Below are 60,948 nucleotides of genomic sequence, written 5' to 3' on the forward strand. Positions count from 1 at the left end.
TTAATAGAAATCTAATTTAAAAACAGATTGTTTTTAAATTAGATTTCTTTCTAAAAAAAAAAAAAATAGATTGAGATCCCTCTGCGTACCACCAGTGGTACTCTAACCATAGTTTGAGAACCAGTGTTCTAAACATAAGCCAAGCTACCACAAGTGAAAATGTCAGTACTTGTTGCTACTTGTTAGTTGACACCAAAAAGTATTTGTTTCTGTTTTGATACGTCCACTCAGACGTGTGACTTTTAAGTACCTATAATCTTGTTACAACATACCAATAGCTGATAATGACTGATGGCTATTAACTGCCATCACTTAAAATAACCAGCATGTAACTACCGTCAGATTAAAGTCTGGCCGAGTCACGCAGGGACTAAACAGTGAATGACGAGGTGGATTTTAAGTGGTAACCTACATATTAACCAAAGAGAATATGAGGTGAGCCTGTTCATTTCATTATGTGGCACCCTAACGCAGCCCTTTGTTTGAGAGTTCTACGAACGTTGTTACAGCGGCGGCATTGGCTTTATTGCATTGCATGTACTTAAATGTTAATTCGTTTTGAAATGTGTTTGGTTTTGTAGGTCATAAACACTGAACAGAAGAGAAGACATGATTATTGGTCTGTCTGTCACTTGGAAACTATCCAAGTGACTCACAGAATAATGACACAGTGCCTCAGGGGTTTAAATAAACACAAACTTTAAGTGTACTTAAGGACTTAAAGGCACATCTGATGTTTTCTCAGTTAGAATACCTCTGAGATAAAAAGAAGAGTAAGAAGATTAAAACCTGTTTTAAAATATGCTGTTGCACTGATAATACTCTATCTCATAATACAATGGATCAGTTGTCACCTACAGGAAATTCAACTGTCACTGCCAAGTCAGACAGAAGGCCATACATAGATCCAGCTATAGTGCCAGAGACACTTATGATGATCAAAACATGTTTTTCCTCTCACAAAGATTCCTCCACATGCTCTCTGCCACATCTATTGTCCTCAGTGTAAAGTGTGGGAGGGCTGGCAGGTCCTCCTGCACACCATCACCACCTACTGGCCATCTGCGGTATCACAGAGATTTTTTAAACAAAGGGTGATTAAAGAATAACTTCAGGTAACACTACACTGTTCTAAAATGCCATGATAATAATAGTAATGTGACAAACAAGGAGTTCATTTAAAGTAGAAAGATAATGAAAATTGTGGAAATGAATTTAGATGTTTATTATTATTGACTTATTTATTTAAATGTCAGATCAAATGTATCGGATCACCTTGCAGGGGGTGACATAGAGAGATGAGGTAATGTCTGATTTAAAGGTCTGCCAGTCACAGGAGCGAGGACTTCCCAGAACTGAGCTGATGTCATCACTACTACAACCTGTGCATTAATAATCAATGAGAGAGAGCTGCTCCGAAGCAATGTGAGAGGACTGTCGGCAAGACAATGCAACACAGGACAGTGAGTCATGCTATAACTTGGGGACGTACAGGTCAGATCTGGAGTATTTTCATCCATTTTTAATCAACAATACAATTTTAAAAGATGAAACTACACCTGTGTTTGGAGAAAGAGTCATGGTTACACACACCGCAATGCACCTTAGAGAAGACATGCTGCTCAGCGGATGAAATATTTTATGAACACAGAAACAAAGTATCAGAGAGAACAGACAAAGAAAAGCAGCAGCGGCTGTAAATTACCTCTGTCAGCTGTTGATCCACACTGGCTTTGTACTCCATTGTGACTGGCTGCTCATCGGGGGCCTCTACTGGCGTTATCTGGTTTGCAGAGCCAAGCACATAGCTGGAAGAGATTCACCGTTTAATATGACGGCGTTAAATGAAGGTACATGGAGGGGATACATACCATTTATACCTGTACAACTGATGAAATTCAATGCAATTCCCCAACCATGAACACTGCCTGCGAGAAGCATTTCAAATTCTGATTTTGTGGAAGACAGACTCTGTTGTGCTGTACTGGACTACCGAGTTTAGGCTTTAGTTAATGATGTGTATTCCAACAAACATGCTTCTCACAGGCAGTGTTTATGGATGGGGAATTGCAAAGGTGTGTTGACCTGATATTCAAACTCACATTTCTAAATACTTCTCAATGAGCTGACCCCTGCATACTTTTTAATCTTGTGAAATGACTTTACAGTTGACATTTTTCATGGCATGTATATAAAGGTTTTCATCATCAAAAATCATAATAAACAAATGTTAGCTCATGTATGCACCTTTAAACACCCCTACTAATAACTCGCGCCATCAGCCATACCTGTCGATCTGTGCTACGTTCAGATAGAATGCGAATCTCTTGTAGTCCAGCTTCCTCGGCGTGGACGTGTAAACTATGCCGAGCACTGTCTTACAGCCTCGACAGGTGACGTCCGCGACCAGACTGCGGAGGGAAAATTACAGAAAAAAAAAAAAAAGAAGATCAGCCCAAATCAGAGTATGGGACAGATTTGATCCAATGACCAATGCTGTCGTTTTTCTGAGAGGTCTCACTTCCTTTAATAAATGTGAACAGAATGAGGGTCGACAAAATGAAGTGTTATCTTTTGGTTACTTGGTGGAATGTACATTTAAAAAGAAAAGTACTTTTACTCAAGTGATGTACTTAGTTACAGTACTTGTATGTGACAGCTGTAATCATCAGTTACTTTGCAGTTTTCAAATACAAAACATATGATCATAATACATACAATCAGGGTTGCAAAGGCGCAGAAAGTATCTGGTAAGATTTCCAGAAACTTTCCATGGGAAGTTAACCTGGGGAATTTTGGAAAATTCCAAATTAGAAACTCCATGGAAATTATGGAAATTTATGGGAATTAACTGGAAATTCTGGCATAATTTAAATGAACTGTATCATATCCAAACATAAATCTAAACTTTTTTTTTGTCATAAGCAGACACCCATGCAAAATAATACAATAATAATATAATAAGTAATTTAAAAAACATTTCAACAGATTTATTTGTAAGCAGACCTTTAGCAAATGTACAGTGCGTACATCTCACTACCTGCTGTGTAACAATAGGTAGGAAGATGCATTACTATGTGCTAATGGAAACATCTGAATTAACTGAACCTGTCAATCACTGTATGTAAAACTAAAAACACAATAAAAAAAAGATATGTAAATACTACTACTACTACTACTACTACTACTACTACTACTACTACTAATAATAATAATAATAATAATATAATAACAATAACAACAACAACAACAACAACAGTCTCCTACTCTGCAGTAAGCAGCGTGCTATGTGCATGTGATGGAAGAACAGCAGATATTCAGGGGTACAAAATCTGGTTGTCTTAGTCAAGATTATACTCAAATATTAGGGATGCACCGAAATGAATATTTTCGGCCGAAACCGAAAAAAAAATTAAATGGTTTGCCGAATACCGAAACCGAATATGAAATGCGGTTGTTAAATTTTTCACATTTTTTTTTACTATTGCATCCATTGCGTCACGCCACTATTCGGCCACTTCACAGAAAGCCGAAATGCACTTCTGGGCCATTTTCGGCCGAATATTTTCGGTGCATCCCTATCAAATATATATATTCCCCAGCTAAATGTAAGTTCCCGGTTAAGAGCCAATGTTTTTCAATCAATTTTGTAAATTCTCAGTTCAAAGAAAAAAAAATAGACCCTCCTATTCTGTACTATATGATGCCACTTAGGCAGTTATAGTATTCTAATGTCCTTTATAATATTATAACTAGTAACTTAATTCACTACAGGGAAGGACTTTCTTACCACTGAGGTTGTTTGTTTACTTCATATATGCGCTTTTCTTTTCCGACCTCGACGTTGGCAGTGACCACTAAGGGCAGAAACATCACAAACATGACAGCAACGTAATGCACCATTGTATTCAGAAACTACACATCTCAAAGTGGCTTTAATACTCCGTTTCTGCACAAACAAACTTACCCTTCAGTCTTATTTGGTTTTGGTCTTCTTCGCTTCCTTCCCAGGACAGCGAGTCTCCCACAGCCAGATTGCATTTCCCGCAGATAAACACCACAGGTCCGTCGCTGTCCTCGCCGTCCTCCGCAGTTTCTTCGACGGCGGGCTTTGAGCTCAGCTCCTCATACGTCGTTTCTATCATTTCTAACTTTTTCTGTCGGCGTCTTGAAGGCCTTGCACTCGCAGCCATTTTCACTGACTTCTTCCAAACAAACTTTGGCGGGTTTTGGTGTTTGTGGACACGAGCGCAGATCCGGGAAGTGTCCAAACATCGCGAGATGTTTAAATCTTCCGTTTCCGTCTGTCAGACAAGCGCATACAAAAAGACACATTGATGTTTGTTTTTAATGTTTTTTTTTTCTGTTTTGGCGTGATGTCATTTAATTTCCTTTCAGAAATGGGACAGGATGAGCGAATATTTTGTCTATACTCAGGATGTTTCCATGTTTAATTGATAGTGGCTTTAGTAGAGATATTTTAAACCAAATGATTTACAAATCTTACCCTGAGGCATCAGATAACAATAAAAATAATAATAATGCTGTTGTCTGCTAAATTAAAATAAAGCACATGCCATCCCTAATCATACTAGTTGTTTTCATACATGCACGTTCAGAAATGAAAAGTATAGAGACATATTTATGTATCTATGATATGTATAATAAGAACATCTTTACCAGTTAAGTGGAAGGAGGTTTTAGCTCAGAGGGGTTTCTTTCTATTTTGAGACGTGAACTTCTTTTCTGTGACAGTATTTTTAATTGACAAATACATACAATACACATGAAGTATACAGTGGATGGTGTACAAATAGAACAACAACAAAACAGCCAGCGTTGAATTACATTACACAAAATTATTATAAAACAAACAGACATTATGAGATTTAATATTTTAAACTTATTATAGATTTTATATTACCCCAATTACAAAGCAGTTCACATATTGTCCAACATTCTTCAGGAAAATAACAAAATAGAGTGTTATTATATATTTTTTTTATTATCTTATTCAACTGATTTGATTGTATTTATTTAATTGGTCACCAATCTTCGTTTATTTTTGTTTTATTTATATGGTTAGATTTATTTTAATTTTAAATATAGTTAGATTTATTTTTATTTTAAGTACATTTAGATTTATTTTAATTTTAAATATAGTTAGATTTATTTTTATTTTAAATATAGTTAGATTTACTTTAATTTTAAATACAGTTAGATTTATTTTAATTTTAAATATAGCTAAATTTAATTTTTATTTTAAATACAGTTAGATTTATTTTTATTTTAAATACAGTTAGATTTATTTTAATTTTAAATATAGTTAGATGTATTTTATTTTAAATATAGTTAGATTTAATTTTTATTTTAAATACAGTTAGATGTATTTTATTTTAAATACAGTTAGATTTATTTTTATTTTAAATATAGTTAGATTTATTTTAATTTTAAATATAGTTAGATTTATTTTAATTTTAAATACAGTTAGATTTATTTTATTTTAAATAAAGTTAGATTTATTTTTATTTTAAATATAGTTTGTTTGTTTTTTTGTTCCACGGCAAGCCACCGGAAGAGGCGGGACTTTGGCTCAAAGTCGGCCCGGAAGTTATTAAAATGATTTTGGAGAGCGCGAAACCGGAAAGCGAGAAGTGTTGTTGTTGTTGATGGTTCTGGACTCTGTGATTTGGTGTGTTTTTCCTTCAGCATGTGTGAAAAGATTACCAAGGTAATGTCCAGCATCAGTCTAACGTGGCTCTCTGAGTTCTCGCTGTTTGTGTTGATTGTGCTCCGTGTCACTCCTCAGGTGAACAGCTGGCTCAGCGCGGTGTTTGGAGATCAGCCGGTGCCACACTTCGAGGTCAACACACGGACTGTGGACATACTGTACCAGCTGGCTCAGGCCAGTGAAGCCCGCTGCAGTGACACAGCTCTGCATGTAGAAGACCTCAAACAGAAAGCTTCAGAGTATCAGGCTGAGGGTGAGGAGCTCACACACAGTAAGATGCAGTGAGATGTGACAGTGATCCTGATTCAAAGTGAGTTTCAGTCAGTAATTCAAGCTGACTACCTGACAGCAGTACACCTACTGTTCAGAAATGCCCACTTACAACGCAGGTCATATTTGAGTACATTTCTTTTTATTGTATTCACTAAATATCTGAGATCTGGGAACAAAGCATAGACTGTATAAAACATGGATATAGTATTCATGGCATCACCCTACATCTAAAGAGCTGTGAAGCTGTGTGGTGGCTCTAGTCGTCACCATCATCCCGCCAGTCGTCCTGCCTCTGCCGTCTCCCAGGTAATCCAAAAATCTGCTCGATTTGGATCATCAGTGGATCATCAGTGGACCTGAGGCAGGCTGAAGCCTATGACTTGTTTTGTAGCCAGCCTCAAATGGCACTTCCACAACAAATTTCACAGCCACAGAGGTTTCTACTTGGAGCAAAGTGACATTGGGCAAGTTATATGATTGATCAGACAGGTCGTCATCTGTAAGTTTGGTTACTATAGTTTACTAGTTATATTTGTTTTTGTTTTCTTCTTTCACATCTCTTCTGCTACCAGGGGGTTCAGTTTAAAACCTCTGATCATCAGATCGTTTCTTCTTCTTAGCAATGTAGCAATTAACTTCAGAACAATATTATTGTAACTGTGAATGATTGCCAAAACACGATAATAAGACTTTTAATAGGCTGATAAACTGTATACTTTTACTCGACTATACTACGTTTAGTCGAGTCTAAAATAACACTGCACGGCCTTTTCATACGATCAAACTGTGTCTCCTGCTTCTAGGTGCTCATCTCCAGGATGTTCTTCTACAAGGTGTTGGCCTGTCCTGTGCCAGCTTGTCAAAGCCCGCTTCCGACTACTTGTCTGCGTTAGTGGACACTGCCATGGTTCTTGGAGTCAGAGACACATCACTGGGCAGGTACACTGTTGAACTCTATTACAAGTTATCAGTTACTTTTTTTCAGTCAGGATTTTGTCTGATAAACATGTCTTGTCTAGCTTTATGCCTGCAGTGAACAACCTCACCAACCAACTTCTGGAAGCAGAGAAGTCAAACAGGAGAATTGAGAGGGAGCTCAGGGCCGTCAGAAAGAGACTCGGTTCTACTCTGGTGCTGCGGAGCAACTTACAAGAGTAAGAACACGGATGAAGAGGATAGCTCTGTTCATATCGTACACGCTATGGTTCTTCTGTACTCAGTGTTCATAATTGTCTTCAGGGATATCAACAAAGCGGTCAAATCTCAGGGAGTGGAGAGCGCCAAAGCAGAGGAGAGGCTCCTTAACATGGATTTTGTGACAGCAAAGGCTAAAGAGCTCGACAACAGGCGTCAGAGGGCAGAGGTATGTTGCAGTGTTGCACCTATAGTAGCTGCATGAGGCAGGTTAAAGGGGAACATCAGCTTTTTTCAACATGGATCATCATTTTTAATTTTTATTTACCTATGAGTGGCTGCAGCATTATCCTTAATGGGCACTGCATGCCGTCAAAGTACATCCACTGAAATGTATGTTGCTGCTGTTTTTGTCAGTGGAGTCTGCTGGCTTTGAACAGAGTGATTTAACAGCTGTTCCAGGTGAAGCAAATATTATCCTACTATAAAAATATTTATCTGTGTAAGGATCCTTTTCCATAATGATGTCTGACAATAATAATGTAAGTATGTAAGTAAATACAAGCATTTATTGTGGATACACTTTCATAGTGTGCACCCTTCCCAGTGAATTACACTGCTGGCTGCAGCACTCTCACTGAATACTGGACTAGTTTAAAAATGGTTGTCCCAGTTAGTCACTTAGACCTAAAAACATGAGAAGATGGGGTCCAGGTTGAAAAATACAAGTTGCGCATTAGTGTGTTGATACATGGTAAGATAAACTGCTATGATTTTAACATGTAAAATGGCCAGATATTTAGAAGTGCTCCTTGTTTTGTTTCAGATATTCATATCTTAGTGGGAGATTTGTGCTGGGTGGGAACATTCAGCAAGATTGTGCTAATGACAGCTTGCTATGCAGAAGCCTGAAGAGGCATAAATTACTGTTGTCCTCAGCCAACATTAAGAAAAAAAAAAAAAATCAGTGGCATAGAAAATACTCAAGAATGAAAGATAGAGGGGATGAGGAGAGTCTCCTAGGAACCCCCTGACAAGAAGAAGACAAACTTGTGTGTGACAGCAGATGCACACATCAGTCATAACCTCAGAGACACCTGCCTAATATTGTGTAGATTTCTTTTTTTTATGCTGCCAAAAAATCTGAAGTTGCGAGGTGCCTCCATGGATCGGACTTGTTTGTCCAGCCCACAGATGCTTGATTAAGTCTTCTTCAAAGTTGCTTTGTGGCAGGGTGCATTATCCTGCTAAATGAGGCCACTGCCATCAGGGAATGCCGTACAGTACAATACAGCTTAGCATCCAGCCATACCCTTTTCATAGGTACTGACCGCTGCAGACCGGGAGCACCACACAAGAGCTGCAGTTTTGGAGATGCTCTGACTGAATCATCAAGCTCACACAATTCAGCCCTTCTCAGAGTCAAATCTTTACCCATGCCCAATTTTTCTCCTTCTAACACATTAACTCCAAAGAGAAAATGTTTACTTGCTGCTTTATGTATTCCACTTACTGACAGGTGACATGATAGCAACATAATCAGTGTTACTCTATTCAACTTTCAGTGGTCATAATGTTACGGCTGATGTATATTCATTCATAGCTACAGCTCTTTCCCCAGCTGTTAGTGGTTTTGACCCGGGTCCAAAAGTTAACGCCCTTCGTATCATTGTCTGTCACTGAGGTTGGGTGGCTATTTCATTCTTTTCTATCAATCCTGCAGGCTCAACTTGAATCCAGGAACATGGACAAGTCCATCACCCACCAGGCTATTATGCAGCTCTCTGAGGTAATTTTAGCAGTCGGTACCATTGGTAAAGAAAACAACACGTTGTGCTTTCAGGGTTTGAAAAGTGTCGTCTTGTTTTTCTCTCTGTAGGAAGTCACCACGCTGAAACAAGAAACAATTCCTCTGAAAAAGAAACTGGAGCCTTACATGGACTTAAGCCCGGTACGCTTGCTAAGTGTTCTTAAACGGCAAATTCAAATTGGACTTCATTAAACTACCTTGACAGATGTGAATAAATCACATTTAGAGACAACTTTGTTTCTGTATGTCTGAAATATTTTTACCTTCCAAACCACAACAGAGCCCGTCTCTTGCTCAAGTAAAAATCGAGGAGGCAAAACGAGAATTGGTGAGTATCTTAATCACTCTGTGGTGGATGAGATGTGCTTCCGTGATTTAAATTTTCTTTTCTTTCCTCAATTACAGGCTGCACTTGATTCCCAACTCGAGATAAATATGGAGTTTAAGTGAATACTTGTCATGTTCAAATCTGTCCTGTTCATAGCTGTCATTCTTCTGTGTTCGAAAAATAATAAAGTAATTGTTTGTATAACTTGAGAACTCCTTGTCATGTGTTGCAGCAGCCAGCTATCAGTGTCCTCTTTATCGTAGATATTAAAGTTCATAATCTGCAAACTTTGTTCTTTTTATTCAATGTTCTAAAATCTTTAAGAGCCACCAAACTGACTGCTGCATGCTCTGAAACAGTGTTGGCATGTCAAACATTTGTTACTTTGAGGCGAGGTGGACACATTTTTGATTACAACTTCCTGTTACAGAGCTTTAAGCTTCTATGTGTCTATATATATGTCTCCTTTTCTAAATAGTCTCTATAATTGTAACTACCTCCAGTAAAGGGCATGACTGTCTCCATCTTTTCAACACTCTGAGTGATTAAAGAAACCTCCCTTGACAGGAAATCCATCACAGACACTTTCTTTGAAAAATGGTGCTTCAAAGGAAAACTTTCTTTTTTTATTTTGATTTCTGATCGGTTCAGTTCAGTTCTTTGCTTGGACTGATTTGGTTTAGCCCCTCCTTTTCCTGTTTGTTACAAAACATCATTAACACTAATCAGATGTTTTGTTTTCTGCTATCTAATCGAGGAGTGGCTCTTTAACATCTCGTGAGAATTTTTTTTTTATTTGTCTGCCAAGGTCTCCTGTTAATGATGATGTCATCCGCCTGACACAAACAAAGAGGTGGTTCATTGACATCGTTAGTGTGTTAAACATACTTTAAAAAAAGGAATTAACTGTGATATGTTTTACAATCTTTATGACATCTCTTCCAAAGTAACACCTTACATTTACATAATATATCACATATTTGTGTTCTAGCACTAGCTACTTAAGTTACACTAAGACATGTATGCCATTTACTGGCACCACTCTAGTGGATTATTTCTGTATGTTGACATAAGATTCTTAATATCTTCTGCGTACACATACTTATTTCATGAGGTCTTCATATTTCATACCTCCAAAGTGTAATAGAGCGTTCGTTACTTTTCACCTGTGTGACTGTCTTTAAAACAATGTGCAGGAAACATCTTGAGTTTGACAACAAAATTCCACAGGATTTGGAGGGATAACCGTGCATGAAAAGAGTTTTGGAGCCACTCCCTGGGTGCCTAAAGCTAAAGTACAGAGAATGGAACCAACTAGAGGGGGGGCCTGTTGTCCAGTTTGTATGCAAAATATCTCCCCCTGGTTCGTCCCCCTGCCAGTCCTCCCCCCCCAATGGAGCCGAGCGTGGAGACCCCAACGTCTCTGTCAGTTTGACTGTTGTCGGTCTGCTTGCAGCCTGACATGTGGATTGACCGGTTACCATGGTGTGGGTCATGGATGTGGGCCGAGGAGCCATTTACCCAGTAGGCCCCCTGCTTCATTCAAAGGCACCATGGTTAGGGTATCGACAGTTTATGAAAAGAAACAGAATCAAAATATCACTCACTTGAAACATGATCTTTGTAAATTTAAAACACTTACAACTTGAGTCACAGAGACACCCACACAGCCCCGTTAACTAAACAAATGTCACAATAAGTCAAGTGTTTTGTCATATTTGTGTTCAAATCAAACAAAAATATGAATGAAAATGAATCTACAGAGATGAAAATACCTGAACAGACATATTTATCTAAATAATATGGAAAGTTAGAAGTAGCCTGGATATTTTCTGACATAAAAACATTCAAATGAATATCTGTGAGTTTATAGAAGGAACAGAGAGAGGCAGAGGAGGGGAAAAGCACAGGAAAAGTTTCAACAAAGTATTTTGCCATAATCCAAAAAGTAAACATGTGCCTCATGGGTGAGAAAAAAACCTAAAAGCTCGTGCCAGTACGTCATACCATCGAGCGTGTCGCCCCCTCTTCCCTTTAAAATAGTTTGATCTGCCACGCCCACGCCATAATTCCCACTCAGCTGTTACTGTAACACGCTTTTGGTTTCCACGTTCACACATCGGAGGCGTCGGACAGTAGGAAAGTCGGACTGGGAGAGTCACCACGCGTCGCAGGGTTCGATCGCCTCGTCCGCCAGTTTTTGAACAACCTGTTGCGCAGCTGCTATTTCTAAGCTTCTCTCGCGGTGTGCAGAGGGAGACATGCTCTTCGTTTTGGATGATGAAGTGATGAAGCTTGATATCGCGGATCTGTAGAATCATTTTTTTTTATTTTTATGAAGTCTTGCAGCCGACAGTGAATTTGCGAGTCTCTCTAATATGATCTCAGAGACGGGGGATGCGGGTCATGAGCTGGACGCGTCTAGACTGGAGCCACAGCCTTTTCTACCTGACTTTAATCCTGTGGACCAGACGCATGAATGGACTGGCTGACTTTTCAAGTAAGATGAAGGTGATGGTGATGATGATGATGCAGAAAGAGGAGGATGAGGAGGATAAATCAGGATGGTTTAAGGTCACAGAAAGGGTTTTTGTCTCTTAACTAAAAGTCTTGTCACTGAGGTTTGGTGTGTGTGGCTGCACTCTTATAAGTGGTGGGAGTGAAACATTAGTGTACATGGTGTGACAGATAAGGTGGTTCTAGACATTTTTACATTGCCAGTTTTCTAAAATGTCAGTCTTTTGTCCCAGAAGTCCAACTTGAGAGTTGACATGGATGATTAATGGAGTAACATTTCTGTTATTTTATGATTAGTCATGTCTTATGTAACTAATGTTTACCCTCTTAACTCCTAATTCGGTGGAGTTAGAGACACTGTTTAATGCAGAGGATGCTTTCCTGATGTTTAATCTACCATCTGTATTATTTCAGTCAGCTCAGAGTCCTTTTCTATAAGACAAATAATGCAAATATGTCAAGACAAACGACTTTGAATGAGAAGAAACTTAATCACATCTGCACATCATGCAACAAAGGTGGGTCATATTAGGTTGAATGCCAGTTGGCGGAGTTTGCCATCCAAGAAAGAGAACTGGCAGTGCACACGTGGTGATGGGTGAGTTTTCAAAGCAACATGAGACAACTAACAGAGGTCCAAAAGAGGCCAAACAAACTGATCCAAAACCACAAATGCAGCAGATTGAAAATCCAAAACTAAATTTCAACAGTAATAAGTTGTTTCAAGTTAACGTTTTTAGTCTGTGAGTTATAGCGGACTTAGTGAACCCTGTGGAAGCACGCCCTTCCTGATAGGGTCCTTTTGGTTTAAGTGGATTTAAAGAGTAACTCTAGTGATTCACATGAAGTTCAGGGATTCATAAGAGACAGATTAAAAAAATAATGGTGAAAATTGAGATGGCAGAGGCCTGACTTTTAGTCTTTTAGTCTCTCCTTTCAAACCCCACACACCCAATCAGTAATGCAGGATGAGAGCTCCCTCCAGAGAGACATTAAAGTACATTAAACTACCTATTTTTACAGGCTGGAAATAATAGTCATGGTAGGTAAACTCAACTTCCTGTGTGGGGTCATCCGTGAAGTCTCCCTTTAATGCATCTGTATGCTCTCTATGTTCATTTCAACCAAACCGATGCACCTTTTGTGTAACAGACTACCTGTCCAGAATCATCACGAGTCACTCTGCTCACGCCTGTGACGGACAGCCTCTGCGACTCCACTGTCCACGTCACTCCACCATCTCCATCCAGTCCGCCTTCTACGGGAGCAGCGAGGCGAGGCTGTGCGGAGCAGACCCTGCGCTCAGAGTGCACAACCACAGCTGCTCAGCTTTTACTGCTCTGCAGGTGTGTTTTATGTGGGATATCACACTCGCTGGGTCTGGTTGTGTATTGGCGGGCGTTCACCAGTTTCGGCTGATTTATTGGAGAGGTGCTCACCCCATATGTGTTTTAGTTTTGGAGTGAACACCACCAAACTTACATGTGCTGGCTGGTGAATTCTGCTTTGAGTTTGTGCAACATTTTCTTTGCATCTGATTTACATTGTGCTCACTGTGGGATTGTCACATCCAACTCTGACTGTCTCTGATGTTTGCTGTACAGAAGCTGCTGTCAGAGTGTCAGAGCCACAGAGATTGCCAGCTGCCTGTCAACCACCTGCTATTTGGGAAGGACCCCTGCCCTGGCACTACCAAATACCTCCATGTCCACTACAAGTGTAAACCAAGTGAGTTCTGCAGCTCACACAAAAATCTTCCCCCTCCCCCCAATGCTAACCACTCATTTTCCCACTGCCATCACCTCCTTCACCTCTCCATCCTTTTTGTTTTTTTCCCCTCACTCAGCTGAACACAAAAAGCATGTGGTGTGTGAGGGGGGGACAATGATCTTGCATTGTAAGCCCCCCAGGGTTCTGAACATCTATGCAGCTGTCTATGGGAGAAGTCTTGGTCAGACTGACACCTGCCCCTCGCACCTGACAAAACCACCCCCGTTTGGTGAGTCAATGGAATATTCACATATGGTAACCAACAGATGATTCCACTTTTACAAGAATGAAGACAGGAAAGACTTTTTGTAATAAAGAGCAAAGTTTTAGCAAGAGGAGGTTTTGCCCAACAGGTGATCAACAGATGTAAGTGACAGGGTTCCCTACTCTGACAGTTTAAACGGGCGGTTGATATAACTAGACCATTACTAGTTCAATTAGCATCGTATCAATATCAAGATCTATTGACATCTTTTTTGCAGTTTCATGAAGTCAGGAGATGCAGGAGAGAATCCTGGAAAAAAAAGAACCCAGAAGGTGCTGCAGAGCATCCACCAGTCACAGTTTAGTCAACATGAGCTGCCATTCAGATAAGCGTTCATCCAGGAGATTCATTAGATTGTTTCATGGCACAAAACAGAAGAGAGCATTGTTCTATGCTAAAGCTGTGTCTCAATTTGGATACTTCCATGAGTACACTTCTTTATGTAATCTAATTTCAGCTGTGTAGTGTTACCTCAATTTGTGTAAGGCTGCTGTGCACTTACCGGAAATGACATTCCCAACATTTTCTTTGCCGAGCGTTAGAATCAACATTTAACTGCCAAAATATAAATATAAAACATTTGTACAACTTACATTTGTATGCAGCCGCTTTATCTCCAGTAGCTTCCTTAGCTGCCGTTTCCCCAATGCTGGTAGCCCCTCCACTCCCACTGTGTAGCAAATTGTCCACCATCCGGTCCTGCATTTTGACTAACTGACAGTGTAAACTAACAAACTGGTGTACTTAAAGTAGCAAGTGTAAATATGGAAATACGTGAACTGAGAAACATGAAAAGCCTTTTTCTCAGCAGACATTTGGACTTTGGTCATAGTAGGTAAATCACAGGTGTTACTAATAATATTCAATCAATCGGTCAGTCAAACTTTATTTGTATAGCACTTTTCATACGAGACAAAATGTAACACAAAGTGCTTCACATAAAAACATAAAACATAAAAACAAGCAAACACCCTCCGCCCATCCCCAACCCTCCACCCCAACACCCACAGCCCAACCCAGTTCTCCACCCCTGACCCTCCTTCCCACCCATCCCATTCCAAATATTAACAATGGCTCTGGTCTACTTAAGTGTTCGAGTGAGCCATGAAAGTGTGAACAATAGCAGGACCCTGAGATAGAATGGCAAAGAGCAGCTCTAATCTGTTTACTAAAATTAGAAGAACAAAGAGGGGTTCATGGGAAATGTGGTTTTCATTAAAGAGACACACAAACAAAAACTACACAGCAGGCTTTTTTTTTCCTGACACGCCATATATAGCAGAAAAAGCACAGACACAAGTAATAACATCACTAATGACTGCATTCCACGTGGGTGTGCCTCAGTCAGCGTTACTGTTATTGAGTCCACCTGTGCTTTTCCTGGTATGACAAGAAAAAGGCCTGTAGGAATGGTGTGAGATAAACGCCTCGCTTCATTGTCATTTGTTTGCAATTTTAGCAAATGGTGCTAACCTTACAAACTTCAACACAATGCTTCAGATCAACACAAAACATTTTACACTGTGTGCCACCTCAGAAAATAGTTGACTGTTGTTGTATCCTGAACAGAACCGGTTAAAGAACCAGAGCTGATTTGGTGCTGAAGGGTTCTCCTGATCTGCACTGCTCTTTCTAATATTTTTTCTAATATGTTTGCATTGAGTTATTGAACCGTTCACGTTACCTCCACTCACTATGTTACGGTCACATTTCAGTTCGTAATTAATCATGGATGTAGGCATGCTATGCACTACCTGGATGAATGCAACTACATATCAGGCTCATATTGATACAACATATTGCAGGTAATGTAGAAAACGTATTTTGAATTATATTCCAGCATAGTATATATAATGTATTAATAGTATGTTGTGTTTTTAAATGAAAATATTTTGAAGATTCCTCCACCACAAAGTACCACCACAAGAATTTCATGTACCACCTGTGGTACCACAGTTTAGGAGCCAGTGCTATAGATGTATTTGGATGTTGAATGCTTAAGAATATTATATAACTATTCACCTTGCTGGATAAAAGGACCCATTAAATGTCTGCCAAAAAGATGATCTCACTATAGTTAACCTACAACCAAACTCCTGCAAAATATTAAATCAGTGGTTCAGCTTTTCCAGTGAGCTGTCCCAAAGCATGAGCGAGCATTACACACACACACACACACACACACACACACACACACACACACACACACACACACACACACACACTCATTCATTCCCTCTCAGTGTTTCTCATTCAACACCTGTCTCTCTGAGTTTCTCTCTGCTGTTCCCTGCAGAATGTCTGAACCACGAGGCCGTACACTTGGTATCCAAGTCCTGCTACAGCAAACAGAAGTGTGTTGTTGCTGTCAGCAACCAGACCTTTAGGGACCCCTGCTTTCCAGGAACCAGGAAGTACCTCAGTGTGGTCTATTCTTGTGGTAGGACCCTTTCTGCTTCCTCATTCCCAAGATACACTTAGAAGCACGCAGTGATAAATTAGAGCGCTTTACCAAAATAGGAACAGGCTTACACAATTTTATGGATCACGTCATGTCTGTTCTTGTTTTTACTTTATTCATTATGTGACTGTGAACTTTGTAGTTTCCTACTGTGGCTGTTTTATCAAGCTGCCATCAGTTGTTCTTATCATATCACACCCAACAACACAGTAGCTGGGAATAATAGACCGGGAGCTGAGATTTGCCGGGTCGAGGCTGACATCCTGCCAAACTTCCTACGATTGGCACAAACGTCAGTGAGGTCATACAGCGACGCTGCTCATGTGAATGAAAATTCGGAGATTTGACTTAAGCCTGAGCTTTAAAGTCAGCTGTGATAGGCGGCCCTGATAAGGACAAGCGATTACAGAGAATGAATGGATGGGTGGATGGATGGGCTTGAGCCTTGTGTTGGTGCCAGTTGGCTCCGTCGAGCACAAAACAATGTGTGGACCGGTTATCAACACAATTGGACAAAAAGCACTGATAATGTGAGATCGTTATTACACTGTGGGCCAAAGTGGCGCGCTGATGAATGATCTACTGTAGAGTCTGTGTGAATTTGTTCACTATCTCTTCTGTCTTCCTTCCAATAGTACCACAGACTTTATTAAGGGAAGCAGACCCAAACATATTTAGCTCCACCCTATCTCCTGCTGTGGACACAGAAAAAGGTAAGCACATCACGACATCACGTTACATTCTGTAGCATTTACCCCACATCTACATAGTTCTTGTGTTCACAACAGGTCCTCCTGCAGATCTGGAGGAGCCTTCCTCCAAAGGGTCCAAAAGACCAGACAACTCAGGAGCTATGATGAGCAACTCCCTCCTGACCTACGCCTACATCAAAGGTAAATTCACAGGGATGCACACACTCATGAATCTATTCCATGCTTTAAACATCTCCTGCCCTTCATTAACCACGCAGAGCATCCAGAAATGGCAGCGCTGCTCTTCACCTCCAGCGTGTGCATTGGTCTTCTGCTCACACTTCTGGCCGTGTCAGTGCGAGTGACCTGCAGAGGAGGACAGTTCAGGGATCACAGGGTCACACCCAAGTCTCGTAGCCAGACTGCTAACAGCCAGGAAGATGAGGATGATGAGGACGAAGAAGAAGATGATGATGATGATGATGATGATGAAACAGAAAGCTCTTTAATCTCAGCCGCAGAAAGGAAGGCGATACACAGCTGGGAGGAAGTGACTTACGTGAGCGAGGCCGCCGAGCGGGCCGAGAGGATTGAGCGCAGGGAGATGATCATACAGGAGATCTGGATGAACGCTTATCTGAACGGCAGCTCATGTTGACTAAACTGTGACTGGTGGATGCCAGCACCTTTTCCAGGATTCTCTGCAGCAGCTCTCAAACTTTGATTCTTAACAAAGAAACTTGTTTTTTTTTAAAAATATATTTTAAAGCTGTCTTTGTGCATTTTTGGAGGAATGCTCAGTTTGTAATGTTTGGGTGAAACTGCAGTATTAGCCATCTTTTTAAAGGTTCAACAGGGTTTAAGCTGTAAAATGTGTGGTCATATAACTCCTGTCATTGTTTAAATGTTGTATTTTATTCACATTCACCACCAAATGAAGCTAGGATTTCAGGTTGAAATGCTGCTTACTGCTATAAAAATAAGAAATATCACTGCCATGTTAATTCAAGTCGATTTTATTTATATAGCTAATATCACAATCAATTTAGCCTCAAAAGGTTTAACAATATGTACAGCATACAATTATTGATTTGGATAAGGAATTCCCCTGGCAAAAAAAAATGGAAGAAACCTCAGGAGGAGTAACAGAGAAAGGATTTTTCTTCCAGGTCGGAGAGACAAGGCACTCGATCAACATCGAAAACTACAGTACGAACAATCAGGATGGCAAAATTATGGAGATATCGTAAAAACATCTGAAGAATTTTAATCCAGCAGGATGTCAAGCAACTCACAGGTGCAGCCAAACAGATGAGCCACACAACTTCCTCTCCACCATGGAAAACCAGAAAGAGGACAGACTGCACAGAGAGGGAGAGAGAGACAAGAGGGGAGGTTAAAGACGGAGATCAGGAGCCAAAACATCTCAACAACCAGGGAATAGAGAGAGAGAGAGAGAGAGAGAGAGAGAGAGGTTTAGGATGTCTGATGGTCCAGCACAAAGAAACCTGAGTGCCAATGCAGGGAAGCCAGAATTGGTGTGATGTGGTCGAATTTTCTGGTTTTAGTTCAAAATTGTAGCTGCAAGCATTCGGAACCAGTTGAGGAATTTTACAGCTGGCAGGCGATAAGAAAGACAACAAAACATTACAATAAAATCTATGAAACAAAGGAATGATCCAGATTTCTACATCAGCCAAGGACAGAAAATACCCGTTTTTTTAGTTATGTGGTGTTATGTTAGTTGGAAAAAGGGTGTCTTTGTGATTTCTTTAGTGCTGATCCAAGAAGAGGGATCAAACGTAACAAGATTCCTGGATTTTTCGTTATTGAAAGTTACTTGATCAAACCGTTGTGTGACATCCAGTTTTTCACAGCAGACAAGCAGGCCTCTCATAATTTGGGAATATCAGGGTGTAGTTGCTGAGACATTACTCTATCTACTACTTTATTATCTATCTGGATCCTAATTTTCGTCTGTAGAGGTTTAAGTAGTCTCAGTAGCAGTCTTAGTCGAGTAGTGGCAGTGCCAGTTGCATGTGATAAATGAACAATGTTCAGCATTTTATGTCTTGAAAAAGGTCAGCTGGCGGAGCTCGAGGAGGCAGGTTAGAAGGGCTGTGTTTGAGTTACAGTGTCTACAGAAATCTAGGGTTGTGTTTATTGTTACTGATTAAGCAAGAGAAATATGCTGCTTTGGCAGCGGGCAGAGAACACTAATTCCATTCACACCGTACACTCTCACGCCTGTGGATCGAGTGAAAGCAAAAGTGTTAAGTGGCAGAAAGGTTTTAGTGGGCTTTATTCAGCTGAATATTGAAATCAGCAGTAATTAAATGGTAATTAAATCTAATTAGTACAGAAGCTCTATTTACATTTTATCTCCTCCGTTTTCTCGTGATAATGAGTTAATTTCATTTATTTTCTCGAGCTCTTGAGTTATTTATGTCATTATCTCGAAAGAACAAATGCTGTTATTCTGAGATAATGGCATCATTTTCTCAAGATCCGGAGATAACTTGAATAGCTGAAATAACGTTTCCTGCAAATACACTAGACAGTCATTTTGTTTTCTATGGATCTCCAGATTTTAAATTAATTTTGTCGTTATCTCTAGGACACAAAGTTATTTCAATAAAATTATCATATCATATCATATAATTAAATGAAGTTTTTGAGAAAACAAATGAAATTAACTTGTTATTATGAGTGGAAATAAAATGTATGAACGCATGGATGCTTAGGGTTTCCGTACATTACAATGAGGAACAAAGTTTAAGATAAAATTTGGGAATAAGGACCAAGTGGTCTGTTGAGTATCACAAAGTGAAATGATTAAAACGCCACTGTCCTGCACATACAGTTCATAATTTCATAGCTGGTTTTATGTCTCTAAATTAGTTCATTTAATAACAAGTTTGGAGGTTAAGTTAAAAAATAGATCAAAGCAACACCCTCCACCTCTTTTGTAGCCTGAGCCCGAACATGGACATGGATATACTCAGAAACCAAATCATATTTTATATCCAGACCGTGCTGAAGAATCAAATAATCTATCAGTAAAGCTTTGGTAGACGGTGATCTGATATTTGTAAAACCACATTTTAGGATCTTGTTGGAGCTGCAGCTGTCAGTCACAGACCGATCTGTGGAGCCACTGTATCAATGACAAATCATGTGTCAGGGAACATAAGGGTCATAACACCTCCAGTTTGTCTAAAGGTGACAATGGAACACAGTGGTTTGGTTTGAACGCCATCATGGATACATTTGTGGTTTCTGTCTTTCATAACAGCTGTAAAAAATGATTTGATGTAACAAACAAATATTCAGGGTAATTGATTCGATAAATTATGACTGACAAAAATAGGCAGTGTTTTCCCTGCAGTATAAGAACATTAGTGGCAGCTGTTCATACCATAGACCCAAAGATATGTGTTCAAATTCCACCTCCCACAGCTGATCACGGTCTCTTTAAAAGATCCATCAAAATGTAATATACTAAATATGGAATTACCCTTTGAATCTAAACTTTACGCAGTCATGGTGTTTTTCTGAGTGTTCCTTTAAAGCGGCCACACCTCTCTGAATCACTGCATTGGCTCATCTCGCTCTGAACTCTGAACAGCTTCCACATCCCTGCTGGGACGACCACCTACTATGTGGCAACTTCCTGCCTCAGAGCAGCGCCGACCTTCTGATGCGTGCGTACCTCTGATGGCAGACAAAGAGAGGAAAGGTGTAGCATCCCTGTCGCTGCACTCTGAGGAATATAAACATGCGTTGCAGTTGAATCACTACCTCTGACTCATCAGATTTGATGAATTTCATTAATGTGACATTCATACAAAACGTGTGAACCGGCTGCATTGGAAACACTTTATTATCTTTTCCTTACACAATAAAAATGTGCAGTACATGCTCACACAGCTTCAACAAAAATACAACTTTACAACACGGTTATAACAATTAGTAAAGAAATCAAATTGAAGTTGTTACGTGTCACATTGTTTTAACCTGTACTGTCAGACAATGTGTTCAGCTGTCCACTTTACAATCAGTTCAAGTCCAAAGCATGTGACACAGACAGTGAGCTGACTTCAGGGTTCTGATAAGGCCTCTTAGTCTGTTGGATACAGAGCTGTGAAGGATGAAGTGAGAGCAGCAGCTCTCAGGTGGGACTCTGAGTGGTAGTGGTTTTTATCTCGGTCCCCATTTGATGTTGGTGAGACCTTGAAATTGTTTTTTCAGTGCCTGTCTGTCTGTCCACTCCGAGTTTAGGTAGCTATCGTCATCCGCCTCCTCCAGTTTCTGAAAACGTCACCAGGAGAAGGTCAGACAGGCACATTCACTGCAAACATGAACACAGTTTTTAATGTGTGCACGTATTTATTTGGCCTTCCCTCACCTTGAGCTCCTCCTGCCTCCTGTAGTAGTTCAGCATCATCTGTTTTTGCTGCTCGTCTGTGATCAGAGGCTCCCTCGCTGGTGCCCCCTGCCCTCTCTGACGGGAACGACAACAAATGGAAAACAGTTAATGACAAAAACATAAAGCAACACAAAAATACTTGACGTCAGTTTGGCTGGAATCGCTTTCACCTTTTGGATTTTGACCACAAGCTTTGTCTTTTCATTTTTGCCAACATAGTCTTGCAGTTTTTTCCCCCTCTGCATTTCTTTGGCAGCCCACCATAGCTGGCACTCGTCCTCTGTGATCACCTGCAGAGATGCCTGATGTTACGGAGACAGATGGAGAAGGCAGATCCAGAGGAATGGAGGGAGAAAAGACAAGGTGCAAAGAGACGGTGAAGACAGCTTCACCTTCAAATGTACTGAAACATCAGCAGTGTATGCTCTCGTTATGCTCATCCGGTCATCAGTCAACAGCCGCTAGGAAACTTAAACAGGTTCAGCTGTTTACCTGCGTTCCTGAAAGGTCTTCCCGGTCCTCAAACTCCATCCTGATAGGGTCGTGAGGGGGCAGCCCCATTGGATAGACGATCATGACTGCACCCCTTAGCTGGTCCAGGGCTTCTTTTACCATCTCCATGGTGACACAAACGTTAGCTTGAACTTGTTTCTGAAAGGCGAAGACAGACTGAATAAAAGCACGGGGCCTCCGTGAATGAAGCGACAGAAGATTGAGTGTTTGCAGTAATACTCACTTTGGAGATCAGCGCCTTCGCCTCCTCCATCGTTCTCATCAGCACCTCCTTCATTTTGTCATTTGGAGCTGGTAGAAGGCAAAGAGATGATGTCAGATTACCAGAACCTAAAAGCCAAGGCTTGTATCTTTCCCACGTTTGAGATGTGCGGGTTGAATAAAATGACATATTCATGTTTCATTTAAGATTATTTTATGTCAGACAGTGTCTCATGGTTTGCAGTTTAAAGCTACATCCACATGCCCCCATAAAGGACAGTCTGAAGCAGATACTAACACACTCTAGTTCATGTCGGAGGAATTGTGAAGCACACACACTGCCAATCACAGCCATATATTCTGGTTATATCCCAAACTAAACACATTCTGTGGATAAATATGTGATGCAGAGGGTTTTTCTAACAGGATATACTTTAAGATCTTACTGTGGCTCTGCTGGGAGGAAACCTAAAAGTCTGAATGGGTGGGCCAAGAAATACCTACAGCGGCCCTTTAGTGTTAAAACAATAGACCCCCCTACATATAACACATGGGTCCAGAAGGCAGTGCTGTAGTCAGGACTAACTAAATAGAGACCAAGAGACTAGAGTGTATTGAGACCAAGTCAAGACCAAGACCAGACAGTATATAGCAGACTTAGGCAGCTAATATTCACACAAACTCTTTGGGTGCAGGGTGGCTGTTACATTGTATCACCTCACTGCTGCCTGATGTTATTTCAGACTTCTGTTTTTGCAGATGGACTCTAAAATCCAGAGTCATCTTTGTCTGAGAGCGAGATGAGATCATCTAAAGTTTTCTTGAGACTGATTTGGAGTACTACAGGGACTTCTACCAGATGGAGCGCACTACATATTTATTAAGGCTCCAAAAATCCATCCATCAGTTTATACTCTCCCTCTTTATACATTTACACAACACCTCACTGCTTTGTACAGTAAGTACTGTTTGTTTGTATGTATGTATGTGTATGTATGAATATGTATATTTAATTCAATATCTTTATGCTGCCTTTTGTTTGTCTTGTTTGTTTATAACTGAGCTATAACGTGTACAGATGTTGTCCACAGTCACAGAGTCACAGTCTCACCGTGTCCGTTTCTCCTCCCCATCTCATCGGTCTTTAACACCGGCCCCCCGCTGGGCACACACTTGTCCTCCCACTCGTCCTTCAGTCTCAGCTCCACGACCTGCTCCTCTGTCAGCCCCTGCATGTTGGGTGGCAGCGTGACGCCATGGTCTGCCAGCTCTGGGATCTCTGACGGTGCAGAAACAAACAGCATGTACATGTCAGTGTAACTACATCAAGACGTCTTTGTGAGGTGAGTGCAGCCTGCTGAGTCATGCTGAGTCATGCTCACCTGAACACACTCTGTCCACTTTGAGCCTCCCGTTGTAAACGGCTGTGACCTCCTTGATCACCGTCTCCAGTGGGACGTCCACGGTGGTGTTGTAAAGAAACTGGCTTTCCTCTCCACGCTTCACGTGCAGCTGCACCATGTCGACAAAGTAACCCGCCGCCTGTTCACCCGCAAAAAAGTCACGCGTGTGCGTGGACGTCTCACGTCACTTTATTGACGAATAAACCGCAACGACACGAGCGACGGTCCCGTCTTAAAGCGTGTAAACAGTGTAACCATGGCAACAGTCGCGAGCGGACGCTTCCAGAAAAACACAGAGTTAGCTCCTGACAGGCTAGCTGAGTGAGCTAGCTGTTTCCCGCCCTCAGTCTCTTACAGGGTACATTTGTGTACAGTGGCCGAACATGTGAACACTTACCTGCGTGATAACACTTCAAACTCCACTGCTCAGCCTGCACTCACACTCTGTGTACAGCCATTATTAGCATTACGAGCTAAACATTCCAGGAGAAGTCACCGGGATACGTTCTTCTTCCCGGGAACAGCTAACGGCAGGTCAGCTTCATCCGAGCAGACATTACCGCCCTCTAACGGTGGGTGCTGGTAACACCGTGTTATGTGCAATGAAGTGTTTTTAGTCCTCTGCAGTGGTACATATGGTGCAACATAGGAGGAAGGAATTCCCATTGTGATAATGTGATGGGGATATGATGAATTAATTCAACATCTGTAATCTTGTTGATCGTGTTTAGGCTGCCCTGCTTCACCGGCAGACAAGAGCACTTGCCTGAATGTTTCTCTGCATGTTGGCATGTTAAAATAATAAATAATAAGGTTAATTAAACATCACATATCTAAAAAATTTATAGAAAATACTGGCTGTGTCAGGTTCTTTACAAAAAGAAACATGAACTGGTCTATCTATCCGTTTTCTTTAACCACTCACCCTCATCAGGGTCAGTGGTGACGTGGTTCCTGTTTTGATCCTTGATGAACTGTCAGCTGGGATAGGCTGCAGCCTCACTGTGACACTGAAGAGCTTAGAGATAATGGATGAATGGATGGGTGGATGGATGGATGGATGGATGGATGGATGGGTGGATGGATGGATGGATGGATGGATGAATAGTGTGAGTGTGAATGCTTGGTTCACCATGTAATGAACTGGTCACTCATCCCTCACCTGTCCAGTATTATACTAATAAATTTGAAAATGAAGTTTCTAAAAGATGATGGGATAGAAAGGGGCAAAAACATCCATATATCATGAATATTTATGTCATATACTGATAGAATGTGAAGATCTTGATGTCAATATAGAAATTAAACATGATTCAGATGATTTCATTGGTTGAAGATGTTTTAATTTTGCCCTTTGGGACCATATGAATGTGTGTTTGCTTTTAGAGGCTGCTTAGGCATTTGGAAATAATATCCAGGACCTGTAAGACTATCAGCATATATAATATATACACATAATGTTGTTGCAGATTCATAAATGTCTCCATTAACAAACACATTGTAACTGTACAAGCAAATTGTAAGCAGAGTTTTATGATGAATAATTCTTTTTGAGAAAAGGGACAACATCACTGTTCGGGTAATTTTACATTTATTTTTGCATACATACAACATAAACTGCTTCATACATAAATGTGCAATCGGCTGTGCACTTAAAATATGGAAGGTTGGATATTAACATGAATCACAGCTTCATGTTTTCATCTTGAATACATACAGATTATGTTCAACAACAACAGACTCTTATTTACTATGGATTATAGCCATAAAAAGGACACCAACCTCACAAAAAAAAGGAGCAAATTTGTTTCCTATAAAATCTCATCTTGAACATGACATGACACAAAGCGCTGGCTAGTCCCCTACTTTTAATGCAGATACAGTATCTACTGCACACATTTGGATAACACAATCAATGCATTTGAGAGATGACGTCAACATGTAAGCAAAGGCAACCTGACACACTTGCTTACATAGACAGCTACTGCGTTCAGTGCAGTGAGATTATTCGTACGGATTTCACACAAAGCGCAGGAGCGGTAGTTAACAGGTGCTTTCTTGGGCCAGATGTTTTATCCTCCCGTGAACCATCCAAATGCTTTAAAAGACTTTTCAGCCGTTTAATGAAGGTTGGGAGGAAAAACAACATCTGAGTAGACTGACACAGCTGGCATGAGTCGTTTTAGGGAGGATTTCACTCTCACAGATCCTTTTGCAAAACTATTGCTTGTCATTGTCGAGAACAGCGACGCCGACCTATACAGTTTCGACAGAAGTGAAAGGGTGAAGTAGGTAGTACGAGGGGAAAATACTGACACATCACCTCTGACAACACACGACACACACACACACACACACACACAGATCATGAATGAAATCAGTGACACTCAGTAACAATTACTCCCAACATATGGGTTAGATATCTGGAATGTGGGCCACGCTGCACCTGGGACAGACACATCAACTGTCAATGATAATCCGGTGATTCTTTTGGGTCTGAGCAGTGCTGCCAGAGGGGGAATTCTCACTCTGGTGTTGGTGGGGTAAAAAAAAAAAAAAAAAGTTTTCGCATACAATGGCTGTGGAGTGGAAACACAGTCACAGCCGTGAGCAAGTCAAAAACACTGTGCGTTCGTCGAGGAAAAGTTCTGCTGTTCCACTCTTAACTCTGTACACACACTCACATCCAAACACAGAACACCACGACAGACGATATGCACCTCAAACACGATACATCACTTCTCACCACAGTATCAACAATAGATTATTTAGAGTAAATGTTCTTAAAAATGAAAAAGAAATGTGCCCTCTTGTTATTATTATCCACGGCGTGTCCGCAGACCCAAATTGCAGCATCTTTGTACTGAAGAGTAAGAGATGTTAACGCACGCACACTCCACATTCTGAATTCACAACGGTGTGGTTAAATGCTTTGGATGAAAATCAAGAAGGATTCAAACACCACAGAGGTGGAAAAGGTCAGAAAGCCCTCTCGTCTGTTCAGTCTGCAGGCTCTCATCTCTGTCATCAACAAATATAGAACCAAGAGAGCACACAGTATTTCAGTGCATGTCGGTTACATTGTGCAAACCACTGATACGGTCATCACAAATACACATATGCACATTTAGCGAGTAGTTTCCATATTGAAAACGTACAATTATACATGATCACTATGTATAGGTTTTAATATAGAGCTACAAAATATATTTAGCCAAGCGTACCAGCCCGTAGACAGAGAATGAAGACTGAGTGGAGAGAACAAAACGTGTCACGACGGAGTGGACAACACAACGTTAGCGCTTCAGTCCTGCGGCAGTGAACAGTTTGACTGTGCCATGATGACTGTTCTTGTTCACCCCGTGGTGTCTGCAAGGAGGCAGCGGCATAACCCAGTGCAACGGAAAGTACATTCATGATAAAAGCAAGTGCACCTCTCAGACGCAAATGAAGAGAGAGAGAGAAAAAAAAAACTCTTTGCAAGTTAAAGCAACGGTCTGAAACGTAAAACCTGCAGTGCATAGCCTCCTGCTGCATGTAAACTGACCAAACTGAGAAAGTAGTAGATTTACCCTCTGTTCTGAGAACCCCGCTCTGATGTACATGTTGGTCAGATTGGTGGATATGAGCCGCAGCGTGTCGGCTGGTGTAGCGGATGCAAAGGTAACACTGATTCCCGGTGAAAGCTCGCAGGCGGATGCGGCACTCTGCGCGGCCACACGGGGCGTGTCTTGATATTGCACAGGTGTCTTACACACATTAATCGTGTGTACAGATGTACTTTATAGAACTATATACTGTAGACACAGGCACATGTTTGCTGCCATAAATAAAAATAAACGTCAGAAGGATTCATATTAAAATAAATGTTAATATCAGGGAACAAGCAAACATCTCTGTGATAAAGTCAGGACACAACTGTAGGCTCGTACACTTCTCACGTTTCTGCTGATAGAAATCCTTTCCTGTAATCCAGAAGGGGATTGCTCTTTACTTCTTAAATACTGTCTCTTTTGTACAATGCACACACACATATACACATTTATTATAGATCTATACATATCTGGATATGCCCTTTACATAATAAGAATCCTATCTTTCCGTTGACTCCCTGGTGAAGAAGCAGTCGTCATTGGGTCCCTCTGGGAGCTTTGGGTTACTGGTTCTACTTGGGATGGGTGGAGGTAAGGTTGGGAATACTGAAGGGGTGGAGGATAACCAGTCGGGCTCCGAGTCAAACACGGAGCGGGAAGGCAGAGTCTGAGTTTGGGACACCAGAGAAGTGGAAGGGAAGATGGGGGCCTGCTGTGTTTTGGTTGAAGGTAGAAAGTCATCATCGAAAGTGACCCACTGCTGGGTTGGTTTCCCTCCTGGGGGAGGCGGTTGGCGACGAGGTGCAAGGGTGGGTGGAATGGAGGAGGGCGGTGCCAGAGGCAAGGCGGGGACAGGAGACGGTTCGGGGGTGAGGGGGAGCCGAGGAGCAGGTGTAGGAACCAGAGTGGATGGCGCTCCAAACAGGGACATGGTCCTTTGGGGTTGGGAGGTGGGTGCAGCAGCAGGGATGGGGACGAGTGGCTGCGTGAGAGCAGACATAGTCCGCTGAAGGTTTAGCGCTGGGGCCGGACGTTGGATACTGAAGTCCGGGGTAAGCGAGCGCTGCTGCACCATTGGGCCCGTGAAGGGATTGGTGCTGCTGGGTCGGGCAGGAAGCGGGTCACTCTGTAAGGGCCCGGGGGAGGCACGCAGTGTCTCCTGCGAGCGGCTACGAGACGGGATCGGAGGAGGCGGGAGCAGGGAGGAGGCGAACGGTGACGGAGTGGAGAGCGAGGAAGAGGAGGACGAATTGAGTGCCTGCAGGTCTGACAGAGCGGAGGACTGGAGGGAGAAGGATGAAGGGAGAGTGCTGGAGGACACCATGGACACAGGGACGGAGGGGGGCGTACGCAGAGAGGAACCTCGGGTCAGGGACTGGGTGGTGTGCCAGGGGGACGAGGAAGAAGTGAGGAAGTCAGATGCGAGTGTGTCAAAGGGATCGGGCTTCCATTGTGCTTCTCTTTGGATTCCATTCAGTCCATTGGTCTGAAGAGGAACAAAACAAAGAAAACCACAAGAAGATATGAGCCAATATCACTGGAGCGTGTTACTAATCAACAGGCTAGAAGTTTTATCAGAATTGTCTTTGTTTAAAGATACCCTTTGGAGCTTTTTTGTGAACAAACTTATATGTTAAGCATGTATTATCCATTGTGTGTGCAGAGCCGATCAGTCATCTTCCTTAACAGCTCTCGCATACACTACACATGCATTACTGCTCTGTGCAGCCAGCAGGAATGCGGATTAAAGGTACAGTGTGTAAGATTTAGTGACATCTAGTGGTGAAATTGCAGACTGCAATCCACTCAACCATCTGCCGAGGAGAAGCTCTGGTGGCTTTCGTGTGCCAAAAGACATCATCATCGTCATAACCACATGCCTGTTGAGGTGTATTTAGTTAGCAGCTGTGGCTCAGGAGGTAGAGTGGGTCATCCACTAATCAGATGATCGATGGTTTGATCCCCTGCTCCCCCAGTCTGCATGTCAACGTGTCTTTGGATAAAAGCATCAGCTAAATGACTAAAAATGTAAATGTAAAAATGTATCGTATTTTCCGGACTATAGAGCGCATCTGAATATAAGCTGCACCCACTAAGTTTATTTTATTTTATTAAAAATTACATATATATAAGCCGCTGATATCCAGGTTGAGAAATTAGATATTTACCGGATACACAGAAAGATTTTGTACTGTAAATGTTTACTTATATACCTGAACTGATTGTTTCCGAACAGTGCCTGTAACACGGCAGTAAAAGTGCTCACCATGGATTAATTAACGCCAAGCTTACATGCAGCAGCTCTATTTCCTTCCTGGATAGCCAGATCGACAGCCTTCATCTTGAAAGCTGCATCATACGAACTTCTTCGTGTGCTTTCCATGATGAGGGGGTGAGGGTGTGAAAATAATTCGCTGTTAATAATTCGTCGTGCGTGTTGTGTTGCATGTGTTAAATAAAAACTAGCGTGTTCTTTGCACTGACTTCCCCTGTCTGTCTCGTTTTTGCACTTGCTGTTAGAGCGCCCCATGGCGGCTGAAGAAAAATCAATAGAAAAGCTGCATCTTTGTATAAGCCGCATGGTTCAAAGTGTGGGAAAAAAGTAGTGGCTTATAGTCCGGAAAATACGGTAGTTAGATATTCTGTAGATCTGTAGGTCAGCAAATGTCACTGTTGCTTGTTCTGCACTGTGTTGGTGTATTAGAAGCTTCTTTTTCTGCTACGTGCTCTGCAGACGTCTTTGACTGTTCTGGGCTACTGTAAATAAACATGCCGGCATAAGATGGTAGACTCTGTAAGATCCATATGCAGAGCTCACTCTAAGGTAATAAAAAAAATAATGATTATATATGACTGAAAACATAGTTATGCATGTTATATTGCATTTCTGCTAACAGATCACCCTCAGAGTTACACACTGAACCTTTAAGTCACATACACACACAAAGCACTGACTCAGCTCAGCTCCACAGGGTACCTTTAAATCAGGCCAACTTAAAACATTTACACCGTTTCATTTACTACACTCGGTGCTGCTGACAACTGATGTATGTTTCACAGCCCACATACACTCACCAAGTCTAATGCAAACATATGAAATAATACAAATTTAAACAAATCAAATTATGAGGTCATTGCATAAGTGCTCACTCTCTGTGAGCAGATATGAAAGGACGAGTGAGGGGGGAAATGGCCAACAACAAACGTCACATTTGTTTTTTTTGTGTCATTTTAGGTTTGATGTGTTGACCGACGAAAAAGAAAACAAAATAATGCTCGATTTGGTGAGCCTAGCACAGAACGATGCATGGCCTAGCAGTGGACTAAAGGTTAAAAAGAACTTAGGAGAAGATGTGAAAGGAATGAGACAGGAGGAGGTTACTGGGTGTGATGTACAAGAGGTAATAACATCAGAGACTGTTGGGCTATGGAAGATGAGACAAAGAGGTGTTTTAATATCAAGTACCTGTCACCCTGAGGGCTTCTCCAGCTTGTGAGAGAGAGACAAATGTATCAGAGAGACAAAAGCAGGAAGAGTGACACAGACAACTAAGCTCATCTGGTGTGAAACAAAGGAGCAGCAAGAGGCTAGAGTCTCCACCTCCTACACGTCATAATAAAGCATTAAATATCTAGTCTAATGAGCAACAATATGTAGAACATGATCTAACAACATGCAAGCAGAAACATCTCAGTGAACTCAATAGATAATAATGTTAGTGTTCTTTGTTCAGTTGCCGAAATTTTAATAACTCATTGAAAAGGAAGCTGGCACCAACCTGTGCAGCTGGGGCCGTGTCAGACTTGGCAGCATCAGGTGGCAGAGCGTGAGAGGAGCGGGAACGTGGTGGAGGTTTAGGAGAGGCTAGACCCTGTGGAGGCCCTGCAGGGGGGGCGGTGGCAGCAGCAGCAGCAGCAGCAGGAGGAGGAGGACCTGCTTTAGGAGCTGCAGCTTGCTGCGGCTGGAGCGGAGCTGGAAGTGTGGGCTGCATCGGCGGTGGGAGCTGGGACTGAGCTGGAGGGGCAGCTGGTTGGGGCTGCAAGGGAGGCTGCATGGGAGATGGAACCTGGGGTCTCATCGCAGGGGGCTCTGCAGGAGGTGGTCCTGAGAGTGGAGGACCTGAGCAAAAAAACAGAACCATGTTTAAGGCTTCACACTGAAACAAGGAGAGAGCTGCCCTCTGTGAAAACACACTTGCTTACCCAAAGGCAGGTCAGTCGGCTTGGGCTGTGCACTGGGCACAGGTCTCGGGGCTCCTGGATGGGTGTCTGGGATGGGCCGAGGGGCCCCGGGATGGACCTCTGGGATAGGTCTGGGTGCTCCAGGGTGAGAGGGAGGTGGTGGGCGAGACTGTGGGGGTATGCTGATTACCCCAGCTCGAGGTGGGATATTCTGAATAACGAAGAGGGAATAGAGAATCAGGAGAAATAAAAAAAGAGAAAAGAAGAAAAAAAGAGATGAATAATGAGAACTGTTTACTCACTGGTCTCGAAGCGCCACCAGGTCCAGGAGCTCCCACTGCTGTCTGACCTCGACCTGAAAGAGTTGAGACAGACAAACGAGACACTTCAGCAACAAAACTATTTCCTACTATTTTGTTTTTTTTTTATTAATATTTAATAATATGTTCAGACAATTTAATCTTTATTGAACTAAAAACTAAAAAACAGTGTTAAAGGGGAAGACTGTGTTGCACAATACAGACAGCAGGGGAACGCATCCCCACTCAGGACAGTATCAAAGTTTTCTCGTACACTATAAGCCGCTAAACACAAAACAAGTCTACAGACAGACAAATGAAACAGCAACATAATGAATTTTTTAGTTGTGTAAGTTGACTTGTGCACAAATGGCAGACACGCAGAGTCTTTGTTCAGTTCACTGTTATCAGCGATAATCTCTCCGTTATGTTCCACCAATACTCATTTCTAAGTCCATACACAATAAAACTGCCAACCTCAGTGTGACACTGATCTATTTTCTGTCTGAGCGGTGGCGTGATCTGTAGACTGTAAAAGTCTAAACTGAGTCTCTGAGATATTATTCTCAGAACTGTAGCCATGTTGTCTCATCAAAGTGTCTGTTTGAAGCTTTGGACATAAATGCAGGTGTGCTGGTGTCACATTTAGAGAGTACTCTGTACCCGAGCCCCACAATGCCTTTCTTCCCTCCAATTGAGATGATGTTCTCCAGCAGAGAAGGTTGATGACCATTTAGAAAACTCTGTATAACTCTCTGTAAAGTCTTTTTGAACAATGTTATATTTCTTATACAGACCCTTTCCAAAAAATTGGAATATCATAGAAAAGTTTACTTATTTCCAAAATTTAATTAAAGAGGTTAAACTTATAGATTATAGATTCAGGGCCCACAATTCAAACAATTTCAAGTATTTATTTGTTTCTTTTTACATATTTTGGGCTTCTAGCTCAAAAAATCCATGAAAACAGGAATTCAAAAAATTAGAATACTGTGAAGAAATCACCATTTACTTCTCAGTTTTTGCTGAAAAAATAGAAATAAAAATAAGGATCACATCAAATCAGTCAAAATACGGTACTTTCTGAACGATATGTCAGTGTTCAATACTTGGTTGGGAATCCCTTTGCCTTAATCACTGCCTCGATGCGCCGTGGCATTGAGGCAATCGGCCTGTGGCATTGCGTGGGAGTTATGGAAGCCCAGATTTCCCTGATGCTTGCTGTCAGCTCTTCTTTGTCTTGGGGTCTGGTGGCCCTCATTTTCCTCTTGATAATACCCCATAGATTCTCAATGGGATTTAGGTCTGGCAAGTTGGCTGGCCAGTCAAGCACTGATGGCTTGGGCATTAAACCAGGTTTTGGTGCTTCTGGCGGTATGGGCAGGGGCCAGGTCCTACGCTTCCTGCGTTGGCTCGGGCTCAGAAGTGGCTTGACCTGAGGAACCCGACAGTTGTAGCCCATCTCCCGGATGCGTCTGAATGTGGTGGTTTTTGAAGCTGTGACTCCCGCCTCATTCCACTCTTTCTGGATCTCTGCCAGATTCTTGAAACTTCTCTGTTTGATAATCTGCTGAAGCCCACGGTCGTCTCTTATGCTGGTGCATCTTTTCCTGACACATTTTGCCCTTCCACTAGACTTTCCATTGATATGCTTGGACACAGCACTCTGAACAGCCAGCCTCCTTAGCTATGAACCTTTGTGGCTTACCCATCGTATGGAGGGTATCAATGATGCTTCTGGCCAGTTGTCAAGTCTGTCAGGTGCTTTGAGTTTAGTAGATGATTAGTGTGTGACACATTAACATGACACATTAATGCCCTGCAAAATTTGGGCTGATTTCTTCACAGTATTCTAATTTTTTGAATTCCTGTTTTTGTGGGGTTTTTGAGTTGGAAACCCAAATTATGTAAAAATAAACAAATAAATACTTGAAATTGTTTGAAGTGTGGGCCCTGAATTTATAATCTATGAAAGTTTAACCTTTTTAATAGAATTATGGAAATAAGTAAACTTTTCTATGATATTCAAATTTTTTGGAAAGGGTCTATATGTTTGATCAAAAGAGAGTAATGTCCTTTTCATATAAATGTCCAATAGTAACGATACCCATAGAGGCGAAAGGGAGGACAGTTGTCTATCTAGTCTTTCCAGGCTTTAATAGTTGTGTTTATAATAGTACTGTCACCACTATTCTGTATTCATCACGTGGGCTGTGACCCCTAAAGATAAGTGGAAAAGTACACTACAAGCCCACCTAACTCTAACCCCTGTTGACAGACCAAATTCCCTGTGGCTCAGTTCATCATTAATGGTGACTCAGTCTTTCCTGAGCTCCAGGAGGTCTGGAGGAGAGGCGGGCCTGTGTTCTGTGTGCCAGCTGCTTACCACACACACCTCTTCTTTCACTGTTCTCATGCTGAACCCCTTCACACAGCCTGCAAACATGTTCCCACGCGACTTAGATATCTGCTTCTGTTTAATACTTCACTGTACAGTCACCAAACGTAAGTCAACCCTGCTAACCACACACCCTTACTGTGTCAGAGGGATTCAGCAAACCACACACACTATACAAACAGGTAAGGTGAAGACAGGTCAAGTCACCGATAGGCTAAGCAACCAAACCCTATCCTCCACCCTGGGACAGGCTTAATCAGTGTCAGGGCATAAACACATAACACAGGATTATCGTAGGCAGACGGGGATAATCTTAGCCCTGTATCACTCCCAGCAAGTACAAGGAAACGAAACACAAAGATGGGCTTTCATGGGAAAAATACAAACCTACGCAAGCAGGCCTACGTCATGCTTTGTGGCACTCACCTGCAGCGGCGTCTGGCCGGGGAAGAGCGGGGCTTTTTGGTCCTTTGCAGCACAAAGGAAACCACACCACATTACATTACATTACATTACATCACATCAAGCAGGTGTTCCCCATGACAACACCGTACAAGATGCACTGGGAATAGCATGTGGTGGTAATAATGCAGCAGAGCAATGAACCCTGAGATACTGAGAGTCTAAATATCAGCCTGCCTGAGGATCACACCGATCATCATGGATTAGTGTCTGTGAGCTGACATAAAGACCACTTTGAGTCTGGACCACAAGGATTTCCCTTTAACTCTATATTAACTCTATTTATTAGCCCGTAATGAGTTCCTCACTACTCTGTTATGTACAACCATTTAAGTCCGATGGTGTTCTACAATGTGTGGCCCTCATTCCTCCTGATTAGAATGTTAATGACGCTTTGATGCAGATCCTCCCTCTTGCACAAGTTATGATGAAGACCCTGATGCAAAATGTTTGTATTTATTATAAGTTTTCATTTTGTCAATAAAAAAATGTTTTAATAATCCTCAACACCTCTTTGTTTTTTACATTAACATGACATAAATATACATATATTTCTAGCAAACACACCCCTACAGACATAAATATACATATATTTCTAGCAAACACACCCCTACAGACACACAAAAGTCTAAGATGGCCCACAATGATGCAGAATTAGTCAACAGTGACTCATCAATGTCAAAAAGAGCATTGATAACATTGTTGACTGGATGTATTAAGACTACAGGGATCAGATGACATTTAAAGACACACTGCCAGTTACCTTCACTGCCTCTCCTACCGAGCAGTGGGCTGGGACACTTCCCACAGTCTCCAAGTCAATGAAGAGGGAAACGGTAATTTCAAAATAAAGTACAGCAGGGAAACAAAACATTTTTTAGATTCAAAAATAAAAGATTTTAGCGTGTATAATGATGAAGAGTTCCTCGCTACTCTACTGAGTACAACCATTTAAGTCAGATTGTCTTCTACAATGTGTGGACCTCGTTCCTCCTGATTAGAATGTGACTGACTGATTAAAGTAGCCTCATTTTGTTGCAGATCCCAGTTATGATGATAGCCCTGATACAAAATGTATGAATTTATTATATGTTTTAATTTTTTCAATAAAGAAAGTGTCATCAGGAAGTGTATCGGTGTTAATATTAACCCTCAACACTATTTATTATGCCTATAACCACCACTGTCTTCTGAATTTGCCTCCAGTGGCACAGTAATCGGGATAGTTGGTCTCTCCAGTCCTTTAACCTCTTTGGTTTTTGCATTAAGATAACATAAATATACATATATTTCTAGCAAACACACCCCTACAGACACCATAAATATACATATATTTCTAGCAAACACACCCCTACAGACACACAAAAGTCTAAGATGGCCCACAATGATGCAGAATTAGTCAACAGTGACTCATCAATGTCATCAAAAAGCATCAATAACATTGATGACTGGGTGTTTTAAGACTACAGGGATCAGATGACATTTAAAGACACACTGCCAGTTACCTTCACTGCCTCTCCTACCGAGCAGTGGGCTGGGACACTTCCCACAGTCTTAAAGTCAAAGAAGGGGAAATAGTATTTTCAAAATAAAGTACAGCAGGAAACAGAACAATTTTTAGATTCAAAATAAATGAATTTAGTGTACATACATCCTGACAATTAATAACAACACTTTTACAGCTAACAGATATACCACAGAGGAAGGAGAGCTGTAACTGAATACCACATCTTGTGTGGAGTGATGAGATGATGCACTTAATTTTGACCCAAGTGGGCATTTACAACCTATCAACTCAAGAAGCCCATGAGCATGCACTCAATCTAAGAGTTGTTCACCTAAAGCATGACTCAGCAACATGGCTGATTTCCACTTGTGAGGTTGATCTGGATGGATAGTTCATTCATTTACATCCAAGGACAGCTCAATGATGTATGTGCCTCCAGTCAGGTGTAGGAGAAGTTATTAAAACTATCATCTGCAAACTCACTTTGTTCTACACTTTGTTCTCAGAAGCAGGCCGTGCAATGCTAATTTAAAAGCTAAGTGACACTGAAGCAGGATCTGAACTACTGCAGTGAGACTGGCCAAAGTCAAGTTTACATGCTCAGGAGCAGCTCAGCAACCGAGCTGTATGTTTCACTGGATTTTCCAGAATGACAGCTTACTGTATAACAATGTGCTTCTCTGTGTGTAGCATTAGATGGGAAACAGCAGCCGCTACTTTAAATGCTTCAGCAATGTAAGCACATAAACACACACTTCCACATGAAGAACTTTACCTCCAGAGTCCTTTCTAACTGGCAGAGGACTCATGCCTCCTTCAGGAATGAGGCAAAGCAGTGGGACAAAGATGAAAGTGTTAACACCTGCCTAAAGTCTTCATGCTGTATGATCAAACATCTGCACTTACAATGTAGTATTGTATTTTGTTGCTCTGATTGAGGTTGCAGGCTACATTTATGTGATTCAAATGTCTGAAAAAAGGCTTTAAAAAGGAACAATATGTCAGATATTTACTGTATTAAATCATTAAATGAATATGCTGTGTCATCAGAGATTAATGAAACATGTTCAACTGAAATATGAGCTTCTCGACAACATCACTCAGTCAGTATGTGCCTATTCAATATTTCATTATGTTTAATTTTAAAATAATTTCCAGTAAATCGAACACTGGATCCTGACCCACAGCGCTGTGGATAGATTTAATTATTATTTCCCTTGAAAAGTTTCCAAAGATGCGACCTACAACACCGCTGTGGGTAAGTATCAAAATCAAGTTACATAATCATCATCGGTAAACAGCGGGACCGACTCGGCTCTTGCTGCCAGAGAAGGTTTGTTTTGCCGGTAGAGAGGACTGACTGGGTCACAGCCACTTTCAAGTTAAGTTAAGGTTCAGTGTCTTTAATCTGGAAACTTGCATGAGCTTCGAGTCTGGAGCTCAGAGTTCCAGTGTTTTGAATTAGCACTGCAGCTACACTACACCAATGTTTAACCACTAGGTATCACTGTTACATACTAAAAATAACTAACAGTAGCTAATAGTGACAAAAAGGTTACATATTGTTCCTTTAATCGACCATACACAAAAAGGTTAAGGATAAGACTTTACCTGAAGGTGGTGGTGGGCGTTGAGGGGGTGCTGGTCTGGCAGGAGGGGCTTGGGGTCGAGGTGGAGGCGGGCGTTTGGGCTCCACGCCTTGAGATGTGGGGGCACCGGGCTGGAAGTCAACAGGAGGACCTGTAAGGAAAAAAAATAAGTTTTTCAAATGCACGTTTACTGAACGCAGAAAATACTGTTTCCCCTAAATTTACACTTCTCTGGACAAAAGCATGGTTTAATGCCTCTAACGTAAAAATCACTGCACGCTGCACACATGTTTCAACAGGAAACAAGTAGTCTGCTATAAAACACACCACAAGCTGTCTAACACTAAACACTGATTCATTCATCACGTTACCTGGAAGTTCTCTCCTCACTGATGCTGGACTTAAATCTGCTTCCATTACAAACAAGAACAAAATAACAGTTTACATTCCTGCAGACTAGAACCTGAGCAGACAAGTGGAATGTACTTTAATGAACCTGATTTGAAGTATGAGTCATGCTGTGTTTACCTTGTGGAGGTCGGGAGGGCTGTCCACGACTCGGTCTGCTGGGGGCTGAAGGTTCTCCGTGGGTTGGGGAGGGACAGGGACTGGTGCGTGGGGAGGGGAGAGGGGAGGATCCGGGGCCGGAGCCTGCTCCAGGCTGCAGGTGCTGGGGGAGGAATTCCTCCACCTCATCATCCACATCACCTGGTACAGAAGACAATACAGCATAAATTGGTGTTCTTAATATCCACATTTTTAAAAAGAATTGGTATTGCTTGGCCGTCACTGCTCACCTTCCATATCGTAATCATCGTCGCCCATGTCTGTGTCCTCTGCGAGCAGGGTGGAGCTTGCCGAGGTGGGGATGCTTCCACAGATCCTCTCTACGCTCATCTCCTCCTCCAGACTCCTGATCCAGCCGGGACTCTTGAGACGGATGTCAATCACCTTGTCAAGAACCTAGAATGCAACCAAGAGACATAGATAAAAGAGAAGCAGACATTAGGTACACAATTGATAAAAAAAGTGTTGGAGTGGAAGAATTTCTACAGTTTAGAAGTAATTTATATCATCAGTGATGACTTACAGTGGAAGCACTCAGAGACAGAGCGGCCAGAGCAGAGTAACCTTCCAGGAAGGTCACCCACATCTTCTCCTCAACAAACCTGTATAAAGAAGGACATCATCAGTGCAGTCTAACTCTCTGAAGGCAACACACAACTGACTGACTGATCGATCTCAGGCTGACCTGATGAGGATGACCTCTCCAAACTGAGCAAACTTGTCCAGCAGCTCATCTATGAGCGCATCATCAAAGTAGTCGTCAGGGCCGGAGGAGCAGAGTGACACCAGGATGGTGCCGTCCGGAGGCCCCTGCAGGGCGATGACGTCTTTGTAAACCTGGTGCCGAGCCTCCGGGTCGACCTCCAGAATGTCTACGTCTATGATCGACACCACAGGCCTAGAGAAAGACATGAGACATTGAGGATGGTGATGACTGATTAAAAAGAAAAATTAAGTCTTTGTGATCAGTAGATATCAGTCATGACCACATAGAGAAATATCCTGTTACCTACCTGTGGTCTGAGGTCTTAAGCTCAGCCCTGCCATAGTACTTGAGAGTCCCAGGGCTCCAGGGGTGATCTGGATCATCCTCATTCTCTGCAAATGTAGAAGCTGCCCCTACTACATTCAGCTCTTCAGCTGCAAAACATGAACAGATGCAATATATGTATAAAAGCAAACAAATAGTTCACACATCCTCTGGTTTAGATTTGTATTCGTTATTTAGTCATACCTGTGCAGAACGTAGGAAAAATACTAAAACATATTGGTGCTGGGTTGTAATGTTGTCTTTAGTCTGAAATGGAGGTGAAGGAGACTCTCTGGGCTAGTTGGACTGCATCTTACCTGTTTTGTCAAAGTTCCACTTCCTCCTCTTCCAGAGGATGCGATCAGTCCAGGCTGGTGTGCGGCACTTCTCACTGGTGTCATAATCTTCTGAGAAGAGGTCATACTTATAGGTGGGGGCAAAATCTAACTTCCCCTCAATAAAACCTCGGAAAACCTGTTGAAGACATGTCTGCATTAGTGCGAAACCCAGGATAGCAGGTGTTACTGTTTTCTCTTGAGAGGTAGTCATTAGTGCTGTCAACGGGCATGTACGTCATACCAAACCAGCATTCTTTTGGTCGAGTAACTGGTCCCCGGCTGTCAAGGCATCCCAGTTCTGCTGTTTGATGAGCTCTTTTACTTCCTCGTTGGGCAGGCTGATTCGATAGTTAAAGTCTCCACACCAGAAAACATAGTCGTGCGAGTACAACAGACGACCCTGGCAGGGAAAGATGGATGAGGTTATGCTTATATTATGCAGAAGAAGTGTTTGAAAATTAATTTGTTTAATGTCATGGTTATTACCATGGGGAAGCTGAGTCGGCGTGTGATCTCGCTGTAGTCGTCATTCCTCTCCTTGACCTGTGACTGGCCGGCAGCGAAGTGGGAGCAGACGAAGCAGATGCTGGTGGTGTGGAATAGCAGGCGGATGGCCACGCCTCCTTTATTGCCTGTAGCCCCACCCATTCCCGTTTTTACAGTATCGACAGCAACATCCCTGGGAAATGCAAAGAATGAATCTGTTACAGTACCTCCATGTATGATTAGATAAGTGTCTAATGAGAACGTGTACAGTTCATACCTGATGAAGGGGGCGTGCTGAGGGCGGATGAAAACAAACAGACACACTCCCACCAGCTGCTCAGAGGCCAGCAGCACATACTTATGGTCTCGCGATATGTTTTTTTGTAGCTCAGCTGCCCAAAGTTTCTGGTTAGTGGTGCTGAGACAAGAACGGGGACATGTGTCATTATGGAAAAGAAATAAAAACAAACAAAAAACATAAAGTGAGTGATAAGTCGCATTAGCCATGATGCAGCCCAGCTCTTTATCTAACTAACTTTATTATCTCAAGAACAAATTTAGGATCTGAAATAAACTCATGGCCACCTTTTAAAATCAACTCTTTTATGAGAGGTGGGGGTCTTGCACACATACCTGGCACTGACAATGTTCCCAGCATTCAGTTCAACCATTTCCTCAAAACCGATGGCAAAGATATCTATGGGGTTGGCTTTGCTGTCTGTGAAGAGAAAAAATAAAGAAATAATATATATAATAAATGCTTCAATGAAAACAGTCTACTCTATAACCCTTTTAGTCATATTAGCTGTTCTCCCGTTTCCAGTTCTTGTGCTAAGCTAAGCTAACTGGCCAGACACGAGAGCAGTACTGGTATATAATTTGAAAGCCAGTAAGTGTAGAAGAACAGCAATTTTCCAGAGATAACAGTTTGCACCGGCAACTGCAGATAAAGAAACACAGACATACCCTGGAACTCGGGATGTCCCGCCTTCTTTGGAGCGTCCAGCAGCCAGTCGTTGAGCGTCTGGTTGCGGAAAGCAATGCTGCGAAACTGTTTACCGCCGTTGACGTTCCAGGTGCCGACGCACACCCGTATCTGCTTGGGCTTTGTGTATTTATGGTAGTTCTGACACATTCCAAGCAGTACTCTCGGGGAAGCTGCAGAGCGGAGGAGAGCAGGATTAGTTTGTAAAATGGCGTGAGTGTGTGTGTGTGTCTGTGTATCTGCAGGAAGGGTGGCATACAGGGAAACAAATGAAATAAGGGGAAACGCTGATCAAAACCAACAAAAGCTATGGGAGAACAAGCAAATACTAAATAGGAAGACTGAAACAATGTTCTAAAACATGGGGAATGAGAGAAAGGATCCAAATGAGATAACCTTTAAATAATCAACATTGGTAATGGTTGGTTTCTGTCTGCAGATTTCCACTAAAATAATAAATATCATTGCAAAATTCAAAATCCTGTTATTTTTTTAAATCAGTGTTACAACCACTACCAACATTGGATTATAAATGAATGCACAAACACAAATGACAGGACAACTGTGTGATGGGATGGAAAGATCCATCCACTGGGGGCAGTCTGTCAGTTACTATACCTGATTGTAAGACGGGCTCAGTGACTAAGATTGTTCGCAAAGAGGGGGAGGAGAAGGGAGAGAAGGGCGGGTTAACCAGTGCTTCAACAGATAATACTAACACAGCAGTTGGTCAGCATTAATCTAACTGGGACAGAGCACTGACACACAGAGATTACATTTCCCACTTGACACAGAGCAGACAGACCCTTCTATTGTGCAGAGCAGCTTCTGGCTACAACAAGTATGAGTTGAAACATGTTAAAATAATCAAACAATTCCCCTCTCTGGTGGAGCAGAGAGGAAATAATATTCCTAAAATTACAAAACACAGAAGTTGAAACATGTAATATGGGGCAAATACTTTGTCACACTATCCATCAGTACCATTTTAGGCAGGATTGTGATCTGTTGACTCAAGGGAATACTCATGTTGTAAAGAATTACCGTAAAGACTGGAAGTGGTGAGCAAGGCCCGAGCTTTGTCGGCCAAATCACTGTTGAGTGTGGAGCCCAGCCTCAGGATGTCTATGGCCTCCTGCTTAGAGCTGTCAAAGAAGTTGTTCTGGATGGTCCTGGTCACAGAACGAGCTCCATCTTTTAGCTTCCCCGCCTACAAATGGACACACACACACACACAAATAAAAAAGGATTAGATAAAGCCATCTTAATTATTGGTTACACTCTGGCTTTGTGACAACAAGCCTGTACTTTTCAGTCCAACCACAGAGGAGAAGAAAAGGAGGAACACATCAGAGAGATAGAAGACAGATTTCTGAACTGACCAGGAATCAAACCTGCTTCACGAGGTGAAAATTTCACTGACTGATGTGTGACATGGTTCAATTTAGTGTCATACGGTGATACTTTTGATTGATTTCTACAAGTTGTTGCTGTCAACAAATCAAGACAGCAGATAATTTTGGGGAACAATTGGAAAAGATAAAATAATTTTTAAAATAATTGCTCAATAAGCGTGGGCGGTGGATATTTTCGGATTTCTATAGATCAGAGATCTCCATTGAGCGTCCAAGAGTTGCCAGGTCAAGACAGTACGCACCACCAAGATACCTTAAGGGGAGTAAAATCAAGTTTTCCCATCCTCCATCATCATCATTTGACCCACAGACACTGAAATCAACGATGCACCAGAAATAGACTCACACCTCAAAAACAACATCAGCTGGCTTTTGTTAACTTACCACACAAGTAGAGAGAGTTCCAGAGGACAGCAGAAAGAGATAGCACACAAGAGTTAAGAAACACAAGCACACAGTTCTACATGCAGAGAGGATCAACTGTGCCACTGCATGTACGACGCACAACTAGCCATCATCATTCTGTACAGTGCTGTTTATGGTTAAATATCAAAGTCAAAAATGACTATTTAAGTCCTCAGTTCTGTTAGCATTTACCATACAGCTGTTTCATGTTTCATTTCTGTTCATAGTTACTCATTTCCCCTTCCATGACTGGAGCTGCTGTCACATTTTGCCAGGTGAGAACAACCATATAAACTACATATCTAAAAAAACACATAAACACATTCAATGCTGTTATTCATTGTTTTATGACCCCAGCCAGGAACAACAATCGGGAGGATGTTGTTACTGGAGGCTGAGCTACACTAGAAGTGACCATTGGAACAGTATCGCATGCTAAACCCAGAGTAAACTCATGGAAATCAACTGCAGCTTCAATAACCTGCAGAGCATCACATTCTTGCTTCAGTATGTTTCACAGTGTGTCTGTGTTGGTGTACCTTGGCCTTGCCATCCAGGGCACCAGTGCCAGCGTAGATCTTACTGACAGAGTCTCCGTTGGCAGACCACATTGTCCTGAAAACCTCCTGGAACCTGGCCACCAGCTGGGGTTTCTCTGTCAGGCTCATTTCCTCCAGCTGCTTTGGCAGCATCTAGTGTGGTGAGGAACAGGGGGTTATATATATATATACTAAAAGCATCATGGCTTTGACAGCAGAAATGCAAATGCTACTTTATAACAAAGCAAAAGCACATTGTACACTGTGTTAGAGTCCTACCTACCTCAAGGGCAAAAAAGGCCTGAACACTGTTGGTTCTGTCCAAACAGTCCAGACAGTTGGTCCTAATGGTCCCACCCTGAGTCCTAAAAAAACACATTATCATGTTAAGAAGCAATAAGAAAAATGTAATAGTATTCAATACATTTGTAGAAGTCCTCACCTTGTGATTCCCGTCTCTCCTGTGTAGTAGAAGAAGCCGCACTCTTCTATGAACTTGCTGAGGTAAGGTTTGAGGACACTGTGCAGTTTGTCTGCCTTGCCTCCCTTCACATTTTGATGGTAGTCAAAGTTCACCATCTTCACTGCTGCTGCATGCTCTGAGGCCTTCAGGTGACTCTGAAAATAATAGAGAGGAGGAAGACATTCAAACTCAGTGTGAAAATGATGCGCATGCAAAGTGTGTCCTGCACCCACAAAGAAACATTAGTTTGCATTCGTTAATGCAAAACCAGCAGACTGTATTCCAAAGAAATCTGTGAGGGGCTCTGTTGATAGCTGCTTCGCTTCATCAGTATAAGAAAAGATTGACATTCAAGTTTTGCCGAACATATTTTGTAAGTATAATAAATAAATAGTTTTAGATTTCTGCTGGTTTTGTGACAGCGTGAGTTTAACACAGTCATTTCTGTGTGGGACAGAGAACGGTTCCTCTCACCTGAAAAGCTTTGCTGAGCATGTGTTCCCCTTCCTTACTCCCGAGCAGGTTGATGATCACCTGTTTGCCGTACAGCCTCCGCAGTGCAGTGAAGTGTCTGGACAACACAGACGTATAGTGAGCAGTCTTCAGACACATTAATTTAAGCCTTCACGCACGTTAACATTGATTAAGCTTGATACATTCAGATTTATCAGCACACCAACATCATATCTCAACAGCTGCTGTGTCCACATCTGTACTGTACAGACTGTATAACACACTGTTTTTATTAGCGAGGACTTGAAACCCACTGACAGGCCTGTATCATGTTTATCATCTATCTGTTCCTTGTACATGTGTGGTAAAGGAATGCAAATTACTTTGGATCTGACATGAAACATCAAACATCAAACAATGGCATGCAAATGTGGACTCAAGCTTGTCATGTGAAATATGAATGTTAAATGAATTCAAAGGCTGTATAAGTCTTTGTGTTTTCATGTAACGTTCTGCAGATGTGAGACTTGCATCTGCATGGCAGAGCGAGTACATTACATGAATTATGTTTTGCAAAGTAATAGACTGCAGGGACAAAGGAAAGGACACTGCTGAGTAGAGACACTTAAATGACCTCATAATGTAGATATGAAAGTAACAGTAGTGGGTGGAAAATCTATGCTACTGTTACAGTGTTTATGAAAGGAAGTTATTGTTGGCCTTTTTCTGTCTAAGACATTTCAACAGAGACAAATTAGTCTGTCACTGAAAATAGCTAACTACAGTACTTCTTACAAAGGATGAGTCGTGAGTCATGATCTGGGCAGATACTGATAAAATACTGTTTGCATTGGCAACTACTCAGTCTGAAAAAATTACTAATTTGTTTCAAAGTAACCATCTGACATGCTTGTCTTGACATGTTCAAGATACTAAAAAGGCTTTGCTCAACTCAGCCCTGCTGAATCCATGTTGTCCAAGATGTCTACGAATTAAAGAAACAATGTTGGTCTTCCGGGACATTTCCTACAGCATTCAAAGCAGCCCGGGTAACACTGCTACTTAAGAAACCCTGTCTCAAACCTGCATAATCCTGTCTTACTTCTTCCACTCCTATCCAAAGATATCAAACAGTTCTCAGGATTCCACTCACAGAATAAAATCAATCTGGTTTCAAGAGTGTCCACTCAACCGAAGCAGCTCTGTTGTCGGTGACAGAAGCTGTAAAAGACGCCAGAGCAGAAACACAGTCCTCTTTCCTTATCAGCTGCCTTTGACGCAGTTAACCATCACATTCGTCTCTCTATACTCTCAAACATGAGCATCTCTGGCTCGGCTCTTTCCTTGTTTATATCCTACCTCACAGGGCACTCCTGCTATTTACACCACCTCTCTGGGTCGGATTATTCGCTCACATGGCGTCTTGTATCACTGCTATGCAGATTACACACAGCTCTATCTGTAATTTCCACCTGACGACCCCTCGGTCTCTGCACGGATCTCTGAATGCCTCTCGGACATACATCATCTACATGGATGAAGGCACACAACCTCCACCTGAACCTCTCAAACCTACTATACACCATGACATAGTCTCTGGTTCTGCACCCACCTACTTGAATGCTCTTATACAGACATATACATATCACCCGTACTCTCAAGGCAATTCAAACTTTTCTCGTCTGTTGTTCCCTGTTGGTGGAACGTGCTACCAGTTCCTACCACATCAGGGGCGTTCCTCTCTACCTTTAAAAACCTCCTGAAGACCTCCAGCTCTTTAGAGGGTCTTCCGGCACATTACCTACAGCATTCAAAGCGGCTCAGGTAACGTCACTACCTAAGAAACCCTGTCTCAACCCTGCTCAGGTTGAGGACTATCAACCTGTCTTACTTCTTCCATTCCAGTCCGGAGTAGTACTTATTGCTGCACTAACATGTTCTTCTAATTCTTCTAATTTTTTTCTTTATGTGTATATCTTTATGTGTATGTGAGTCTCAATCACCAAAAATGATATCTATGTACACTCTTTGGTATTAGCTTAATGAGAATTAACATTAAGCTACTTTCTATAAAGAAACAAAACAAATGTTCGTTTAGAAAGAATGTGGATAATTCCTACGAGGCTCATATTTGTGCTCTGCCCACCTGTTCTCAACTATTTACTGCCAGATAAGACAAGATGAGTAATCAAAGACTTGATCCATAGCTGTAGCACAGCTATTTTTGCAACTTTCTAAGCAGTATTTGGAAGGATGCAACTATTGAGAAGACACAATTGGCATAAAATGACAGAATAGTCTTTATTTGTTTAATGTTGAGATATGATAAGCTTTAAAGAACACACTAACACATTTCATTTAAATACCACTCCCAAAAGAGATGTGCAAAACGTCAAGAAAGGACTTCTACAAAGAAGCTGTCTGCAATAAATATAAAATACAGGTTTATTAAGGTCGACAGCTAAGCAAGGGCTTCTGATTCGTCCTTTCAGTTTCCTGCTATATAGTGTCCTTTGAGGACACACTTCAATTAACATCTTCTCCGTCATGAGACTGAGAACATTTCTCTACTGTGGGTAATAACTACAGGAGACATAACATCACGGCATCTCCTCCTCAGAGGAACAGTAATCTGTCGGAGGCCAGATAAAGTGGCTGAAAACAGCAACACCCACACACACAGAATATTATTATTACCTTTCGAATGCTGGAGCATTTGCCTCAAATCCCCTTGAGAGTTTGACACGATGAGAGCCAACCTGCAGGACAGAGACAGACAAAAAAGACACAAGTCAAAGTGTCCCTCTTTACTTGAAATCAAATCCTTTAGAGGAAAACCTGGTGGTGAAGAATGAAGTTGGGAAAGAGATATTGGATAACATTTGAACAATGGAAACAAGACCTTTATAGTGGCCACAAAAAGAATGGCATAGGACAACAACAACACAGGGAGGCATAGGTAGATTTGTTCATACAGAGACAGACACTGAGCAGTAGAGGAATCTTGTTGCCTGTCATCTCTCCAACACCTTTATTTATTCCTTTCCACTCTGCTTGCTTTTGTCTCACTAACTCTCATTTCAGCAGTACACTGCTGCAAACTGAAAGACGAGAAACACCAAAGAGGCCTTACAGAGGAGTAAAGGCAGACATGACCGCACCTTGGCTTAGCAGGACCCTTGCACAGTTGCTGCTGCACGGAAATCTACTCACTCTTTGCTGCAGGTCTTTACTTGTTCCCCTGTTGCTTCCTGCTCATCTGTGCCTGTGCACAAACTTTTATTAACCTCCTCTTGCTTTTTTCAAATCTCCTCTCTCCCTGTCTTTAATAGCTTCATGCCAGCTGATGTCATCATCCCTCCTGTGCTGTCGGTTTTGGCCTACTCCTTCATCTACTGTTTACAAGTATCATACACACATTTCAAGTCGAAACATCTCAACATAATGACCACTGCGTTTTCTCTGGCCATGTTATTGGGATCTCCTGACTCCAGTTTCTATCTCTCTTTTGCACCATCTGATTATCTTTTCCTCTGCTTTGTATTTCTTTGGCTTAAACGTTTACATGCGTCTATTTTGGCTTGGCCAGCCTCGACATTTCACTACAATGCTGCCATTTTGTCACTCCCTCTTCACTCTACTGTTGTGCAGGTCTCTGCTATGCATATTTAATAACTTCCTTAGATGGCCATCTAAAAAGGAATCGGGTTACAGCTGTATGTACACCTCAGGCTAAAACGTCTTCACATACTTCACATTCAATCCCAATAACAGATAACACCTGTAGTGTAAGTGGTTGAGTCACCCTTTTATCTCTTACTGTTCTACATTACTATAATAATGCAATATATTTCATGCCACTTACTATGTTTGTCCCTGACTAAAGAAACTGTCAGCTGATGACTAATCACAGAATTGCCTCAACCAATTCATTAGATGTTCGAAGGATTTCTTGAAACCTTGTGCTTGTTAAAATATAAAGCATATTTGTGCATATTATCATCATCATTATTATAGCCACATGTGGCCAAAATTTCACTATCGGCTCTTTCCCCGAATCAATATGAAAACTTATAGTAAGATTCTGTCATCAACCAGGACTCTAACACCCAATCGGGTCAGAGGGGTCAGACTGATGACTTCACTGATTTACATCTCTCCCAGCAGGGTTTTAAATACTACACTAGACTACAAGTAGGCTATGATTCAGAGACTATTACTAATGTAAATTAATTGTCAACACCTCTTCTTCTGGAAAAATAACTATCCATCCTGCTCAGGGTATGAATTAGAGAACATGGGGAGGAGAAGATAACCCTACAAAGCCACAATCAGTAGAGGGTACTAAGACTAGAACAATTTTAAAAGCAGGAGGACTATGATTCTGTCTGAAAACAACCCTGAGCCCAATCCTTTGTGTTCTGACCAAACCATAGACCTTGTGGACTAAATAGGTCACTAACATGGTCTTGGCTTCTCTTGGCAGTTTGATAGATTTAACAGCTAATTTTTCCATGATGTAAATTAACACCTAGAGAACATTTGTACTGTAAGTGAAAGGGGAGTGGCCCTGGGATGTTTTCAGACCAGGTTCTCACCTGACCAAAGAAGTCTGGGAGCTGAGGAAAACAGAAAAATGCCCTTTACCAACCACTGTATCTATCATTATCCTCCCCCACATCTGATTAAGTACAGCAGTCTGTGCAATGTCAAGACAAGGGCAGGAGAGTCCCAACATTGTGGTTTATGGTGTGCACTTAATGGCTGATCTTAGATCCGGCTTTCAATCTTAAATATAGCATCCCCAGGACAGGTACTGTGGACAGCAGCTGGATAAAAATCCATAATGAGATTTCCTGGTTTGGCATTGCACAGAGAGACCCCCTGTCTGCAGTATGAAAGCGCCAGCACCAGCAAGAGCCCGCCCTCCAAAAAAACAAAACAGGTTATACCAGGTGGGGGTTCTCATCCAGCTGTTTAGGGTGCCGATTCTCATTCAGTTGCAACAAAACACCCTTAATGGATTTTTTCTGAACACAGCATGGACAAAAGATGTTAAAATTAGGAGGAAGATATTATTGTCATTTTGTAAGAACTCCATATTGGCATCTGTGGAGTAACCAATGGAGTCATCCAGAACAGCAGCGTTTACCAAATAGTCAGGGCTTGTACAGAAACACAAGGGATGTTTTAGGACTTTCATATGATATGACAACCTAAAAAACCTCAAATTCATGATTCTAAGCTGGATTTATAGGAAAGATTTAGCTTCCAATACCTGGATTCCTGGCTGTTCCCAGAAAAGAGGAATGGACCCACGGATCTGTATGAACGATGAGACTTTGTCATCCAGGAAAATAACCTGTTTAAAACAGATCACAGAGTTTGGTTAAGTTCATTTGCATTGTGACAAAACACACATGTAGTCCTAAAAACACTATTAAAACACGTGCACACACAAGATCCACTATAGAGATCCCCCATGACTGTAGAATGCAGAGAGGGAAATGACTTTATAATCTAGCATGTGTGTGAGACTGAAAAATAAAGGAGTATTCAGAGCAAAAGGCAGTGTGTTTTTAACACCTGACAGTAAAACCCTTGCACTCACATATGAAGCTTCTAATGTTCAATTTCTGTTACATTGCAGTAGTTCAAGTTATTCTGTCCAGCCTACATCTTTGTGTGCGCTTCGTGAAACAGGAACTGTAAAAAGGGAAAATGCAAACCGAGTCACTTTCCATGACGGAAAAGTAACGATTTCTACTGAAATATACATGCGCTTCTGATGATGTGCTGACTCAGCATAAATAAATAACTTAAAACTGCCGCGTCAATAAGTCAGTGTGTTTATATATTACTATCATCACTGTCCCTTTTCCTCTTGTCATTGAGTCAACATTAACTATGCATTCTATTCTACAGTGACGGCACAACATGTTTCACTACAAGGCTGCCCGTGAACAGTCAATAGATAACCAGTGTTTAAATAGACTGTATTAACCAGAGTCATGTGACTCTACAGACGAATGTCATTTATTAAGTATGCACAGACAGATTAACATCACAAGGATGTCCACACCGCCCCTTTCTGCTCACGTTTTTCACTGAACTGCTCTGATATACGATTACGAGAAACCATCAAGCTCACGGAACACTTCCAGATACTTTATCAGCTGGACTAAATAAACTATCCTCCCTCTGCACAGATGATTAGGATCCCAAACACCACTCCTCCCACTGTCCACTGTTGAGCTGCCAGAGTTGTTTAATCGGAACCTCACCCCATCGGTCAAAACAATAAATGATGACCTCCAATGTTAGACGATCCTACTGCTATTCTTCATGAGCAGAGCAGTAACAATCAAAGTGACGATAGGCCTACTCCCCAAAACAAATCATCTGTTTTCAGTTTGCAGTGTACTAGTAGCTACATCAAATCTTTAGATTCAGTTATTCAAAAATAAACCACTTAGGATGAAAACTCCAAAATCCCAGGAAGGTTTGAAGGTTTGGAAGCAGAAATGGACCCATTCCAAACAGTCTGACTGTTTGACATAAAACACAGAAAGACATAAAACAAACCTTGTGAAATAACAAGGTTTGAATTCAAATTACATATTTAGTCATTCTTCAGCTAATCCATCAAACATCATCCTAGAAAAAGGCAAAACACATCTTTAAAGAATAATACTCTGGCTTCATTTCTTGGTCCAGATGTATGATGTTTGAAATAAACACAGCAGGTCAATTTTTCTATTCAAACAAAGATCAACACAAATCAGCAATTTTGAGTTTTAATCTGACACAACCATCTGTAAACTGGCAACAAGATCTATCCGTTGATCTCAGTGCCAACCAAAAGTCCCTCAATGATGTACAACACTAACACACAGCTCTAGAGTACCCTCCCATCCCATCAGTAACTACACCGTTCACTGTGATAAACTGTTTTCTTGTCCTGTCTGACATGGGTAAAGATTTTCAAAGTGTAGTAGAATATGTTCGTCATGGCCTCCTGCTCTGTGTCCTGTTTGCCCTGCTCTGACTGGTACCTATTAAGAGTACTAAGAGTATGCACAAAGTATACAGAAAGTGATGTAAATGATTTTTTAAATCACCAGTTTTTTTATCCTAACGCCTCAATAAATCAAAGATCTCAGTCACCTGTTCAGTCTCCACAAAGTTGGCCACCTGTCCATCGTCGTTCGTTCCTCGGACGTTGAATCGCGTGCCGGCTCGCTCGGAGCTGAGGCGGGAGAAGATGCAGGCCTTGGCCTGTTTGTGCCCTGCATAGATGGTCCTGATCTCCACACCGCCACACATCAGCCTCAGCAGCCAGTCGTCACAGTTAACTCCATAGTGTTTCAGGTGCAGGTGCAAAGATTGGTTCCTATTGATTCATAACACCAAGACAAACACAACAGTGAGCATACAATCAAATTCAGTGTGAGCAGTGGATTTTCACACAAGCTGCAAATCACACAGCCTCCATATCACACATTCAGAAGACTGGGCAGATTGCAGAACACATACTCATTCATATCGACTACTAACGCCAAACAGGTCGGTAATTCTCTCCTTATAACTTTGGAATAGCAATGTTTTCATGCTCTTACCAGAAAAAACGGTTGTCTGTAGTGTCTTCTAGGATTCTGCGATGTGCGTTGAGACTCAAGTCCATGCTGACTCCAGAGGCAGACCAGGCAAAGTAGAAGTGTCCTGAGTTCAGAACCTTTCGCACCTCAGCGATCCGGTCCTCGTCTCCTGGATCATTCTTTAGTGATATGAAATCTGTCTGTGTGACTCTGAAAACCTCAGAATCCTGCACCTTCCCCACAGAGCTGCATCCTGTCACGACCACCAAACTGTGGAGCATGGAGTCACCTGCACAGGTAAGGGTGGAGCAGGATGAAAAAGAAAAAAGACATGAGTATGAAAACATGACATATGGTGGATTATAGAGAAAAAAACAGAGCGTGCTAAAAGATATGACTCATTGCATTTAGAAAAGATACGATAAAACATTATGCATTAAGAGACTGGACAGGAAATGGTTAATTCAACTTTGGTGTCAGTGCTTCAGACGAAATCACCAGATAGTCAAATCTCAGCCGTCTATAAGACTCAGCTTTAATCTTTTACACGGCTTTTTCCCTGTTGTGATAACAAGAGCCTTCAAGGTCATGTAGAGGACAGGAGAAAGCAGCTTACAAGGAACAGCGACCGGACTACAAACCACATGGCCTTCACAGACACACAAGAACCTGGGGTCACAATAAGGACCGGACTGGACCCAGGAAATTTCTGTAACGAGGAGCAAATGAATAGAAAGGATGTTCGTGTAGCTTACCAAGATTTAGGCGGAGAACGCCGAGGATCCCGTAAGCATCGACGATCTTGGTGTACGTGCTTTTAATGGCCTCCTTCTCTGCCGCCGCTGGAGACGAACAAAAAGCAACACAATGTGAGGAAAATATCTCGTTAAGTTACATCACCTGATCATCAATATGTCTCTCCTTGTAGCTGTGTTCCTCTTACACCATCTTTATTTGGGGAAATACTATTTAAATCTCTAATTGGAGTGTAATTAAACAAGATGTCTTACACAGGACGGCGACAGCCCCCGACTCAAACATGAGGCATTCTTCCCTGGTCCTAGTCTCCACTATGACACTGTAGGGGGGTGGGTCCAGCTTATGGTAGATGCGATATCCCTTACTGAAGGCCATTGTTGATCCGAGATGAAAAAACCTGTTATGACCTGGAAAAGCAGAGAGAGCGGATGACAGCGTGTCAGAGAGAGACAGTCAGACATTTGTAATGTGAGGGCTATTAGAGGATATGATGCTTGTAGAGTATGACATGAACATGCTTACATATTAGGATGTTTATATCAAAAATGGATTTATTACATTTAATACAGCAAACGCTGTGACTGAAGGAAGCATTAAGACGTTATAAAAAATGAAACATAGATGATTACACGGCACTCTCACTGCAGGTAACACAGTGTTTGTGTCTCAGTGCCCGTCACTCATTAAGTGAACCTGTCGTATAATTAGATAGCAACATTACGTGTGAGTCAGATTGAGCAGAAAGCTTAGCATTGCGGAAGCTGGCACAGATAAGGCCCACAACATTATGACAAAGTGATTATTATCGCTTATTGCTGTGTGGATATCGCAGGTAGCTTGTGAGACTGGGAGCAAAGCGGGAGCCCTGTGAGGAATAACGTTAGGCCGGGAGACTGAAATATCATCCACCCTGACACGGACAGTCACGACTTTATGGTGCAAGTGCAGCAGGCGAAGCTAACGCTGTCGTTTATCCGGCAGGCAGTCAGCCGGTTTAGTGCCATGACAAAAGTGACGGAGGGAAAAGGAGAGAGCTGAAAAAGACGGAGCGAAAACAGCCCGCCGTCTTTCACCTCTCTGACGCTAGCTGGGAGCGTTAGCCAGGTTAGCCGCATTAATCACAGGGATAGCTATGATTCGCTAGCTGTCGATATTTTCCATGGCAGTACTCCTGCACGTCATAAACATGACATTTATTAAAACAGAAACATGAGCAACATGTAGAACGTATTAACTCGTTCAAACATCAAACACATCGGCTTCATCTTTCAATTGTAGGTTAGGTTTAAATTGCACAGAGGAAGGACTACATATTCCGCCTTACCGTCACCCCCGCCGGGTTGTTACTCCGCTGTCACAACACAATCCCTCCCGGTGTGTTTGCGGAATGGTACATTCCAACGCCTACCTCACGTTACCGTAATGCTTGGAAAACACGGAAGTAGAGTTCATATAAATAAAATATTTCGCAAGCTAAATCCAATTCACCTGACTTGTAGGTACTTGTTTTATGCCGTATATGCTTCAAATGCGCGTTAATGGACAATAAAGAGCCTATGACAGAAAATAACAAAGTGTTGTCGTCCGCTTTCACTGGTGACTGACAGTTCCTTCGTCGAATAAACACAGCCCTGAAAGACAGCCGTCCAATGGCGTACGGCGAGGGGCGGGATCGCGGCGTTTCGTATTTATATACACTTCTGTATAAAACAAGAGCAACTGCACACTTCAACAAACAGATTTTTTCTTTCCCCGGGATCACGTTATTGACTAAATCATGAGTCGAGAGATCATCTAAACGGTATGTGTTCTACTGCATGTTCTTGTCAACAATATAATAACAAAAAAGAAGCTAAGGTGTCGTTGTCGTCCTCGTTTCGTGTTATCTAACCCAGACCGGCTCATCCTGCAGCATATGTTGGACACAGAAACAAACAAACCGGGCTATAGACTTAGTAGCTGATATTTCACTTTATGTGTCACACTGCTGGATCGATATTTTGATGCAACTTTTGCAACCTTGGACTGTCTGTGATCCTCAAAAGGCACAAACAACCAAATAAATATTGTCTTGTACGTCAGATGTTTCTGATTTGAATCAGTATTGTGCCATGTAAAGAGTGTAATGTGTGTCACATGTTTGTTCTGCACACTGTGTTATTTGTGTGTGCAGTGTTGAAGGTTAAAACATGTAAAAACAGAATCATCTTTATGGTCTGTCCAGTTGTTCAAATTTTCATCAATCATCTGTCTTTTTTTTTATTTGAGTTCATTTACATGTCTTAATGTCTTCATATCTGTTTTTCAGGATTTTTTTTTTTTAATCGCAGACCCTCAGAATGAAGGGTCTTTACCTTGTGGAGCCTGTAGTTGCTCTGTACGCTTTCTCCAGTTTTCTCATCTATCCCCTGGTGCAGCAGTATGTGTACCGGAGGTTCTGGCAGCAGCTGACAAACACCACCTATCCTATCTCTGACAACACATCCAGGTGTACAATAAACAACAGCAGCAACCACTCCAGCTACCATGAGGTTAGTCATTCATCACTGGACGTAGAGGAGGATGCATTTAAGTAAATTAAGGCAATTGCAAATATTTGAAACAGGTTGCATTTGATTTCCCCTTCTACTTAAAACACACTAAGAACACATGCAACCATGTTCATTTTTCCCACATCCAGCAACAAGAAATGACATTAACACTGTGAATATTATTTGAAAACTATATTTACACAGACTTTAGAAAGAGGGGGTAAATGTCTCTGCCCTTCTTTGACTTATGCATGTGACGCTGACTCAATCATTATTATGTTGTCGTATCTGTGTGCTGATACTGACAGAAAAACATCCAGGCTTCCTAAACTAATATAAAATAACGCTCTGTAAAGCTGTGTCCCAGCAACTCTCCGTGTCTCTGTAGAAGTTCTGACTGCCATGACTCAGCATAAATGCTCCTATAACTGCAGACCCCCTCTTGCAACACAGTTCAGGTTTTAACTGATTCAGCTTTTGTGTGATAAGGTCATGTGCAAGACCTGAGACTTAAGTTTACTGTTCCTTTGCTTTTTTTGTTGTTAAAGAGCGATAATCTTATTGAATCACATAATCACTTGTGAATTCATGAAGCAGTACTCAAGTCTGCAGTTCAGCAAGGCATGCTGCATATTATTATACGTGTCACTTAAAAGTATTGTTCCGCATTCTTCTTCATTCTATTTTTCATTGTGCATTTATTGGAAGAACGAAACACAACAAGGAAGTGAGACTGATCTTTTGATTGAAAACATTCCCTGCACCTGTAGTGCTGTGAAGATTTTCCCTCCCAGTCCTGAATCAGAAACCTCACATGAAATGTTTGCAAAAAGCACAAAGTTCTTTTATTCTGTGTATCTGCAGGATAATTGCCAGCGTGAGGTTTGCTATTACAGCTGAATGCAGACAGTCCAGTGTCGGTCCATACATGTTTTTTAAGACTTAACCATGCTCTCTCTTTGTGTTTCCAGGAGGTACAAAGACAGGCATCTCTCTTCTCCCTTTACACAGAGCTCTTCTCCACAATCCCCTCTTTGGTTGTCACTCTCATGCTCGTGGCCTACAGTGACAGAGGAGGACGCAAGATCACGATCATCATGCCTCTGATTGGCACGTTGATATACACCCTGTCCTTCCTGACCGTCTCCTACTTTGAGCTCAACATTTACTTGCTCATTGGTTCCTCACTTCTCAGCTCTCTGTTTGGCGGACTGGGCACATTTTTGGGGGGCTGTTTCGCCTACATAGCAGACTTGTGTAAAGATGATCGTCAGAAGACGTTGCGCATGGCTGGACTAGATATGATGATCGGCCTGTTGTCTGGGGTGGCCTCAATATCAACAGGCTACTTTCTGAGAGCTGCAGGCTTTAACTGGCCTTTCGTAACCTCTGCGTTGTGCCAGTGTTTGGTCCTACTCTATGCAGTTTTCATCCTAGAAGAGACTGTGAAGAAGGCCCCCACTGATGCCAATATTCTAAATGGGCCTCCTCAGCACTCGGCCTTGAAACAGATGATCTATGGGGTCTACCGGATGTTTACAGGGACTAGCCACAAGTGTAAAACTGTCTTGGTCCTCCTTATGCTAATCTTCACCAGCTTTTCTTTCGCCTATGTGGGTGGGATCTCCATGATGACACTATATGAGCTGAATGAACCGCTTTGCTGGACTGAGATTTTGATCGGTTATGGGTCAGCACTGTCCACCACTGTGTTCCTGACTAGTTTTGTGGGAGTGACAGCATTCACGTACTGTGGTGTGCCACAGATTGTCATCGTGCTGATGGGAATCGTGTCCGTCATATCAGGAATGAGCCTAGTGGCGTTTGCTAAGACCACTTTTCTGATGTTTATAGGTGAGAATAACAACTGTACGGCTTAAACTAGAACTCATCTAGGACTTTTATATATTATTATATTTATATAACTATAAATGAACTTTAATTATGATGTATGGATTGCACAATTTGATGTGGTAACATCTGTCTTCTGTTATTTCTTTACCACAGTGAGGGTGCCAATGCTTCTGTCTATCATGCCTTTCCCTGTTCTGCGCTCCATGATGTCAAAGATCATCTCAAAGTCTGAGCAGGGTGAGTGTGTTCAGAGGAGTTACAGGGCCGTATCTGTGTGTTTGTATAACTTATTGAGGAGTTGCTTGCTCCATCGACTTTATGATGGAGCAAGCAACCAAACACTCAAAGTTTGTGTTCCTTTAGAGCAAAGTGCAACTTTGGAACTGTTTCCTCTTGTCGCTTCTTTTAAAATAGTTTTTCCTCCCTTCTGTGTCTGTGTGTGTGGTTTTGTGTTTTTGCAGGAGCCCTGTTTGCCTGTCTTTCCTTTCTGGAGAGTTTAACCAACAACGTATCAGTCGCAGTCTTCAACAGCGTGTATGCCGCCACGGTGACATGGTACTCCGGTTTCATCTTTCTGTTGTCCGCAGGACTCTGTGCCATTCCTTTGTTTGTCCTAGGGTAAGTTGTAGATGATGCCACATTAAAGGACTATAGCAGTGCTTCTCCCTGTTTTACTACAAAGTGTTTTCATAATTAAAATTAATCAAAAATAAATGTGTAGTAGTGGACTCTGCAGCATTAAAATAATAATGGCGCCTGCTAAAAGCCTTGCATTAATGATCTATCGTGGCTTTGTCTTAAAAACAGTAATCCTGTCAGTGAAAGCTGCAGTTTAGTTTGTGGCGCAAACTAACTTATAGAGAGAGAACTCCAGACTTTGTAATATAACACTGATAATGTGCTGAGAGAGTATTCTCCCCAGTTATGATTTCATTCCACAATAAAAGAGCAGTATATAGGAGCTCTGTGCTCTGTGGATGTGCATGACAAACACTTTGCTTTTTTATGCCATGTCATTGTTTGCCACTTTTCCTTGTCTAAAGAAAACATCTGAAAACAAGAGAACCCAGTTCCTCATTCTCGCTCTCATCGCGTCCAACTTCCTTCACCAACCTGTTTCTCTGTTTGTGTAGTTGTGTAAACGATCTGTCGTGTTTTCTTCTGTATTTTGACTGCTACATCATCAACACAAGTTCTCTGTTATATAAAGAAGAAAGGCCAGAGAGGGTGCGCTGTCCTTACATTGGTTTTGTCACGCTGGGTTGATAAACTAGTGCTGCTGAGTCAGTCGGGGAAGCGTAGCGTGAAACATAAACCTCCTTGAGTGAATCCACCTCACGTGCACTGCTTCTTCTGTTGCATAGCGAGTAGTTATAAAACAGCAAAGCCACTGGTTCAGCAATCTCAGTCACAGGCGAGGTCAACACAGACTCCAAAGAAAAAAGAAAGGGGGGAAAAAAAATCACCACTGATACACTCGATTTTGTCACTTTAATATCTCAAAAAATCAAGTTATTAAAGCTGATTTCACAAAAGTGAGGTAGACCTTGTACTGTATGCATCAGGTGATGTGCATATATCATTTTGTACATGGTACTTGTTTACAAGCTCCAATTTGGCATTCATTATGTCTTGTTGTAAACATCAGTGACTTGTGATGAAAATGTGTGTCAGGCAAGCTGGTGCAGGTTTGCAGAGAGACATGTCTAAAGTTCTGATAAGTACTGCTGATAAGAAACTGTTAGATACTGTATTGTATCCTGTGTTTCTGCTGTTCTTATGCCTGTTTTTCCAATTTCAGGGTTGTAGGTGTGATAGGAGTGAATGTTGCCAAAGAAGTAAAGAAGCCTGACCCGGCCTTCTCAGGGGAGGAGGATCCTGTTGAAGATGAGAATGAAAACAGTCCTCTTCTTAGTTGAGCACAAATGGACCGCCAAACCTGACCAGCACTTTATTTGTTTTTTCTTTATTCTTTATCCTTTATTCTAAAATACTTGTTTCCAGAAGTACCTCAGTACGTCTTGTTAGTTTCATAGGTTAATAATGAAGGTTACAAATTCATATCTTAGCTTTTGATGCTGTGGTTCCTTCTGCTTAAATATTCTGGATATACAACAGGGATTCAAAGGAAAACAGTGAGGAATATTACAACAAGTTTTCGAGTAAGATCGGTATATGAGCTTTCTCAGACTTTATTTATACCTCAAAATGCCCCAACCGGCACATACAAAGCTTCAAAATTCAAAGGATTTTATGTGTTTTCATACGATGACTGTGATATAGCTAACATTTTTCCAGTTAGGATTTCCAGTTATGCAAACAGATTGTGTTCTGTCTGACCTTTTGTCTCTCTGTCTCCTCTTTTATATGCAATATAATATAAACCTTGTTTACTGTGAAAGATATTAGCAACTTTATGATTACATCTACATTTTTATCAGCAAAATAACATTAAGTGATGTAAAAATAAATCTGATCAAAACCATGAAGAAAGGGAAAAACAATCAGTGCCTTTTAAGAAATGAATTTACAACATGATCTAAAGGATCATAAGGAAGGAAAAGACGTAAGCATCATTGTATAAATATATTTAAAACTGCACATAAAAACAGTAAACCTTTGTTAAAGCATTGGTGGGTTCTTGAAAGGATGAAATGTGTTAAATGTTTTCTGAGGGGAAATATGACCTTTGCCTTGTTTGTTTTATGGACATATGGATTTGTTTCTGACTTTAGAAACCAAACAGGTGGTTGACTCATGTTCATTGTTGTTTTGAGGCCTAATTCCAACTGTTCTATCAGAAGTACACATGTAAACCAAAAGATGTATATGTTTTTGGAGTTTATCTCAAAAATGAAAATAATCTAAAAAAAAAACACACATTGTCTGTGATGTATATAATCATTATTTCTTTATGTGTATGTTTATGTCTTTGTGTAAGTACAATTTTAAAGACTTTAAATAATTTTCTGTTTGAATCTAGTTCCTCTGACACCATCCCAAAGAAGAGTTAGAGAACATACTCTCTTCACTTTAAGTTTTAAATCTTCCTTCTGCTCATTAAAACTTCTACTAACTGAGATTCATGTGTTGTGTTAAAGTGAGTGTTGGGCCTTTTCATTATGTTGATGGAAGGCCTTTATGCAAATTAGACATGCAGTCAATAAAAATATGCACAGTTTCTGTTATCATGTCTAATGCTGAAACCACGACAGAATTAATTAAAAAAAAAATCAGAAAATATGAAGCTTCAATGTGAATCTGGAATCTTAAATCTATCAAGCCAGACTTCGAGGATGCAGGAACACAATCAAGTTCACAGTTGTAAGACAAAGGCGTTCTCAGACTAGTTCTAGACCTCTGAATTGTCTCCACATCTGTAAGCTGTTCAGTGCTTGAAATAGACTAAAGGAAGTGAAACAAAATGACAGTTTGATCACAGTTTCAGCATTTTCATCTGTCGGAAGATGTCACATGCAGTATATCTGACTCAATAGAGATACAGGGCTGCTGTATATCAATCATGTATAACTCAACATCCAAGTTTTTAGTTCTCACAGATTCACATGTCAGCAGCAACAAAATATAAGAATTTCATGCATTGAAGGAAATCCTGCTTTGGTAGTGGAGAGCTGTATCTGCAAACAAACCTACAAATATGACACCAATCTGAGCTGGTTTTCTTAGATTCTATGTAAATCTGTGAGTGTTCACGTCTTGACTCAACATTGTGCAACATGTTTAACAGATAATCTGCCCATAAATCATTAAATTTGCTCGTTTTAGACAACCCCACTGCAATTACTTGGGTTAATTGTTATTTTTTTTAGTTGTTCTATGCTATTATAATTATGCAAAATAAAATATACAGGTAAGAAATTCTTGTATGAAATATACATAAATTAGGCCACTTAGTCAGGGGCTATCAGTTTATTCAATAATAAAAAAAAAGTCTATTTTGGTTTAAG

General features: G+C 41.5%; 6 protein-coding genes across 16 annotated transcripts in view; 3 read left to right on the forward strand and 3 right to left on the reverse strand.

Moving 5' to 3' along the window:
• Positions 1 to 4,286, reverse strand: part of mis18a (MIS18 kinetochore protein A) — a 6,131-nt gene extending 1,845 nt beyond the window's left edge. The window contains exons 1-4 of the mRNA XM_019270414.2: positions 3,968 to 4,286; positions 3,791 to 3,857; positions 2,289 to 2,411; positions 1,706 to 1,808 (exon numbers count right to left, since the gene is read on the reverse strand). Of these exons, the coding sequence (XP_019125959.2) occupies positions 1,706 to 1,808; positions 2,289 to 2,411; positions 3,791 to 3,857; positions 3,968 to 4,193 (519 nt within the window). The 5' untranslated portion in view covers positions 4,194 to 4,286. The remainder of the gene's footprint in view (positions 1 to 1,705; positions 1,809 to 2,288; positions 2,412 to 3,790; positions 3,858 to 3,967) is intronic.
• A 1,301-nt stretch (positions 4,287 to 5,587) lies between these two features.
• haus1 (HAUS augmin-like complex, subunit 1) lies at positions 5,588 to 9,480 on the forward strand. Its single transcript, XM_010738743.3, has 9 exons — positions 5,588 to 5,731; positions 5,810 to 5,984; positions 6,808 to 6,943; positions 7,024 to 7,158; positions 7,244 to 7,367; positions 8,862 to 8,927; positions 9,018 to 9,089; positions 9,229 to 9,276; positions 9,354 to 9,480. Exons 1-9 carry the CDS (start codon positions 5,711 to 5,713, stop codon positions 9,396 to 9,398), a joined length of 822 nt encoding a protein of 273 aa, XP_010737045.1. The 5' UTR covers positions 5,588 to 5,710; the 3' UTR covers positions 9,399 to 9,480.
• A 1,854-nt stretch (positions 9,481 to 11,334) lies between these two features.
• eva1c (eva-1 homolog C (C. elegans)) lies at positions 11,335 to 17,972 on the forward strand. Of its 2 annotated transcripts, XM_010738744.3 has the most exons (8): positions 11,336 to 11,776; positions 12,946 to 13,139; positions 13,398 to 13,521; positions 13,640 to 13,792; positions 16,125 to 16,268; positions 16,925 to 17,002; positions 17,078 to 17,182; positions 17,260 to 17,972. In XM_010738744.3, the coding sequence occupies exons 1-8, from the start codon at positions 11,674 to 11,676 to the stop codon at positions 17,637 to 17,639; spliced, it is 1,281 nt and encodes a 426-aa protein (XP_010737046.2). In that variant the 5' UTR covers positions 11,336 to 11,673; the 3' UTR covers positions 17,640 to 17,972. The 2 variants fall into 2 exon arrangements, with proteins under 2 accessions (XP_027129530.1, XP_010737046.2); XM_027273729.1 differs by lacking the exon at positions 16,125 to 16,268 and having other exon boundaries at positions 11,335 to 11,776.
• A 2,874-nt stretch (positions 17,973 to 20,846) lies between these two features.
• cfap298 (cilia and flagella associated protein 298) lies at positions 20,847 to 24,068 on the reverse strand. Of its 2 annotated transcripts, XM_019270419.2 has the most exons (8): positions 23,925 to 24,068; positions 23,507 to 23,666; positions 23,236 to 23,403; positions 22,147 to 22,214; positions 21,903 to 22,061; positions 21,581 to 21,712; positions 21,390 to 21,485; positions 20,847 to 21,292 (listed from the first exon to the last, which is right to left on the reverse strand). In XM_019270419.2, exons 2-8 carry the CDS (start codon positions 23,643 to 23,645, stop codon positions 21,182 to 21,184), a joined length of 873 nt encoding a protein of 290 aa, XP_019125964.2. In that variant the 5' UTR covers positions 23,646 to 23,666; positions 23,925 to 24,068; the 3' UTR covers positions 20,847 to 21,181. The 2 variants fall into 2 exon arrangements, with proteins under 2 accessions (XP_019125964.2, XP_027129531.1); XM_027273730.1 differs by lacking the exon at positions 23,925 to 24,068 and having other exon boundaries at positions 23,507 to 23,900.
• Positions 24,069 to 25,101: 1,033 nt separating this feature from the next.
• Positions 25,102 to 54,041, reverse strand: synj1 (synaptojanin 1). Of its 9 annotated transcripts, XM_027273825.1 has the most exons (33): positions 53,920 to 54,041; positions 52,847 to 53,002; positions 52,592 to 52,678; positions 51,858 to 52,125; positions 51,406 to 51,631; positions 49,517 to 49,600; positions 46,936 to 46,997; positions 44,260 to 44,356; positions 43,765 to 43,940; positions 43,606 to 43,687; positions 43,323 to 43,475; positions 42,008 to 42,173; positions 41,582 to 41,605; positions 40,945 to 41,136; positions 40,612 to 40,696; positions 40,256 to 40,396; positions 39,979 to 40,171; positions 39,734 to 39,892; positions 39,472 to 39,628; positions 39,138 to 39,264; positions 38,810 to 39,022; positions 38,648 to 38,726; positions 38,355 to 38,520; positions 38,086 to 38,265; positions 37,929 to 37,964; positions 37,580 to 37,708; positions 36,744 to 36,782; positions 34,426 to 34,467; positions 31,605 to 31,657; positions 31,324 to 31,513; positions 30,900 to 31,240; positions 30,587 to 30,610; positions 28,517 to 28,606 (listed from the first exon to the last, which is right to left on the reverse strand). In XM_027273825.1, the coding sequence occupies exons 2-32, from the start codon at positions 52,968 to 52,970 to the stop codon at positions 30,590 to 30,592; spliced, it is 4,092 nt and encodes a 1,363-aa protein (XP_027129626.1). In that variant the 5' UTR covers positions 52,971 to 53,002; positions 53,920 to 54,041; the 3' UTR covers positions 28,517 to 28,606; positions 30,587 to 30,589. The 9 variants fall into 9 exon arrangements, with proteins under 9 accessions (XP_027129621.1, XP_019125975.2, XP_027129624.1 ...); XM_027273820.1 differs by lacking the exon at positions 30,587 to 30,610 and having other exon boundaries at positions 25,102 to 28,606; positions 42,008 to 42,164; positions 53,920 to 54,040; XM_019270430.2 differs by lacking the exon at positions 30,587 to 30,610 and having other exon boundaries at positions 25,102 to 28,606; positions 53,920 to 54,040.
• A 211-nt stretch (positions 54,042 to 54,252) lies between these two features.
• LOC104925183 (solute carrier family 46 member 3) lies at positions 54,253 to 60,062 on the forward strand. The gene is made up of 6 exons (XM_010738746.3): positions 54,253 to 54,396; positions 54,904 to 55,126; positions 56,098 to 56,980; positions 57,134 to 57,217; positions 57,442 to 57,598; positions 58,782 to 60,062. The coding sequence occupies exons 2-6, from the start codon at positions 54,935 to 54,937 to the stop codon at positions 58,897 to 58,899; spliced, it is 1,434 nt and encodes a 477-aa protein (XP_010737048.3). The 5' UTR covers positions 54,253 to 54,396; positions 54,904 to 54,934; the 3' UTR covers positions 58,900 to 60,062.
• The last annotated feature ends 886 nt before the right edge of the window (positions 60,063 to 60,948 follow it).

This window comes from Larimichthys crocea, chromosome XXII, assembly GCF_000972845.2.
Source record: "Larimichthys crocea isolate SSNF chromosome XXII, L_crocea_2.0, whole genome shotgun sequence".
Classification (NCBI taxonomy): Eukaryota; Metazoa; Chordata; class Actinopteri; family Sciaenidae; genus Larimichthys; species Larimichthys crocea.

Excerpts from the sequence above, each read along its gene's own strand:
- haus1 (XM_010738743.3), top strand. The coding sequence starts at position 5,711 with ATGTGTGAAAAGATTACCAAG. Across the intron at positions 6,944-7,023 it reads AGAGACACATCACTGGGCAG|CTTTATGCCTGCAGTGAACA; the intron begins GTACACTGTTGA and ends TGTCTTGTCTAG. Across the intron at positions 9,090-9,228 it reads CTTACATGGACTTAAGCCCG|AGCCCGTCTCTTGCTCAAGT; the intron begins GTACGCTTGCTA and ends AAACCACAACAG.
- eva1c (XM_010738744.3), top strand. The coding sequence starts at position 11,674 with ATGCGGGTCATGAGCTGGACGCGTCTAGACTGGAGCCACAGCCTTTTC. Across the intron at positions 16,269-16,924 it reads CAGTGTGGTCTATTCTTGTG|TACCACAGACTTTATTAAGG; the intron begins GTAGGACCCTTT and ends TCCTTCCAATAG. Across the intron at positions 17,183-17,259 it reads GACCTACGCCTACATCAAAG|AGCATCCAGAAATGGCAGCG; the intron begins GTAAATTCACAG and ends TTAACCACGCAG.
- cfap298 (XM_019270419.2), bottom strand. The coding sequence starts at position 23,645 with ATGGTGCAGCTGCACGTGAAGCGTGGAGAGGAAAGCCAGTTTCTTTAC. Across the intron at positions 22,215-23,235 it reads GGGGAGGAGAAACGGACACG|CTCCAAATGACAAAATGAAG; the intron begins GTGAGACTGTGA and ends GCCTTCTACCAG. Across the intron at positions 21,293-21,389 it reads GGAGGCAGGAGGAGCTCAAG|AAACTGGAGGAGGCGGATGA; the intron begins GTGAGGGAAGGC and ends TGACGTTTTCAG.
- synj1 (XM_019270430.2), bottom strand. The coding sequence starts at position 52,970 with ATGGCCTTCAGTAAGGGATATCGCATCTACCATAAGCTGGACCCACCC. Across the intron at positions 36,783-37,579 it reads ACGCCCACCACCACCTTCAG|GAGGCATGAGTCCTCTGCCA; the intron begins GTAAAGTCTTAT and ends TCATTCCTGAAG. Across the intron at positions 31,658-34,425 it reads CCGGCCAGACGCCGCTGCAG|GTCGAGGTCAGACAGCAGTG; the intron begins GTGAGTGCCACA and ends CAACTCTTTCAG.
- LOC104925183 (XM_010738746.3), top strand. The coding sequence starts at position 54,935 with ATGAAGGGTCTTTACCTTGTGGAGCCTGTAGTTGCTCTGTACGCTTTC. Across the intron at positions 57,218-57,441 it reads CATCTCAAAGTCTGAGCAGG|GAGCCCTGTTTGCCTGTCTT; the intron begins GTGAGTGTGTTC and ends GTGTTTTTGCAG. Across the intron at positions 57,599-58,781 it reads ATTCCTTTGTTTGTCCTAGG|GGTTGTAGGTGTGATAGGAG; the intron begins GTAAGTTGTAGA and ends TTCCAATTTCAG.